The sequence below is a fragment of the Ylistrum balloti genome, unplaced genomic scaffold (genome assembly GCF_031769215.1).
Source record: "Ylistrum balloti isolate Yb309-2 unplaced genomic scaffold, AGI_CSIRO_Ybal_v1 Utg370192, whole genome shotgun sequence".
Classification (NCBI taxonomy): domain Eukaryota; kingdom Metazoa; phylum Mollusca; class Bivalvia; order Pectinida; family Pectinidae; genus Ylistrum; species Ylistrum balloti.
Genome location: NW_026782171.1, coordinates 1834 through 63748, shown reverse-complemented (window position 1 = coordinate 63748; position 61915 = coordinate 1834). Strand labels below are relative to the sequence as shown.

General features: G+C 33.0%; 5 protein-coding genes across 5 annotated transcripts; 2 read left to right on the top strand and 3 right to left on the bottom strand.

The window, feature by feature from the left end:
* Positions 1-10598: 10598 nt before the first annotated feature.
* Positions 10599-16913, bottom strand: LOC132551295 (succinate dehydrogenase [ubiquinone] iron-sulfur subunit, mitochondrial-like). Its single transcript, XM_060215422.1, has 9 exons — positions 16826-16913; positions 15564-15641; positions 15098-15156; positions 14289-14432; positions 13764-13842; positions 12930-13058; positions 12248-12357; positions 11856-11970; positions 10599-11227 (listed from the first exon to the last, which is right to left on the bottom strand). The coding sequence occupies exons 1-9, from the start codon at positions 16886-16888 to the stop codon at positions 11159-11161; spliced, it is 846 nt and encodes a 281-aa protein (XP_060071405.1). The 5' UTR covers positions 16889-16913; the 3' UTR covers positions 10599-11158.
* A 53-nt stretch (positions 16914-16966) lies between these two features.
* Positions 16967-21675, top strand: LOC132551305 (uncharacterized). The gene is made up of 4 exons (XM_060215431.1): positions 16967-17030; positions 17850-19046; positions 20098-20235; positions 21404-21675. Exons 2-4 carry the CDS (start codon positions 17889-17891, stop codon positions 21602-21604), a joined length of 1497 nt encoding a protein of 498 aa, XP_060071414.1. The 5' UTR covers positions 16967-17030; positions 17850-17888; the 3' UTR covers positions 21605-21675.
* An 8155-nt stretch (positions 21676-29830) lies between these two features.
* On the bottom strand, positions 29831-39220 carry LOC132551294 (uncharacterized). Its single transcript, XM_060215421.1, has 5 exons — positions 38449-39220; positions 37392-38036; positions 31224-31270; positions 30532-30678; positions 29831-29914 (listed from the first exon to the last, which is right to left on the bottom strand). Exons 1-5 carry the CDS (start codon positions 39218-39220, stop codon positions 29831-29833), a joined length of 1695 nt encoding a protein of 564 aa, XP_060071404.1.
* A 259-nt stretch (positions 39221-39479) lies between these two features.
* LOC132551304 (60S ribosome subunit biogenesis protein NIP7 homolog) lies at positions 39480-43114 on the top strand. The gene is made up of 5 exons (XM_060215430.1): positions 39480-39568; positions 40423-40509; positions 40859-40997; positions 42096-42236; positions 42775-43114. The coding sequence occupies exons 1-5, from the start codon at positions 39513-39515 to the stop codon at positions 42892-42894; spliced, it is 543 nt and encodes a 180-aa protein (XP_060071413.1). The 5' UTR covers positions 39480-39512; the 3' UTR covers positions 42895-43114.
* A 2555-nt stretch (positions 43115-45669) lies between these two features.
* LOC132551309 (cdc42 homolog) lies at positions 45670-54763 on the bottom strand. Its single transcript, XM_060215435.1, has 5 exons — positions 54690-54763; positions 53677-53812; positions 53048-53230; positions 50739-50936; positions 45670-49502 (listed from the first exon to the last, which is right to left on the bottom strand). Exons 1-5 carry the CDS (start codon positions 54761-54763, stop codon positions 49413-49415), a joined length of 681 nt encoding a protein of 226 aa, XP_060071418.1. The 3' UTR covers positions 45670-49412.
* Positions 54764-61915: the final 7152 nt, after the last annotated feature.

Genomic DNA, 61915 nt, shown 5'->3' with positions numbered 1-61915 from the left:
AGTTGAAAATGCCTCAGTGAAATGTTGGTAGTAAGAGTGATTTTTTAAAATGTGATTTTCAAAATGTTAGAAAACTAGTATACTAAATACCACACCTTAACTAACGTTTCTGATATATCTGGTTTGATAATAAATTAATCTTAAGTCCATAATTAACCTTAAGCAATAAGCCCATTCGTATATGCGTTGTTGAAAATTATACAAATCAGTGTTATTTCACTGTCCTTTGAAGAGCTCTCCCTTTGATTTTGGTTAAGAACCTGTATGTTGGTACCCTCCTCATAATGAAAATTGGAAGTTGACCTCAGAAGTCCTTCCTGTATATAGAGGAGTAAAGGATGACTGGTGGACACAGCACATCTCTGACAAGGGTAATTGAAATTGACCTCAGAAGTCCTTCCTGTATATAGAGTAAAGGATGACTGGTGGGCACAGCACATCTCTGACAAGGGTAATTGAAATTGACCTTGGAAGTCCTTCCTGTATGTAGAGTAAAGGATGACTGGTGGGCACAGCACCTCTCTGACAAGGGTAATTGAAATTGACCTCAGAAGTCCTTCCTGTATATAGAGTAAAGGATGACTGGTGGGCACAGCACATCTCTGACAAGGGTCAGGGTGGCTGCTTATTACAAGTCAGTGAAATAACATTTATTGCTTATTCTACAGTACAGCCAACATGTAGATGTGGGCTTATTACAAGATATTGGCTTATTGTTGTGTATACCAGAAGGAATTCTGTATACATTCATCGGTCACTGACACTTGACAATCACAAAAGAGATGAGAAATACAGTGAATAGATGAAAGCAACTTTGTTATAAATACTTTATTTATGTTTATATATCTTCATTATTATTGTTCTTTGTAAATTATGAAATGTACATAATGGGACGGAGACAAGATTTCTTCCCAAAAGGCTTGTTGTTATATTGTGTGTTTTCATGGCTGGTCCACTGTCAATACACTGACATCCTCCAGAGAAAGCTTAACATGCAGATTTTCCTAGGAAGGAAAGAATTTTCAGTTCAGTGAACGGTATGTCAATATTTCTGTAGCATTTTTGTTTCTGTGAGATTGAAGAAAAGTTACACATTAAACATAATTATGATTTTGAAATATAATATCATACTTTGAAAAAGCATGTCTTTTTATACTTACTCGTAAATTAGTGACAATTTTGCTCAAACAATTTCATTTAAGTGTTTATCTCCTAAAAGTCTGCTAAACCTGTTTGAGAAAAAATCATTAGGTCATCATGGATTCATTTACAACTTATTCCTGAAAGCCAAAATTATTCTTTATACTATATAATGGGGGAAAATTGTAGAGATGTTGAGTATTGAAGAAGTATTTTTGTAATATTAATAACAGTTACTAATGAACATTTAAAAATAGTCTTCATTGAATTATCTCTGACTTAAATGATATATTTGTATTTTTACTAAAACAGAGAATGCATGTACTATTTTTTTCATGATTTAAATATACGAACGAAATGACAATTTATACATATAATTAATACACTCTGTATTATAAACTGATGAAATGTTGATTTGGCTCAGTGTAAGTCCTGCTGTTTCACTCATATTTATTCTGCAATAAGGCCAGGGGGCCACCACAACACTTCTAAATTAACGTCAGGAGGTTGGTTTATAACAGGACAATGACTTAGCATTAGGTTTTTAACAGCAATAGATATGTTGGCATATTAATTACCAGGTTCAGACATAACAATATAATGTTATCTGGTGTATTTTTCTTGTTTCTTAGACACTGACATCAATATGATAAATTGTCACTACATGTATGTGCCATGTCATGGGTTACTCATGACATGTCAGTTACAAGTTAAACAGCAATACTGTACAGGTTTCATGTTTTGTTAAAATTTGAAATAAAAATCAATTAAACGAAATTAAAAATCAAATAAACTAAAAAAATAAGATAAAATTGATTCGACAGGTGCATGATTAAAATTTGATAATTTGTTTTTTGTTGGGGAGTGATTGAAATAGTGTTTTATTAGTGTGTAAATGTGCTCAGCTTATTTAAAAAAATTGAAAACTACTGTTACTGTAAAATCATTAATATATGTGGAGATTTTATTTTTGTTATTTTTTGGGGGTAACCTAAATCCATACACTCTTTGGATTATAAATTAATATCAGATTACAAATTTTCTTAGCTTGAATTTAAAAAGTATTTTTCAAATAAATTTTTTTAAATGGATCCACCTTGTAAATTATGAACACATGAAATCATGAAACCTACAAATTAGCACTTTCATGTAAAACCATGAAAATTTAGCCCCACAGAATTAGCTACTTTTACAGTAACTGAATTATGGTACATGTCTCAATCTGGAGTGTATTATTCTAAAAACTTACTGTTTTCTTTTTTGTCATTAATGAACATTCTCCCACGGACTTCATTTGATAATCTCTATGTTAGAGTACTTGTGTTGTAGACGATATTTGTGAAAAAATGCATTTGTATTTTGCCTTTGGTATTATGGTAATAGAAACATTTCTGTTGCTGGGTTGTGAAGGTACTTAAGCAACCTGCATGATCGTCATTCATAAGCTCATTATGAAATGCCTAGATTCATGTGTTTACAAAATTAGATATTTACAAATGTAGAACATACACAGATACACACCATACTGAGTACTATATACAAACCCTGTGTAAATGGGTTGCAATTTTTTTTTCTTTTTGTTTCTTTTTTTCTGTTTTTTTTTTTTTTTTTTGTTTTTTGTTTTTTTGTTGGACACACGGTGGAAATGAATACCTCAAAATTTTTATATAACGAGTATCTTATACAAGTATTTAATATGTACCTCGGTGATATTGCATTCACGACAAAATACACTTTATTTAATTAGCTGGATATAAATGAATCATCATATAAGGTTGATAAAAAGTAACATCTTTGAAATTCATAGTTTTACATGAGTATGTGTTAGATAGTACAAACTTTTGATTACAGTCAAACCTGCCTAAGCCCCCCTCGAACACCCCCCTAACTTCCTCATCTGTTACAAATACCTGTCTATAAAGTCACTTATTTCAGTTTCCAACATAAAGGCCACATGTCTATAAAGCCCTTGTGTCTTGGCTCCTTTGAGTGGCCTTGATGAACAGGTTTGACTGTATGTTTGAGAAGCATATTTCTACTGCCCTTATATTTAGGGAGTGGTGGGGTTGGGGAGGGTTTATAGTTATCACTTTTTCTGTGCTTGTGTATTTTTGTATTCCTAAAAACATTGTGTACAAAATATTTCACATAGCATCATACCATTAAGGTCTATACCAGATTAGGTTTTGATGGTCACTGGACAAGGTTAAATGTCAGAGGTCATTCTTGACCACTTTGACCTAGAAGTGAGAGACATGTTTATGTGAACCCTTGCCCATGTATTTTGAAATGCTTCTGATCTATGTAGTAATAACTGACAGGAGCTAGGTCGTGTTTTCAGTACAGAAACAAACCTGCCTTTGTTATTTACACAAACCTTCAGTTCAGATACAACATTTTAGGTATAAATCTGGAGGGGCCTGCAGATATTAATGCATGTCTTGAAAAGCTTAGTTGAGGCTTATATGAGAAAGCAAATGAGATCAGTAGGTCCGTCCTCATTTCAGAAACAACAATAGTCTAATTAATCAAAATGATAAATAAAAGTGATATGTAATTTTGATGTCACGTTGTTATAATTTAATTGCTATATTGTTTTGATAGAATAGTGATTTCACACTATAAATGGCTTCTGTTAAAAATGGTGATAAAGGAATAGAGAATATACAATGTTTTTCATATTCATTTGAATTTTTGTCTCGGTTTTCTCATACAAATTGTAGTTCAATATGGTTAAAGTTGTTATGTTTTCAAGTATTGTTACATTCTTTGATATTTTGACATAGATTAGTGTTTAAAAGTGTTTGCGTATTTGATATTATCTAAAACTTCATTACCTGTATCTTGGATACCTTCACTGATATTACTGACTGCATGAATTTTTTCTCTGAACCACCACAATATTTGGCAGAAAGGATCCTTAGTTTTGACAGTATTTCCTGACATTCAGGAAATTGTTTTCAGCTGCTGAAATAAAAGAAATAAAAAAAGTTTAATAAAGTTAAGTTATACTAATAGTTATCAACTTGTTAATGTATTGTTAATATCACAGCCACAAAATTACTACAAAAAAGATTAACATAACAGGATTATCTCCCTTTATAAAATTCAAAGTAAATAAAACAAACACTAATTTCTCTTGAACAAATGATTCATGGCAGAAAATAAGTTCATCGCTTGTTAAAGCACCATTAGTAGGTCATAAGAAAAAATATTATTCCCCTTGGTTAAAGATGAAAAAATGTTGATAATTTGAAAAGGAATTGTGTTGAATTTCTTCAAACAATTTTACGACTTTTTCTCTGAATATAAAGTTATATCATGTCACCCTTACTAGTGAAATGTAATTAATATGTAATTTGATCACTGTATTAGAAGCAAGGTTTTTTCATAGTGATTAGGTTTGATAGATATTGTTATAAACAAATACATAATTCTGAAATTTAGTCATCAGGAAACTATGTTCACACATTCTTGATTTTATCAACTCCACTCAAATTTTCAACATATTAATTATTAGTTGTGCTTACATGTATTAACATGATTATACTTTCTTAAATTGAATCGGACTTTACTCTTAAACACCAAAAATAATGTCATGTCAACTTTTCTAATATTCTGGAGCTCCTTTTTTGTCTGAATACTTTATGTATACCTAATGGCAATCAGTTTTGATTTCACTATGCCAGCTTTTCTGAAAAAAAAAGATTTTATGTTATTGAGCAAATACTGCTTCATTATTTAGTTTAAACACTATTTTTATTCAATATTCAACAATTTTACACATACATATGATACTAACGGATAGGTTACCAAGCATAGAGCTTATATTAATTCTTCAGTATTTGAGGAGCATGTAACTGAAGTAATTTTTATGGTTTATGTGTGTCCTGATTATTTATGAATTATAAATATATACACCATAATATCTTTATCCAGAAAAATGAGGGGAAGGCAGGTGTACATTTTGTATTTTTTTTATCTGAAGTTAGTGGCTAAGTTTGCCTGTAGATCATTGAAAGTTTTCACTCTCAATATTTTTACCTCTCTCTGCATATTAACTGTTTATCATATCAATATTCTGACTGGTAAAATATTTGAAATATTTCCTTCTATTTTTTGTACTATAAAGTGCCAAATTCACATGATCAAGTGTAGGTTTTTATCTTAAATATTAAGATAATTTTTCTTGTTTAAGTCTGTTAAGATATAAATCTTACTGGTTACAGTCATTGAAGCTTGTGCCTGTTGAATTAAGAACTGTCAGGAGGTGAATATTGTGTGCTGAAGAGTCTTCCTAAAATGTTTCATATTTTTTTCTGTTTCCATTTACATATCAGTCCAAACTTAAAATAATTGTTGTTTACAACATGACTAATTCAGCATAATAAGTCTTTTGATCTCAGTAAGCCGGGCAGTACAACATGATATATCTGACTGAAAGTAGACGTTAAAATCTTTTAGCCTGTGGCTGCAACATTTTATCTGAGTTATAAAAGTATCGCAGGGACTTTTCGTGAGTTGACAAATTTGAGCAATAAGCCAAACTGGCAACATAGTGTATCTAACTTAAGTAGGAAGTGGATTTATTTATGCAACATAGTCAACTGGCCAGCGTGTCACCTTTGTCTTGGAGAGAAGCCAGTCTGGCTATATAATGTATATCAGAATGAAAGTGGACTTAATATTCATTCAATAATTCTAGCAGGACAACACCATTAACCTAAAAACTCAGCCCGTGTCTTGAAACTGAACCACCTACTAATTGTGCTTCAAGATTCAATGTTATAATTAAAGAGCTGAAACAAGGGGAAATAACTGTTCATGTCTGATGATTAGTAGATGGCAATTATCTATATAACTTACACAAAATAATAATAATAATTACTTTGAATATTTGCTGCAATAAACTTCTAAAAAAATTTACTGACTAAATATCATTAAATTTTGTGGGGATTTATTTCAATAATTTCACTCTTAATATGTGCTTTGATATGTCAATGAAATAAGTATAGGTAGATATATTGGGCTACCTTTATCTACAAAATCAAATGTCCACAAAATAGTGATATTTTTTGAAAATCACAAAAATTGAGTCTCACATGAATTTCGCATATTACAGTACACAAGGGAATGAATTAGCAAATCAATTCCACTGACCCCTTCAAAATTGCTAATTAGCACCCAACTGTAGAAACTAGCAGAGAAAAATATTCAAGTGGAGACAATCCTAAGTATATGTCTTATGTATGTTGTAGTTCATCTACTAGGCTCTGCAAGGATTCCTAGTGGTAAACAGAGCCCTCTAATTAGAAATGAATACTCCTGAAGCCAGGTCTCTGTACAGTATATTCTACCTGTATGTCTGATAGCAGAGGAAGTGTTCATTCTGGTCTCCAGGAATTAGGACTAACTACCCTACCTCCCATGTATATTTTGGTACTTTTTATGGATGATCTTTTGTGTGTTAACACCTAATGACTAATTGCTGACAGCTTTTGACTTTACTCAATGTCATATTTTGTGCCTCTTAAAGTCTTCAGCTGAAATTCATACTTGTACATGACAGACTCAGTGTGAGAAATTTTGCTCATGTCATTTTCATGGAGATGTTTCTTGGCGATATATTGAAATAATAGCTTTAGTTGAGCTCATATCACTGTGATTTGTATCGTAATATAAAGAAGAGTAACAAATGTAGATATCACCCGTAAGTCTTATTATAGTTGTACACACAGTTACTGGGACTAATTGTTGTAAATTGTCACGCCCCCGTTATTTGATAGGGAGGTGAGCTGGGGTCAAATAATTTTACCCATGTTTGTCTGTCCCTTCCTTTTCTCAATCAGTGTCATAATTTCCGAGTCTCTTTACAAATTTGGTTCATGTTTACCCCGTTATTTTATAACACAAAGTTCTACATTTAATCAGATTAGGTTTTGTGTATTTATTGACATTTAAAGTACTAATTAGAACTGTGGAGACAGAAAATTGTTCTCCCACTCCCTCCCTTACAAAACAAAATGTGAAACACTTTGAATCAGTTTATCAGTGTAGAAAGTCAGTTTAGGAAGTTTGAGAAAACTTCTGTTAAGTATGTTTTGTAACATTATTTCAATTTTTGGTCTTCGGAAAGGGACAGTGACAAGGTCTGTATTTTTATAAAATTATTGTGTTGTTGTGTATACTTGTATTTATTTGTCCTGACAGTCGGGTGAATCACCTCAACACTTTCCTCAAGCTTACATAGTCATACATAAATCTATTATATATTAATAGCCTTTCGTTAAAGAGTTATGACGAGCACCTGTTTTTGTGTGGTGATATGACTACCTGCTGATAAGATTATGACATTACATGGCGACATGTGAAAGTATTGTACAGAATGATTACATAGATATATCTTTATGACATGTGAAATTATGATGCATGTATTGTGAAGGTGCTTTTTTTTTCTCTCTCATTTTTTTTTTTTTTTTCATGCATTTCCGGTATCTGTTTTTCTGCGATCTTCAATGAAATAAGTCAGAATTTTCCCTGCTTTTACCTGTTTTTACCAATGTCAAGTCAGCAATGTAGTAGTAATGTTGACGAAATTTTCTCACATCTGATAAAGTTTTCTGAAGAAAAAGTCAAGAAGATTTCCCACTTTGCTTTGTTTAATTATTCAACTGCAAGAAAGTGATACCAGAAATAATAGCCAGATTTACAGTTACATCTACGCACATTGAATTTTCATGAAATATTTAAAAAGATGACATTTGATTGAACTGAGAGAGGCCTCATGCTGTATGTATAGTTATGATATATTTAACATGTGAAGTCATGTTGAAAGGAACTACTCAATAATGTTAAAAGTAGAAATGTGATTCCTCCCATTACTATTGTTTCTATGTGAAATGTCTATTTTCTTCTCTCTTAAAGTTTATGTTTATCATATTTATAACAAAAAATATTATTCAATAAACTTGTTAAAGATGATGTTTTGTATGACTTCTTTTTCAGCCAACTATTATCGGTCTCAAATTTCATGTGTAGATTCCACTTGGTTCCTTGGGCTGATATGAAAAGTATTATGGGCGACAGGCAGCCATCTTTTTTGACAAAGAAAAGTTGGTATTGCTATTTCTTGAGAAGCACTGGATATATCTTTCTTAAATTTCATACATCGGTTCCCCATGATCCTTTGTTGTGTTGTTTGATTTTGGAACTGATCAGAATAAAAAATGACTAACAGGCAGCCATCATAGATTCAGCAGTTTAAGATCATTATCAATATTTATTTTTTCGAACTTCATATGATTCAGAACAACAGAGAGAAAAGAAAAGAATGGGGAAAAATCCAACTTTATAAAGAGCAAGAGGCTCAGAGGGCCTGTATCGCTCACCTGGATCTTTATGACCAACATTACTATATATGTGGATATGTTCCACGTATAACACATTTGACCCCTGTGACCTTGACAAGGGTCAAGGTCATTTCTTTTACTTTCTTGGACTTCATAAAAGGAAATACTGGCCAAATATAATGATTCTAGGCTTTTGATATTTCAGAAGAAATTGTTTAAACATTTTAACATATTTGACTGCGATGACCTTGAAAACTGGTCAAGGTCATTTCTTTTCACAAACTTTGTATGGCTTCATCAAAGGAAAACCTTCCAGCCAAATAAAATGATTCTAGGCCTTCCAGTGTTTTGGAAGATGTCGTACAAAGGTCTTAACACATTTGACCTCTGTGACCTTGAATATGGGTCAAGGTTATTTTTTTTCGCAAAATTTGTTGGGCTTCATCAAAGGAACCTTCCAACCAAATATAATGATTCTAGACCTTCCGGTATTTTGGAAGAAGTCATTTAAAGGTTTTAACACATTTGACCTCTGTGACCTTGAATATGGGTCAAGGTCATTTCTTTTTGCGAACTTTGTTTGGCTTCATCAAAGGAACCTTCCAGCAAAATATGATATCTCTATGCCTTTCGGTATTTCAGAAGAAGTTGTTTAAATGAAAAGTTGAAAGTAATAATTGTCTTTTATTGTATGTATAGACAAGACCATTGACTTGTCTATGAGAAAACAAAAGGTTTAGAAAAGTTTCCTATCAACTGACTGCCAGTTTCAGGGGAACATACAGTTATTGCTTTGTCCTTTTAGGCTGGGGCTACTATGCAACAGTTAAGCAATAATTTTGAAACTTTGTGTATACATTGGTCTTACTAAGACAAAACACACTGTACAAGATCAAGGCTTAAATCCCATGAATACCAGAGTTTATGACCTTTGCTAAAATTTCGAATCTGGAACATAAATTGCTTGCATTGATTCATTTGTTAATAATACAACAATTTACAGTGTATGAAATCAAAGCTGGCGACCCCTGAATTACAGAATATTGTCCTTTGTTGAAATTTTATTATCTATGAAATTGGTTTTGAGGAGCTTTCAACAATTTAACTGATCCTTATTTACAGTGATATTTTGACCATAAACATTTTGTGATAGAGGTAAAGTTTAAAGCTGAAAGAGACAGGAATCAGTCTGTCATCAAATCTTATCTTGATGACTCTCTGTAAACTCGACAACCAATTTTGATGTGGTAGTTTTCATGGTAACATGCTCACTTTACATTGGCTTTCATATAAAGGGCAATAACTCATCAGCCCTTTCAATGATTTTATTTTAACTTGGCAATTTGGTAACTTATCATAGCTTAACACTTTACATTGTCAGATTTCCAACAAGACACTGTAGGTTTTGATAGGTCGAAATTAAAATATTATCCGATCAAGCAGAAATTGGCATAGGGATTATACATTCAAGCTCAGAAAAAGTTTGTTGCCCTGGAAACACACATGGAATTGTATTGCCATAGTAACCAGCTAACAATATATATATATATATTGTGCAAATAACTCTTTGGCACTTTGAACTATTCAGTTTAAACTGAAAAGAAAAGAAACATCTCAAAGACTAGAAATTGACAACTTCGGTGTTTCTGATCGAGGTTACATCCATACGGAGTCTTGCATGTAAGTCAAATCCTATTTAATCCCTGCTGACAGGTCACATCCTTATTGAGTCCTGCCTATAGGTGACATCCTTATCGAGACCTGCCTATAGGTTACATCCTTATCGAGTCCTGCCTATAGGTCACATCCTTAACGAGTCCTGCCTATAGGTCACATCCTCATCGAGTCCTGCCTATAGGTCAAATCCTTATCAAGTCCTGCCTATAGGTCACATCCTTATCAAGTCCTGTCTATAGGTCACATTCTTATCGAGACCTGCCTATAGGTCACATCTTTATCGAGACCTGCCTATAGGTCACATCCTTAATGAGTCCTGTCTATAAGTCTCATCCTTATTGAGTCCTGTCTATAGGTCACATCCTTATTGAGTCCTGTCTATAGGTCACATCATTATGAAAGTTGATAACAATCGAAGAATAAACAAAGACATAGCCTCCATAAAACTTTTTATTTGCAATAATATTACATCATTTTCTTTTTTCAAAATAATAAAAAAACAGTGTATACATAAATAAGAGTTTCAGAGAAACAATAATTCTGAGCTGACGATGTTCATTTACAACTACTGTGATATTTCAAAATGTTCAAAATCTTACTAATTTTGTATGTATGATCAATTTCATCAAACCTTTAATCAATAAATTGGTCAATCTTGTCTCATTTTGAAAAAAATTTGTGAAAAATGTCTTTTTCTTCCCAAACCATTTTTCCTTTTTTCTCTTTGCCACAAACAATTACGAAATATTCTACTGCATCTTAGTTCTGTAGAATCTGTAGCAGCAAAACAGGTTTATCATATTCCTTATTTTCTAATCAGTCATATGCCTTCCCGAAAAGCCAGAGCACTTTTAACACAGTTTTAAGCATACCAGGGTATCTCGAAGTTCTTGATGGGTAAAAGGTCCAGCATATCACAATGACAAAGCACCCATTGTAATTTTGTTGGTCAGCATATCACAACGATACAGAATCCACTGTAATTTGTAGGTCTAAGCTTTGTTGTTATACTGTGCAAGCATCTTCTTGATTTCTCCTATAGCCAAGCCTGGGTTGAGACCCTGTCAAATCATAAAAGAGCAAATTGTTTCTCAGATATATCAAATAGCAATTAATTAACATATGAAATTATCCAACACTATGTGAAACGTGTTGAATGCCATCCTGAGCAATAAGGGTTAAGTGTCTTGCAAAAGGACAGAGCCATAACATCACAGATTGGCATGTTTCCCAGCTTCCTGAGCAACACAAACCACTACAGGTTGGGAGTGTTGAATCTCATACCTCTGATTTTTACCCGAGGTTATGTACACTTTAACCAACTGAGCTATTGTGGCCCCTGCAATATGTTAAGCTCTACTATTACAAAAGATAATAACTTGCATGCCAAATTTTCTGTGAAAGAAAGAAAGACTATTCAAATCTAGTGCACCAGCCCCCTATACTTGTATAGGGCAAGACTGGTAGAGAATAATTTGTATAGTCAGCAGCTATCCTGATCTTGTGTATGGATGAAGAAAACTTTGTGAGAAGTAGATGTTTTAATTTCAATATTGCTTTGAACTGAATGGCTTGCAAAAACAAGGGTCTACTAAGTTGATTTTTTCCCCAATAAATTCTGGAATTTCATTAGCTTGTAAACATCTTCAGAGCACATTAGATAAGAACCTTGTGTTAGTATGGATTTACCTTTGGACATGTCTTTGTACAATTCATTATAGTGTGACACCTATACACAGAGAAAGAGTCCTCCATCATCTGTAAACGCTCCTGTCGATACTCATCACGCGAGTCTATCATCCACCTAAAACACATCAATACATAAAACTGTCAAACAGATGAATTTAAAATCAAGCTTTTGGAAACCTTTTAAATCTTTTATAATAGTCATGTAATAATTCAGTAATTCTTCATACCTGACCCTTTGGTAAAATGTTCCATCCCAACAGAACCAAGAAATCAGGGACTTACATTTACATATACTCCTCAATTCCCCTACATTTTTAATTTTCTTCTGATATAAATCTATGGTCAAAAAACAAATACGGGTCGGTTGAGACATAAGAGGTAAAACCACTTACCTGTATGCCTGCATCAATACAGCTGGTCCGAGGTACTTATCAGAGTTCCACCAGTAGCTGGGGCAAGAGGTACTGCAGCAAGCACAGAGTATACACTCATACAGACCGTCCTAAGAAAGATCAAATCATAAAGATTTCAAATACTATACACATTTTACAAATATGACTCCAAATTTTCATATTCCTATTGATATCTCAACATTTTCATCAAAATGACAACATGGCCAAGATCATCTTGTCCTCTGATTAATCTTTAAAGTTGCCATTAATTATAAAAGGACCAAAGGGAAAGTTGTGAACACATATTTTAACAAGTATATAATAAAATGTCAAAATCAATGGTAAGAATGTTAAAGGAGAATCTTTAACAGTCAACCATCCCATGCTGGTCATACACGTTCTATAATGTCCAGAAATAACAATAATAATAATATAGCAATGAGCAGCCACTGTGACAGATCAATGATACAAATGATGATACAATCAATCATGTCTTTTAAAGCCACCTTTATACAAAAGCCACCTGTCTGTAAAGGCCACTTTCAGTTCCCTCTGTAATGCAATTCATGGTGACTAAATCTGTATATAAAGGGCCACTTCCTTGAGAGGTCTTCACAGACAGGTTTGACTGCAGTTTATAGATATTGATAACATTGAATGTTATGAAAGTCTGAATTCTCACCAACTTAGCTCTGTCTTTAACTGACTGTAGATTCTGTTCCTTTCCGATTTGACTCTCGTCTTTCTCTACACTTTTCTGTTTCAAATAGGGCTCTATGGCACGGTACTGGGCATAAAAGTTGCTCATGTCCTGAAATAACAGCAATCAGACTGTAAAATTATTTTGTTCGAAAATAAACAAAATGACTTGCCAAAAATATTTTCATGCTTAATAAGTATGTATAGTATGATGAAAATCACTAAAAATGAAGTCATAAGAACACTGACAAACTTTCATTTCAACAATACAACAACTGACAGATTGAGAGGAAAGATAACATAAGAAACATGTACAATATTAAATCCATGTGTACTTGCCCAGACTGAAACAATTGTGAATTATTAGCACCATGAAATCCAACAACATTACAGAATGCATTACTTGGTGTATAAATCAAGAATATTTTACATTTTTTCTCACCAACTCTGACCTATTACATGTATTTCTTTTTTAAGCACAAAGGGGAATTTAATATTGTATGTGAGGGGAAGAAATACCAGAGAGAATTTCATCAGCCTAAAAAAGTCAGCAATATATATTTTGACATCTAAAATGTACCAAAAATAATATATTGATCACAAATGTATGACCTACAAGGTAAACATGAACTTCAAATACAACAGGTTTTTTTAACACACTTTTTGCTTACGAAGAACATGAAACTAGATGTAGCACAATGTGTGATTTGAAACAATACTCACACAACTTGCACACTTTAAAAAAATTTAAGTTTCTACTTTGAAAATTTTTACAAGAGTACTTTCATCATGGAAATAACTTAAAGTGATAACTCACCGGTACTAAATCCTTCACAACATACATATGTGGCAGAGGATACACCTTCAGGGCCTTGCTGGTATTGGCATCAATTTTACTACAAAATGAAATCATGTACAATCATTTTCATTGATAAAAATTTTCAAATCTACATTATATTAAAGACTAACTTTCTCGTTCATTTAGGCTTGCTCTTCGTACACTTGACTCTGGAGCTTTTTCAAAGTTGTGGTAAAAAAAAATCAGGTTTACAGTTACACTTTAATTAGAAAGACAGTTTTAAATCCTGATAAGTCAATGTCTTCTTTTCTTGATCTATTTGTCAATTTATTTATTCATTCATTTAATTTGATTACTTTATTCAACAATTTTGTGGTAAATTCACTCTGGTCATGTGTGGGAAAAAACCTGAAAATGAAAACCTTTAGTAACTTCAGTAAAAATTCAACAATGTACCTTGTGAACTTAAACTTGTGAATATAAAATAACTGAGATAATCATAACAAAACCTCTATGTTGACAAATGGTTATTCTCTAACTCACCACAAGCAAGCTAGAGTGTTGATTCCTCCGATGTTCATAGAGCACGAACCACAGATTCCTTCTCTGCATGACCTTCTAAAGGTTAACGTCGGATCAATCTCATTCTTTATTTTAATCAGCGCATCAAGTACCATGGGACCACATCTGGAAAGTAAGTAAAAAGCAAGACCATTTCAATTTCAGAATTGTCTTCCTTCAGTAGTTACAACAATAACCAGTTGAAAAAATTGTCAAATCAAGATTCATATGAATATTTTAATATATTTTGTAAGGTGAGCAAAACATTTAAGAAATTGATTAAATTCATTAAAAGTATATTAAGAAAGTGTGCCACCATAGTTACTTAACATTTTCATGTGACAAAAAAAGTAGGATTTAGGACTTTTTTCAACTAGTGTTTGAATCATAGTTTTCCTCTCTCTTACTCGTCCAGCAACAACTCACTAAAACTGAAGCAAGTGACAAGGCAACTACACAAACTCGCTTAGGTACATAGACACAATCAATAGCAAATAAATTATCTAACCAATGCATAAGGTATTTACAAGTTAATATGATGCAAGACATCTGGCTTAGTAGGCAGACATAGCTTGGGCTAGACTCCATATTTACAATGATAAATCTGCATTGAGTCCTGAGTCTTTATACTCAAAGAATTTTCATCAGACTTTAAAGAATTTCCAGAAATATGTAATTTTTACATTGTAGAACCCATGCTTTTTAGCAATAAATCTGAAAAGGACCCTTGAAAATTAAATGTTGATTGATCACTGTTTCTATAAATGTTGGACATTATCATGATCACTTACTTGTTGAGATCAACATCATACTCTTGCAGTGTGGGCTTATCTCCAGCCTTGTCGGGGTCCTGTAACACAAATCGTACAAAAACCAATAAAGAACAGTGAACATTCATAGTAAATATGAATATTTAGTGTAACATATCAATATAAAACCAGGAAACAACATTTTATTCTGATGTCAACTTAACCTTTCATTACACTGTGTTAAGTGTTTGTACCCATCATATATTCATAAATCTTGAAGAAGACACACAAGTAAAAAGTACCATTCCACTGTTTTCATTATCAATGATTGTTTGAAATGAACTTGCATTTAAGTCTGTTTGAACCACAAAAAAAATAACATTTAATGTTTTATATAATAAAATTAATGATGAAATTTATCATTTTTATAATGTTTAGTAAAACTCATAATTCAATCTGATATCAAAAGCAACCTAGCTCTGGTTAATGTAATGACAACTGTACATACCCATCTGTATATTTTAAATTTCTTGTATCTAGGTTCTTCCTGTGTTGCTGCGGCTGCTGCTGTCTGTGCACATCTTGTCTATTAAAGTACATGTATAGAAAATGAGATCTGGTCATGAGGCAATAACACATTAACACACACTTTAATGCAATCTTACTTAGGTTTTCCTTATTATCAAAATAGCTGTATTTTAAGGGTCGCACTCAATATTCTTAAATACAGTCATTCCAAGATTGGGTTGTTTTATTAAGTTTCAAGAAGGAATTCATGAAAATAACACAATCTAAATGTATTGTCTCTGGCAGTTTCAATAAAGTGCTTACAAATATATACTATTGTAACCATTGTGTGTAAGAAAAGATGCAATCAAATATCAAAACAATATTATATCAAACCCCTGATATTTCAAGGTTGAAAAAAGTCTCAAGATATTTTGGAAGTGTTACTAGATTGTCTATCACATCTCAGGTTATTCCTGTCAAGAATCACTTATAACCATAAGACATGTTTTTAGTTTGAAAGAATTCTTTCAAAAATCTCTAGTTTATCTCTATACAGAATAATATTAGCTAAACTATATTTGAGATGTAAAACAATCTTGAATTAAGCAGTTTCCATGCACAAAACACATGTTAACCCAAGACCATACATAGTAACATCAAAACAAACCGACTTAGGAATAGAACTGGAAGGCAGATATTACCCTGGTGTATATGTGATCATTTATCTGTAACGAATGTTGCAGGATTTTTTTTTTTTTTTTTGCTGGCGATTGTCAGAGCAACATTGGAACGAAATATTTCGATATGTAATTTGGAAGTCTTGGGCACAAGATATAACCACGGACTAAGATAAAGATCTATATAGAAGTTCGTGATATTAACTTACGCAAGTGCCATATATGCGCTTATGCAAGCACTTGCGTAAACGTTTATGCAAGGCTTTTACGCAATTTTCAGTGTTCAGTATCAGTTCTATATAAAACATAAAACTCTTGCTCCAAAAATTACATTACTTCCAGTACGTATACACACGCTTTCAATATAGCTACAACCAAGAGATTGGAGAAAAAACCCTTCTATGTTACCGACAGATGATGACCCCCGTTCGATCGGTTCGAATTCGGTTTCCTTACTCCACAAGGTCAAAAAAACATTAGATTTGATCACATTTGCTACCTGTCATGTGCTTTTGACAAATTTGCTAATTCAAATTAATGCAATTTCTATCAACAGATTATTAAAATATTTTCTGAAATTTACCTGACATAGCTGAACCAGAGCTTTTCTTGCGGGAGCAAGTTTCGTTAGTGCTGCAGTGGCCATATTTCAGTATTTACGTAAGTTGGCACATGCGTGAAATGAATTTCCTGTCACAACAGCCAACTTCCTGTGTTTACTTCGCAGTGGCGGCGGTAGAAACATGACCTGAACAACGTAAACGCATTTATGCAGTAAACCTACGCAGGTATGCATTATGATATTGATCAACGACCGAGATATATAATTTTATGCTCAACAAGCATCCTTACTGGGAGGATCTGGTACTGCATTCGCGTAATTTACATTGTTGAGTCTCTAAATCCTTATTTCAAGTTTGAACTTGTAATCGTGTAATGAAATGTCATTTTTCTTACGTTTCTTTACAATAACATACAACGTTGTATTTATGACTAAAAGACAAGTTATTTTGTTCGCATTTACTTCAAATTATTGCTTAAGACATATGAGAGATCTGTGCATATATCTGTATTGTATTTTGAAGGCTTGAGCTTCTGATGCCTTCGGGGAAGTGTTTGGTTTTAAAGGATTATCTCCCTTAGAATTTTATTCACATTCATTCGGGCTTTTAAAGGAGAAATCCTGTTCATTTTTTTAGTAAATGTCAAAAATAAAAATGGCACTCCCTAAGTACATGAAAATATGGGAATATGTATAAAAAGAAAGGGTTAGTTACATCTTTTAGGGGTAGAGACCCCTTAGCCTCTCCAGGAGGATCTAGTTTCTATAGCAGCATCCAGTACCATGCATAGGACCACATTTGAAAAAATACAAAAACATACAGCTATGTTGTTTCCCTTGCAGTATTTAAATTCCAATTATACAAGTTGCATACAAGAATATCAAAATTTTTTACCACCTCCCTTTTTGGTAAAGTTAAAATTGTGAAACTTTTTTTGAGCATAATTGCATTATTTGTGATAATAATAAATTTATATATGTTATATGCATTAATCTTTGACATTCAATAATGTTTAACCGAATATTTTATTTTTCGTTTGCACAGAAATCGCTTTGAATTCATAAGAAGGCTTATCAAACTATCATGGCCACTCATTTTGCCTGTCAGCCTACAGAGCCCCTTGCCCACAAGTACCCTCTGGTGCAGAAAGTGGAAAAGTCACATGGGGCAGTTTCAAGCTATGAAGTCTTGAATTTAGGAGATAAAGCACACACCAGATTCCCTCCTCCTGGTTGGGATACATCACAAAGTTCTGAAGAATCAATCCCACTTTGTCAGGCACCCGCACCATGGAAAGGAAAGAAAAAATTGATTGGTCCTGATCCATCTCTCTGTATTTCACCTGATAAGGGTTCAACCTATCAAAAGCAGAGTCATAAACCAATGTATCCCATTCCAAAACAGCATGAACAAGAACATTTGATAGGTCCAGACCCAGACCTGTGTATAACTCCAGAAAAACAGTTAGGGGGTGCTCAGAAGAGTAACTTGAAACATGACAATGAAGATCTTTTAAAAGCCAAAAATCAGCATAGGGTCAGATTTGAGTTGGAAAACAGTCTAAGTGATTCTGATAAGGAAAATTTGAATGACAGTTTAGGAAAAACCAGTGGACCTGGCAAAACGTACAGACCATCAGCTTACAGTGAAAGTGGAAATATTGATGGTGGAATTTCAGAATCATCTAGCAAACCTAAACAATATACCATACGACAGGATGATCTACAAACTGTTTATGTGCCATTAGGAACAAACACAGATAAAGTGCCTCCAACAAATAAAAGTGCTGAAACTAAATATTCTGTCTTACCGACTGTTTTACCCAAAGAAGATAATTCTTCTGGGAAAGATATTGTAATCAAAACTAAGAAATCAGGTAAAAAGAGTTCTAAAAAAGTTTTAAGTGAAAATTCAAAACAAACAGCACCCAGCAGTGGTAAAAATTTTAAGCAGACTGTCAAACCAGAGGTAGAATATAGCACAGCAGTGCCAAAAAGAAAAGTGAGGGTGACAAGAGAGTCGAAGGATGATCTGTTATCTAATGACTATAAGTTTCCATTTTCCGAAGAAGGGGAGACAGCATTAGAGTATGAACATGTGTTTACAAGGCCGGAATATAATAGTACGCTAAGGATGCGGACCGAGTTGGAACATATCAAAGGCAGCGAGGTTGATGTTCAGAAGGCACTTGAACGCAAACTGCAAACATCGAACAAGAAACAGACAGAGATAAGAGAAAAGGTTAGGACATGGATTAATATAGAATTTGGGAAATACTATCCATTGTGGTAAAGGGAATTTATTGACTTCTAAATGGAATTTTTTTTACTTCTTTGAAATACGGAAATTTTTAACAGCCGTTTTGGTCAGAATCCAATGCAAAAGGGGATAACATAAAATGTGATATAAATGAAGATTACATGAACCAAATGTAACAAATTTTGAGGTTAGATTGATATGTCTTTATCAAGGTCTCACAATTTTACAATATATTAAGTGAAATTAAAGCTAATTAGCTCAGTTTTGGATGAAAGTTTTTCTATTTTTGGGAAATATCCTCTTGTTTTCAGTATATTTTTTTTGCTGGGGCATTTGTTTATAAACAGAAAGGGTTTCTGTTCACATATTAATTGAAAGTTCATACCTGTAAAAATTTATTTAGAGTACATGTATGCTTGTTGTAGTTATGACTAACATTACTTAAATTTCAAAGTTGTGAATGATGGAACATTAGAAATTACACAATGTCTTTTACAATACGTAAATTCCTTTCGTTTATAACCATCCAACTTTAAAACATCTGTATATATTGTTTGAAATTAATCGCATTATTGTTTCGCAGATGGGACTTTTAATTAGCTTGAACAAAGTTGACATAAAAAAACAAATGATATTCAGTACTGTTTACTTATATGCATGTAGGTATTATCTGCCAATTGATTTGAACTGGTCATAGCTGAACTTTCCTGAAAAAATTCTACAAAAATTACTGCATTCACGAAACTGTCACAATTTCATATTGTAAATATATATACTTGGCACAATCAGATTTAAGCACACTGTCACTTTTTGACAAATTAAAACAAAAATAAATTTGTACACTGACAATAATTTCTGCAACATACAGGAACACCAATTAACACAATTATATTTTAGCGCAATGATTTCAGTGAAAAGTGCTAAAATAGGATCACCACTAAAATGTTGATGTTGACAGTAATTTAAATGGGATTGATAAACCAATAATGAAATATGTTAATGTATTATTTAAATGAAAACTTTTGGTTTCTAGGCTGCATCACGAGTGAACCAAGTTGACGAGGAATTTGGAGGTCTCGTATCACTACACATACCTGTGGACAATTTATGCTCTCAGATAGAAAAGGAAAAGACAGAAAGAGTGAAACCAAGTCAAGTATACAAGCCACAGGTAAGTACTGAGCTACCATAATAGGTATAGATATCCAGGCATTTACAGAAAAGTTCCAAACATTCCAAGTTTGTCTACTTCTGTATTTTGTTTGTTTGATCAAGTTGCTGTAGATTGCAGTTACAGTACTAGTGAAAATTGAGTAAATGGTAAGTATTTTTGAGTGTGTCAGTTTAGACATTTTTCTCTTTCTTATTATTTTCAATCATCAGGGTTGTTTGTTTGTTTTCTTAGATATAGATTTAGATTTTTTTTTTAAAAAAAAAAGACAATATTGATAACCACCTAGAATTTTTTTTTTATAATTCTTAAGTTCAGGGTTTATACATGGCAGTTCAATGTCAACTTCACCATTTGTAGAAAATCTGCATGGTAATTTTACTGTCATCTTATTGAAAGATTTATATCATTTGTGATACATATTGTACATAAATTTTACTGGCCAGAGGTGCCTGACAAAGTGGGTTTGTAAGTTTGTTTTCTTAGATATAGATTTACATTTTGAAAAAAAGACAGGTATTTATTATTTCACTCGTCAGTCTTCTTTCTAGACCTTAAGTTCAGGGTTTATACATGGCAGTTCAGTGTCAACATTACCATTTGTAAATAAATCTACATAGTAATTTTATTGTCATCTTGGCAGAGGATTCATATCATTTGTGATACATTTCATACATAAATTTTACTGGCCAGAGGTAATTTCTGATACACTATATATTCAGGAAATAGTATATGGCATTAATTTGGTGAGTGTCATGCTCTTTTGCTTGACTTTTGTTCGCAGACAGACAAACTGTTGAAGAAATCAAAATGTGTAATTTTGTTATCACTGTAAAGATATTTCAAATCTACTGCATGTTCTATCATTCATCTTGAATCTTAGGTGAGATAACAACTGTATAGTCATGAGAGAAAATAATTTTATAACTTTTATAATATTGAAAGCAGTTGTCATACTGCTAAAGTATTGATTGTAAAAACTTAGTTTAACAGGTCAGGAATAGAAAACAGATGAAAATTTTGCCTTCAACCGACAGAAAAACTTCTATTATATTAAATATATTTTGATATAGATATGAATATAAAGTTGTTTTCTTTGCGATACATTTTTTTCATTAAAGAACTGAAGAACTCTCTCAGTTGATAAAAGTATCATGGTTTGTTTTAGGTATTCAAGGACAGGAAGGAACCAGATCTGATGGAACTATTTACCCCTGACCTTCAAAAACAGTACCCAGAGTTATCTGTCCCTGGATTGGCCGTGCCAACAGAATCTCTATCCACAGCCTCACAGCACAGTGCGTTTGACCTTTATAGACACAACAGGGTTTGGGAAGGAACAAGTAACTTTAGGGGAGGCAACAAATAGTTGTATTTAGATTTATTGCATTAACATTCCTTGAGATAGTCAAAATGTCAGCCTCTCATCTTATATAATAAAATAGATAGATATTTATTTAATAAATTGTATGTATAAAATAATTTGTAGAAATAATTATGGAATATTTATGTATCCATACTTGTGGATGTGTTGAAAGATATTAAAATTATATTGATACAAATGATTTGTTTGCAGTTTTTTTTTATCATTTCATTTGAAAAAGTAAACATACCCATAGCATAATATATCATCCTAGTCAACATACCCATAGCATAATATGTCATCCTAGTCAACATACCCATAGCATAATATATCATCCTAGTCAACATACCCATAGCATAATATATCATCCTAGTCAACATACCCATAGCATAATATATCATCCTAGTCAACAGCCGCTGTATAGTTACAATTTAGAATTAATAATGTTGTCTTGGGTAGACCATAACCAGTATATAACCAATTTTGAGAAAATGTTCTGAAATATGTCCTTCGATAGTTCCTAGATTTCTAACTCTTTTTCCAAGCGCGTATAAGGACAAGTAGCCAGCATTTAGAGGGTGCCAGCATTATTTGATTACATGTAATATTCATTTTTTTCATATTTAAATCCTGACAAATTGTCAATGAAAACACGCTTTGTGTGGATTTACCACTGTAATAGCTCTAGTGATATTAATTCCTCTCTAGGAGGATCCAAAACAACAATTAGTACCAAGAGTATCATTGTCAATTATAGACAATTTGGTTATGTGTAAATGGCCATCTTCTTCTCCTGTTTGCTTAGGTGAGATTAATTAGAGATTTATATATATATATATATATATATATAGATACACTGTTAGGAAATGGTATTTTATTGGAACTTTAAATTTAATATACACGTAACATTGTGATTTATTATGAGTAAAGTAACTGTGACTGAGTTATGGTTCTTGTATCATAGTTAGACACCATAATTCAACAATGAGGTACGTCTCCTCATTTTCAGTACTTTAGTGTAAAAATCTCTATGTAAAATTGTGTCCTGAAGAAACCCAAGAGAGCAAAACCAATGAGAACATTAAATCTAGGAACGCAGCCTCTTCGCCTGTTGTGATTAACTTCTACGCCTCTAATAGATCCATTGTGTGATTTAGTTCTCCATTGATGTTGTATATCGATGACAGAAAATGTCTGTGTATGATTGAATGTATCAATTGCACTTGAAGCTGCAATTCCAATAAAAGTCACAAATGGTTTCACAATTTCCATGAAGATGATGTCACCTGACAATTTACAACACATGCTTTCAAGAGATGCAGGGTGATGGAAACTATGTGGAATTTATGCGTTCACAATTTTTAACTCATTGGGATAAATTTTATTTCCTCTTATGATATGAAATCAGAGATGAAGTGGTCAATGCTCGTCTTTTATAGCAGATATTGTCATTGAAGCAGAGGACGCCTACCATAACTTCCTACAACAAAACCAACAGGGACAGCTGTTTACCAACCTGTATGATAGGTGTGATGATTCAATTTCCCTATTGTGAATTTTCCACCTCTGAATAGTAGTGTCCCTGCTTTCCCAACCCATGGTGTTGACATTTTATGGATAATTTGATATCCAAGGGTTTATTCCCAAGATTACTGCCTGATACGGGGAAGTTTTATTATCATAATAATGATCACCTTTTGGAATATTCTATTTCCTTGAGTTATATGAAGTTGGACATGTTTGATGTTTGTAAATATGCTTGGCAGGTTCTGTTGTTGTTAACCTTGTTCTCTTTTAGGAACATGACATTACTTACTTTGATTGACAAGATTTACATGGCAGGTGTCTTTGGTGAAGCAGAAGACTAGGTCAATTAAACTTGCATTTTTTAAAAAATATTCATGTAAATAATTAAATTGTTCCTATTTTGCCCTTGTTTGATTGAATTTGAGTTTGAATTAGATTTCTGTTGATGTGTCAGTATTTTCTTTGATGTTTGATGTCTGTTTCTCCTTGTTGTCATTGTTGTAAATCACTCTTGTTCATATTTGTTCTCATGTGTTCAATTTTAAGTTAAAATTTTCAGCTGTTTTGGTACAGTTTCAGTTTGAGTGGTAAACACTGATGAAGCAGAATTAAAGACAAAAAAAATTCATCTAGTTGACAAATGATTAGCCATTTTATTCTTAATTGTACAAGTATCACAGATCGCTGTAATGAAATTAAATAATGTTGAGGTGACAGTATGACTAGAAATGAAACATTTATAGGCAGAAAAAATATAGCACATATATTTACTCTTTGACATAAAAAACGTGACAATTTATGATTGATAAATCTGGTAGATAACTCACAACAATTTGACACAATTTATCTATCTATTTACTTGTTTTACGTCCAGTATTACGACCTTTTGCCTTTCAGGTAAGACGTAAGGTCACACAATCTTAACCACATGGTATATATATGTATCATATGATGCTTAAATACAGATGTATACAGACACTGAGTATGTATGTGCAAAGTCTCCAAAATACTTCCAAAGATGTTGTGTATTGGATAAATCTGTTCCTGAATATCCCACTGACTTTCATTATGCAATGAGAAGAAAGCAATATCGTGTATTTTATTTTCTATAGTTAAAATCTGCTTATAAAGGTAAAATTTATCACTTTAGATGAATTGTGGAATACACTCCATTTAGTGGAGTATATTGCTATCATACATCTGCTCACATTAGAAGCAAACTTGAGAGCGCATACTGATTTTCTTATTAAAAAAGGAGAGGAGGGGGGGGCAATGGGGGGGCAATGGGGGGATGGCATGAGGGGAGCACATAGTCATACACACAAAAAACACCTGGAATTAGTTCACTATTATTTATCTATCATTTGATGAAGAATTTACATCATACTTCTCAATTTAGAGAGTATGTTTCCTAATGTTGATGAATGAAAAAAATATTGAAATGTGACAATTGAAAAATACTTCCCATCATCGGCAATTTTTTTAAATACATAATTACTAGTTATGTACTTCTTTTCTAAATGGCTTTAAGCACTGTACACTTTGGTACAATCACAGTTGCTTGGATTTTATTTGTTATTTGCAGCAGAAACCCTTGAAGCAACAATGTACCAGCTGACTCTCTGGTACAGTAGAATTTTTTTATATATTTCCTAATTTCAAGTGTTATTTAACGATTTAGAACAAAAGATTCAAATCCCAGAACTTCAGTAAAAAGACAAGTTAAGCACTTACTTGTGACCTAATATACAAAAGTATTGACGTGTACTCGGGTTCTGTTTTGTCTACAATGGTAATTTTACTGCTTTATAAAAATGTACAGAATTTATGTATATTACTGTCACATCTTATCCTTAATTTGCACATTTTCTTTATCAGCAAGAAAAGGGGCCCATGGGAAGATCTTTTGAATCAATGTCACGTTATATTGAGTCACTGTTGGAACAGTAACATCAGCTTATGACCTAATGTAGTAAAGAGTTACTATAGTGTTTTGATGCTTACGTCCTTAGTAACCCTCGGTGGTGTGTGTTTCTCAGAAAGTTGAGAAAGGGACCTGTCACTGTTGATGTAGTTGTATCCTTGCAGCCAAGACACTTTACCATAATTGATTTGGATGATATGCAATGGGCCTCCTGTATGTTGTTCTGTGAGGTAATTACCACCTGTTACTACAAGGATACCCTACCTAAAATGACCCTGGCTGTTCAAGGGCTGATTAACCCAGATAACACACACTGTATGAAATCCTGCATGAATTCTAATGTAATGTGAAATCTATGAAACCAGTTCAATAGTTCAAAAGGTCAAGGGTGAGTTTAGGCAATATTAAATTTTTTAAGTTCCCTAATATAATGCAGTGTAACAGTCTTTCTAATTAGTATCACATATCTTCTACACATAAAATTGAAAACTAGCAAAATTCCTAGAAAGTGATTTTCATTTAAATCTTAGTTATGGTATATCAAAACGAAATGCATTTTCAATTTACAAGAACTAGTTAAAATGTTTCAAAATTGAAAACAATTCTTTGACGTATACTTAAACTAGAATGCATAGCTATTTATAACAAAACATAGTATAATATTGATAAATAATTGACTTCTGCCTTTTATAAACATGATAATAATTAATATTCAAATACCATAATATAAACTTTTATCACTTATAATAAAACGTTAAAAACATTTTTTTAAAAAGTCACAGGAATTGGTCTTAATTTATTTCTCTGTTGGTTGACTGCATTTACAGGTGGTAACAATATGTTTCTGAGGTGACTTAACAAAAGTGGCAAGAATTTTAAAAAAGCAAAAATAATTCTTATATATGTTCAAAAATTCATTTTCTTCTAAGATATTATATTCAAAGTTGAAAATTGACCGTGATAACATCGAAATTCAAAACTTCATTTTAACTGAATATCTGATGGCCTGGGTGCAGTCCCTTGTTAGGCAACTTTTTTTTTGCTAATGTCTATAGCAGCCAACCAGTAGGAAAATAAATTACAACAAGAAACTGCTATCAAATAAGTTTCATCGTATAAGTAAATATTTAAATTTCGTTTACCTTGATTTATTCAAAATAAATAAATTAATATTGAGATACCTTGTGTTTGATAAAATCACAAACATTCAAATAAAACAATCACTGGTTACTATAGGTAACAATATTATAACAATTAAAAAGTGTTGCCCTCCCTTCAAAAGGAAAATCCTTTCAAACACTGATGTAGCAATTTTCCTTCACATAAATACATATATAAACAAAATGATGTAAACAATTGTTTACGTTTTTGTCAAATCTATATTATATCACAGACTATTTTGTGATTGATTCAATATCAAGGAAAATCCTTTAAAGATAAAAAAAAACTAAAATCATTTATGTCTACCATATAGATCCTAGCTGCTTTCATATTTATCATGTTTTTGGAAAACATCAATTTGCCATACATTTTTCATAAAAAATTACATATATATGAATATTCATAACATTGTGTTAATACATAAGTAGCTGTTAATTTACTAGACTAGTACAGCCTCGGTCCATAAAAATATTTCAGTGACATATTTAGAGTATATTGTGATTCCCTTCACAGGTTTCAAACTTTATTTTTTACAACAACTGGTGATAGTTTTGGAAAATGAAAGTTTGTGGATTACATTGATTTTCAGCTTGTCCATGTTTTACACCCAAGGAAAAAATCTTAAATAAAGGTCTGTTAAATGTTTAATTGATAATATGCCTTCTCTAAATACATAAATAATTTCTAAACTTTTCTAAATTGCAGTTATATTTTCCCAGCAGACAACCTATCAATAGAAAAAAAGAAAAAAAAATCATGACTTCAACTGGATTCCATAAGTGATTAACCAGAAGTATATTTTGATATAAACATAAGTTACAAGTTGCCTAACTTTGAAAGTTAGAAATTACAGTAAAACCTGTCTTTAGAAACTACTAAAAGAAACAGAGAAAAGTGGTCTTGATGCCGTAAGTGGCCTTTATATAGAGATTCAATTACTATGAAATACACTTCACAGGGTACCAAGAAAGTGGTCTTTAAAGACAGGTAGTCTTTGTATAAAGGTGGTCTTTATAGACAGGTTGGCTTTGTATAAAGGTGGTCTTTAAGGGAGGTTTGACTATGATACTGTTTTATCATCAATTTCAGACTTAATGTTCTCACATGTGTTGAATGTCTGACTTAACAAAGTAACATGACTGATAACCACAAATCCAATCAGAAGTAAAACTGAGTTTTAACTGTGTCATTTAACATCCCATCAGCATCTATGGTAATCTAAAGTCATTCCAGTTAGAAGCATTATAAACACATACCACATGATCTGCATACTGATGAAACAATAGTTTCACAATAGATTTACCAAAATTTCGTGCCAGCACATAAAATTTTTCATAAAAGTAAAAAACTAAACTTCAGTTTTTTTCTCGTTTCTGATTTCAGTATACATTTTTTTTGTGTATTTGTTGTGTTCTCAAAACAGTGATAAATAGAATACTCAAAAATAACTTTTATAGTAATTTTAACTGAACTGAATTTCCTAAAGAAAATCTTATTGATATACAGACTATGAAACTTGATTATACATCACTGTCTGGAAAAAATTATACCTGTACATCGACCCCATTGATACTTCAGATTCAAATTGTAACCAAAACATATATATATATAAATATATCATTGAATTTAAAACACATAAAATAAAATCTTAGAAATTGTAAAAATACTAAAATATATATATAAAAGACTTTATATGATAAATAAAACACAGTTTCAAAAATACCATTCATGTAATCCAGTTAACACAGTAAACAAACAGCCACTGATCTGATTTAAAAAAATAACAGACATATTTCTGAATCAAGCCTCCTCTAATTTGGCAAACATAGATTACATAAAATAATTCCTATTCCTTAAAAAAAGTTAGTCTTTGATAATATGTTTTACCTGAAATTAGTTCATAATCTTAAGGTTAAAAAAAATCCTTCCAAAAGTGTTTAAGATTTGGTAAATTATTTTTGTAACACAAGCCTGCAGGTGTTGGTGACTCAAAGTCACTCAAATTTGAAGACTGAAAATTTTCTGCTGTCTTCAGTACCTTTTCGATGAGGTTTTGCTTTTCAATCACAGAGGATGCCAGCAAACCAATTAAGGTACCAGTATGTTAATTTTGGTATGCAGAAGTTTAAAGAAGTTAAAAATGATTTGGCCGATTTAGAAAATGTTTCAGACTTGAAAACATGATGTCCATAATAAACAAAATATAATTATGAGCATCTTAGGTAGCTTATATCTATGTAGCCACAATTTAAGAATTTATTTAGTCTAATATTAGATACACATACTATGCATTTTTGAGCTGCCATTTTGAATTAATGAGTGAAAAAAAGAAGAAAATTCCGAAGCAAGATATATTACTTTTATAAATGGTTAAGCATTTGAGTTACAGATTATAGGACTGAGTTCCTATTCGTCTATTTTTTTATTTTTTTTTTTTTTTTTAATATTGATTTTATCATTACAATGTACTTCAATTTCAATTAGTTCCACAGTGCAATTATAAAGAAAATGCCTTACATGTTAATAATCAATGTAACAATTATTGATATTTCTGTTTAATTCAGTTTCACTTGACGTAAATTAGCCAGACCTGTCTACAGAGGCCACTAAATGGAGCAGAGAAAAATGGCCATTATAGGCAGGTCACCTATATAGATGGGGAGGTTCTATTACTATGAATTATATTACATAGGGAACCAAAAAAGTGGTCCTTATAGACAGGTAGCTTGTATAAAGATGGTCCTTAAGACAGGTTGAAGTGTATCTAATATGAAAAAAGGTTTCCGAGCTAGTTCAGATGTTCATAAATGATATTCACATGGGTAAACCATATTTTTACTTGTCATTACCAAGTAATACATCTTATGAAACTGGATATTACTATTATTTGTTGAAATGTTTGCTGTTTATGATATCAAATTGTTTGGGTTTTTTTCTTGTTTTCATTTTTTGATAATGTTATGTCATAGAGAGAAAATTTGTTAAATAACATTGTCATACCCTGAATTACAAAACGGATGATTTGGCAATTATTTCATCTACCAGTATTTATCATGGCAATAAATGAAAGATTAGAAAAATTATTCAAATCATTAATACAAATGAAATTAGATATTTTTTGTAATTAACATACACATACACAATCATTAACAACAGACGTAAGCTAATTTTCATTGTCTTTATCATTAATGACACTGTCATGTTTAGTGGTAAAAACAGAAATCGATACACATAATACCAAGGATGTTTTTAACCAGTCATTACTGAGATTCAACATAGAAAGCTTTATGTTTTTGTACAGAAGTGTCTCCTCCTAATTCAATGGTGATTTGCTTCTAATTCACCTCAACAATGTCATAACTATTTCATAACTGAATTTGTATTTCTGAAAATATCTTAATGTTTCTGAATATCACAATAAAATTGATAATTATCTGAAACCATTTTGAAAGTTTTAAGTTTAAAAGTTCCCTGGATTCATTAAAATATTCATTATTTCCTGACACTCTGTTAATACTTTACACACATGATCAGCATTCCTTTATCACATATTCCATCTATATCACCAGGTCAAAGGTCAGCCCACATTCGTTGAGTATTCTTTTTTTCTAGCATAAAAGTTATATTACAATACCCTTCTTTGAGCAAAACTCCTGAAACCTGTGTTGTTCTAACTCAGTCATGGCTTTATTAAGAGCATAAATCTGAAAAGAGGAATAGAATAACAAAATTGTTTAAACAAAACAATATACGTGTCTATATACATAATGTAAATTTCATATCAGCTGACATCCAGTTTCACAAACATTTTAACTAAAGAAATTTTTCTCAACATAGAATTCTAGTCAGGAAAACGGAATTGAAAATATAATAAAATTTTGAGAATGAACTTATGTAAGAATAACTCAAAGTCATTTATCAAATAAATTAGTAAATCAAATGTTTTATTTACTAAAATTTGATAAATTAGATATGTCTTACTAGACAAATAAGATATCTTATATAATTATGTTATGAAAGTACAATATATTTGCTCCATGATTGAATGACAACCTGACTTACCACATGTAATGCTAATTTATTTATACATGTATTTACAGTGTTGTATATAATGTATGGTACAATTCAGGTTTACAGATTTATACAAAGCACTCTGAAATTCTTTTGGGAAAAGGTGATTTTGATAGGTGTTGGGTGTATTGAGATTAAGATTAAGTAATTAGAATTAATAGACACTTTTGATACTAAATAATGAAATTTCCATCATTACCAAACACAATGTATTTAATCTATTGAATTAAACTATTAATCTTTTATGTACCTCATTCCTCTGTTTCATTTTTAATTCCTTCTCTCTATCCTTCATCTGAAGTTTTTCCTGTCTTGCCTTTTCTTCTTTCTGTTTCTCAATTCTTTTGCTTGCTTCTTTTTCTAGCACCTGTAATTTTAACTTGACAGCCCTTTGTGCCTGTGTATGATATAAATCATAATCAAATATTCCAATTTGTCTTTATCAATTATATACATCAGCTGATTATGGTCTTGCCGATTTCATGTGTAAATATCATCTATGATATTTATAACTTAAGACTTTTGTGATATCAATAATGTCACTTGTGGAGCCTCCAATAACACAAGGATATTGCATTTGTGGTAATTATAATTGACTTAATGGATTAAATGGAATGTGATGCTGGTTATTTGTGATAATGACACAGAAAACATAAGTAATTATCATTATTATGTATCTTGTTAATATTTTACTAATAAATCAACAATCTCTTGTCTAAGGTTTGACAACTGAAATAGTTAATATTCAAGAAAATTTACAGAATCATCCTCTTACATCCAGAGAGCAAAATATTAAACGTTTAGAATGTGACTCTCTGGTTGGTTTTTTTCTTTACGAAAATCCTGAAAATTTTTATCCAAATAAAGAACCAGCTATATATATAGTATTTTCAGCTCCTGATGCTAAATTATCCAGAATTTCAGATCAGTCTTCAAACTTACCCTGATATCATTCATACTTGGCACATATTCCACTTTTTTCAGCTGATCTGAAAGATAAAAGGGTCATTTTGAACTTAACAAAAAGATAAGTTTAAATTCACCAATGATATCAATGATATGCAAAATGAATATTACATGAATTTTTATACGCCCTGACATTTGTTGAATGAAATAATAGCATATTTTTCAAACTGGGAAAAAAATATATACATTTATAGATATCAAATATCATTTTAAAAAAAGGTTTGCTTTTGTTTCACTACAAACACATAGAAGTCATTTACCTTTGGTAAACATGTAACGGATAATTTGAAAAGATTAAAAACAGATTATAAATATCCAAAACCTCAGAAAGTCATTGTATATCAATGAAATATTTGAAAATTTAACTTTATAAAGAGATTATCTTTTCTTCCATTAAAAATGACTAATTAACACATTGTGTTTGACAATATTTGCTCCCAAGATTTATTCTTAATTAAGTAACCCCTTTTTTCTGTTCAGAAGAGCAATGTTGTGAAGCAAAAAAAAAAAAAAATGGTACTTAATTGACAACTGAATTCTAGAACAAGAAAACAGGTAATATGTATACAGGGATAATTTCACCCCAGGTTATTTTTGCCCTAGTACCAGGTACTATCATAAATGAATTTGCCTCTGGCTCATTTCACCTTTGAGGATTATATAATGGGATATACCGGTACATTTGTGACAAATTTTTGCCCTAATCTTAAATTTGCCCTCACTGTTTGTGAATGGAAAGGGCAAAAATTAAATGGGGCACAGATTTCATGGCATACAATATCTTATGCCCAGGAGTGATCTACAAACTTTGCTGTGTTGTTTTAAACACTTGCCCATTTCATTGAACAATTCCTTTTGTGGCAAGTTGCACGAAAAATCATACTCTCTTATCAAATAATCAATGTGTGTTGAGATCTGTCAAAGTTAGCCCCCAGTTTACATAGGGTTATAATTGAAAATCTTGGTGAAAGGTTGTTTTGTTTCTAAACTAGAGTGGAGAGGAATTGTATTGGTGATAAAAGCAGAATCATTTTCAGTGGAGAATTTAAGGGACTAAATACAGAATTGTACCCAACTCTGATCAACTTTAATCAATATTTCTCTCACAAAACTAATTCAAAGTCAATCCATCAGTATTACTGCTCTAGAAAATTACAAGCAAATGTTATTTCAAAGTCTTATACGAACACACCCTGATTTGGAGTAAAACAAATCTGAATTTAAGGACCATTTTATTTCATGTTAAACAGAATAAGCTACATTGTATTTCCAATAGAAATACGGCAATATTATGTGTTTTTGATGAGTTTTTTTTTTTTGGAAAAAGAGATTTCTTAAATCACAATATACATGTACATTTCAATCCTCTTTATTTCCTTTTAGCTTCAACAAATCAGGCACTTACTGGCATCACTGATGTCTAGGTCAATGTTTGTCTCGTAGCTGTATCTGATTCTAAATTTGTCTGGTGTACGATCTTCAGAAAGTTTTCTAATTTAAGATTTTAAAATATTTAGCAAAATTAATATTAATGAATTCTTTTATTGCAAATAAATATGTAGAAATTACACCACAGATTTTAAGATTAGAATTAAAAGATGTGAGACGAAATTTGTTTTAAATTTTATAATTGTATTTATTTTGAAGTTTTGAGTGAAATCTAACTTTCCTTATTATCTTCATGAACCCAAAACACATTTTTTTCCCAATGCGACCATGATATACTTTCAGTGTATCATAAATTTCACTAAAGTTTAGATACATACATATATATATATTTATCTTACCTGGTGATACAATAGTGTTTGCCTTAGAGGCAACATTTACCAAAGTTACACGGGATTGTTCCGATACTTTCGGTAAATGTACATTTGTGACTCCTGGTGAAGCACTTCCATTAAATTTGATACCTCCGTTTCCCATGGTATAATACATTTTTAATTGAGTTAAAAAACTTTCGTCATATGTGTGAATTTTTTTTATGTTTAAGTCAATTATTTCATATTTATGAGAAGAATTAATGTTTCCCTCACAGACGGTTCCTTAAATTTCTTCTGTTTTTTAATTTTATGAAGTAAATTGATGTTGAGCGATAAGCCTGAATACCCAAACTTTTATTGATAATTATGAATGTTTTACTCCCAATAAACTTAAATAATGCCACTTTAACAAGTATTATTTAAAACATTTTCTTTTCAATATGATTAGTTCACATTAACATGAAATCTGAATTATGAGATCTCAAAAATCCAATTTCTTTGATATTTGTGTAATTTTCTCTCAGAATGTTTTCCTATTCACTTGAAACACATGCACTTCGAAACATGTACTGAGCCATAATAATCCAGTTATTTTGAGAAAACAATAATCTCCATCCTAGATATTTCCTTCAAAATCGTCTCAGAAATTCAGATTTCATTCTACCCAGCCACTGAACCATGAAGTGGCTGGATCCTCATGGCAACAGTTTGTGCAGTAGTTGATTCACATTATGATCTATCAACTTCACTTAAATCCATTTTATGTGAATCCAGCAATACAACTCAAGTAAATTCCGATGTTTTCTCTCCTAAAATTTGTGTGGAAAAAAAATATTTAAAAAATATGCACTGAATGCCAAGTCACAAGACCAATCTCAGGTTTCCTTATTGTATGCCTATCTCCTGCTACGTCAATTTTGATGGCATTATATAACACAGGCAAGTCCACAGTGTGTTATATGGTGTTGGATTAAATGCACTAGTCCAATACTTAAAAAACAAAATCTATTGACTGTTATTCATGGAAATCTGCCAAAATCTGTTAGTTTTTCACTACCACAAGAATGAATTGTTATTCTGAAGGAGAAAAGGGAGATGATTTTTTTAAAAAGTGAGAGAACAGATTTTTTAACTAGCTGAGAAAATTTGTTTGATATCCTTAATATCAAAAAGTTACATGTTATTGCCTAATTGCATGAACATTTTTATTTTATTTCTAACTTTTTAAAGTTTTAATTAAGTTTCCCCTCCAGGGTCCTTGTAACTGAACAGTGATCCTTAGTTGAAATCCAGTGTGTATAAAAATACACCCAAAGGTTTGGATCAGAAACAAAAGCTTTCTAGTTAATCATTTATAGAAGTTGGTGGCCAACACATACACACCATATCAAGCTTCTATAGTGACTTAACTACTTAAGGATGCCACTTCATAATACCTACTGAATTGGTATCTTATATCCACTTCCAGTATATATACCTGTACTGGAAATCTTGTATGTGGGATTACATATCTTATAAACCACAAGTGTATATCCCTGAAATATTTTGATTAAACAAAAACACAACAGGCTCACAAATATATACCCAAAGCCCATATTTTCCCAAAGCCCATATTTTGACCTTTAACCTTGACCAATGTCCACAAAAATCTGATCAGGTGTAGACCTTGGTGTTAAAATGTAATTAATTTGTTTAATGATTTTACATCCACTACTGCAGTCTTTCAGCAGACAACTTGTCATGCAATGCTACAAATATCAACTACCGTTAAACCTGTTGAAGGGTTTATGGGAATTGTACTCAACGGTTTCATTTTCAAAGTGGTAAAGGGTGACCTTTGACCTTGACATTGAATAATTACCACTTGATTCTATGCAGGTTAAGACACCGGTTTGTGATGCTGTGCTGTGAATCTGAATTATATGTTTAGGTTTTCAAGATAGATATCTGGTATGAGCTTTTATTTCAAAAGTGGTCAAGGGTGACCTTTGACCTTTAGCCTTTAACCCTAATCAATGACCACCAAAATCTTAACAGGTGTAGACATTGGCAGTAAGATGCTATAGTGTGAATATGAATTAGATTGTTTCAGAGGTTTATGAGATATCTAACGTAGACAGAGTTATCATGGACGCACACAGACACAAATTGCCCCCTTACTTCACTGGGGGTGTAAAAATTAACAGTTCCTGATGCTTAGATAATAACTGGTTAAATATGTGCATCGTTATAATGGAGATGAGCAGCTGTGTAATTATTTGAAGATCTGAAGTTCCAAACTGTACAGTAACAACCAGTCATCTTTCAGAACAATGACATGTTGGAAAGGGTCATCATGCATTATGTGTCCAATCCTAATGTCACCTATCTTTCCTGTAAAAGGACAACATACAAATTCTCACTCAAAATTTAAGGGTTAGACCTGATAACAATACAAATTCTCACTTAGAATAAGGGATCAAACCTGATGACAATATACATTTTCACACAAAGTCTGGGGTCAGAAAAACAGTAAAACAGCTATGAATAAGAACTCCACTCAACAGTGACAGATATTGGTGGGCTTTATCACTAAGTAATGGGTAATAGCCATACGCATGAACAGACAGCAGAGAATTTTACAGAATAAAATCTGTGTATCTTAAAATATTGATACTAATCAAGGAATAGAGCTGACGCCGTTACTGTGATACAGGTTCAGGGTGATTGGTGCTTGGATACCTTACATGTATACTGGGTGATTCATCAGGACCCAAACCCCACAACATTCTGGGCAAAACCGGTCAACAATATGAATATAATAAGAATCGACTTACTTTGAGCTTGTTGTGATTGATATCCCACATAGCTAAAATATTGATGAACCAATCTGCTTTCTATAATGTCAAGTAATAATTCCCAAACAACTTTGCTCCTTGCTTCAACTGTAAACTTATTCTTTTCTTATAAATCATTGCCAGGTTGAAAAAAAAAAAAAAAAACAAGAAGATTTTTACCCAATGAGATGATAAAGTATTCATTTAGGTTATGTCATGTATGGTCATATCAATAACTGTAAACAATATACAGTATATCTAAGTGGTATTCTTGTTGATAGTACAGCACTGAAATGTAACTGCTTTCATTGCAGATTCTGTATATTGTTTTCTATAACAGTAATAATTGATGTGTGGATCTGTCATCGCAGTAACTTGTAAAGAGAGCTGAAATTTGATTGAGGTGGAACATGCCATGACACCAATTTAGATAGCATAAGATTTTCTGTCTCTTATGTCTAGCAATAGTATACATGTTTAGCTATTTAGTCAATTCAATTTGTGTGTGTTTTTTTTTTTTTTTTTTTTGAGACCCTGGGGAAAATACGTTGTGTATGTGTGACCTTTTGTCTCCTCTACCATAGCAATAATATTAGAGTGAGGAACTATAAAGCATCAGACATGAACACTTTAACATCTAGAGACCCAAATACTAATTCCACAGAGTGGGTGTGGTTTGATAGAAGAGTTCATAGCAAGAGTTAATTCTTTACTTCATGCCAGGCAATTTCACACAACAAAATAAAGTGATATATATCAGTGTTACATCAACAGAAACTCAAGTGAACCCTTAATTATCTAGACACCTCAATTCCTTGCTTACTTGTAAATCATCTACTTATAATTCGCCCGGACTGGAGAGTTTGGACATATAACTGGTGATACAGAGTCACACCTATCATAACACAGGCAGATCTGGTTGTTGTATCATCAGTCAAATTGATACCAATATACGGTACATTTCATTAGCTAAAAGTTTTTCTAGATCAGAATTCAAATTTCCAGACTGAGAAGTATAAGCAATGTTGTGGAAATCTGTTCCCTTACATCTCCATCTTGGCTGTGAGTTTCCTGGTACCATCAGTGTTTGATCATCCCAGGTTCAGTGTGGTATTACTGTGTTCAACTCTCTGTGCTGCATAAAATACTTTGCTATAACCTTACAGACCCAGTGTAGCAGATGGTATTGTAGTAAAGTGAAGCAGCTATATATTTTTTTTCAGTTGATGTTTTTTGCTTAATTTTTTATCAGTTTACATAATTATGTGACTCAATACCATATAAAAAAATAATTAAATCAAGGGTCAGAATATTGATGGTGGGGAGAGTGGCCTCACTACACTATCACCATAGTAACGTGAAGCATTTCACTATTTTCTTACTGATAAACTTTTTTTATCATAAAAAAAAATACTCTGATTCATTCATTTAAACATGTATATAACAAAAACTATATCTGGGGTGGTAAAATTGAAGTTGGGGTAGAGTGTTATCTGTTATATCATGGTCAAGCGAATCATTTCACTATTTTCTATTTAATTAACTAATCATAGTTGTATCATACTGACCTGGTGTTGGTGTTGCAGGAGGTGCACAAGGGTATTCCATTCCACAGTCCTTCATTGTACCAGAATGTTTCTCAGACAAATACACCTTGGTAATTTTGGCAATTTCATTTACAGATGTCTGATAATAAGTTACACGATTTTCATTGTGTAGACATGACTTTGGAGTACTAAGTAAATCACTAGTAGCAGACATGTGTACGCTTGGTTCTTGATTGGAGCTTTGTTGCACTAAATTATTTATTGTCATTTGAGGCAATCTATTTTGAGAAGTTTGGGAATCAGTTCCCCCTCTTCTTGATCCTCCTGATGATTTGCTGAAAGACTTTAACGCTTCAATCTGAGCAATTTTCGGTCTCAATATTTCTGACATAGCACCAGACCTGTGAGTTTGTTTTGATGATGAATTTACAACATGGTCATGTTTGACTAAGGTGATAGGTTTACTTTGAGCTTGTAGAACATTTGATAAATTTGATAATACTCCATCATTCATGGAAGATTTGTTACTTGTTTCCTTTTCTGATTTTACTTTTGTTGCTTGTGGTATCTTCATTTTACCCTGTTGATAAAGTCTATTGCTAGCCTGTAATTTGATTTTCATCTTTGTACTCATTGAAGACTTGGATCTCTTTTTGTTCTTTTTACCTGAAATGAAGATATTTATTTGTATACTAAGAAATTGCTTGTTTCTACATGTAAGACATTGAAAAACTAAATAATAAATAATGTAAACATCATGTTTTCCAATCCAGGATCCTTATAGCAGTCACTTACAGAGAACAGGCAATTTCTCTAACACTACATTACTGTTTAAAAAAATAAATTTAATAAGTTTATTTTCATTGATTTTTGTGAACAGTTAAAATTATGAAAAGTGAATTTCATGTGCTTTATTTAGCCACAGTATCAATTGTTCACAAAAGTGCTGAAACTTGTGCTCCAGGAAAATTAATCTTTTCGTAATAATTTGTAGAGTATGAAAACTTGCAAGCCAGGCATGTCACATCTAGTTGATCAATAGAAATGTCATGATATGTAACAATGAAATTATACACACCTTTTTTGGTTGATGATTTACTGGGCACATTCACAATTATATCTGGTTCCTGCATATAGGGATTTCCTTTTAAAGGAAAGGTGTCTTCAACATCGTCTTTATCTTCATTTTGATCATCATTGTCTTCATCTTTATCGTCTTCATCTGAATTGCCTGAAGGGCAAGTACGATTAACTGTTTCATCAGTTAAACCGATGTTACTTCTAGTTGATGCAGAGGTTTTACATCTTGCCAAATCTGTGAATTCATGATCAAGACCTGGCTGTTTGATATCTTTGGGTGTGTTTATCCGTTGTCTTGACAATGGTCTCCGGTTAGCATCCGAGGTTAACAGTGAATGAATATCAGCAACATCTAATGCTCGACTGTCCTGGATCTGTGATAGTGATTGTTTTGCAGCGATAATACCGTTTCTAGACGATGATCTTTCTGAATAAATAAATGGTTGTGAGTGACTCTGTGTTGCTTTAGAGCCGGAATGGAGACCAGCAATGATCCCATTCTGATGAGATTCTTGGACAACGATTGTATCGTTGATGTCAAATAAATGATTTCTTGCAGAAATTGTAGAATAAGCTGATGTTGGTTTGCTATTAGAACCAGTATGTGTTAGTCTTATAACAGCAGGGGCAGCACCGTCCATGTACATGGGGACACGCCCCCCTAGAGAACTCCCAACAACATCTGAATCATTTCCTGGGGATGCTGGAACAGTCTTTCGAAAAGGAAAATCATGGAACTTCCCCTTCGTTAGGACTGATTGTGCAGTCATTCTTAATTCTATGGTGGAGTCCTACAAACATATCATGCTTCTAATCTCCCAGGTAGTCTCCTGAGTAAGAAAATGCCCCACAGTTGTCTGCAAGGGGCTTGTCGAATTTATTTACACCGCCATTTCGCTTCACATTTACCATAGCAACCGAACAGATCAACATTCGGACTACCTCGGATGTTTTCATTGATTTTTTATTACGCTTAACGCACATGCCCACTGAACAGGATATCGCACGCCGAACTTCCGGTCAAAATCCACATGGTGTATCGTGAAAGAAAACAACCTAGAGATGAGACCGCTAACAGACGAAGAGACGAAAATCTTTTTCGAAAAACTTTCAAAATAGTAAGTAAAGCGATATAACAACTTATGAATTCAGATGTTGTCGGCGTGTGAAAACCGAATTGTATCAAATATACATATCACTGAATGCAGAGACGTATATAACACAAGTAACGGAGCAGAAAAATCATAACTACAATAATTCTAGTAACTGTTTAACTAAGTCTAGAAAAAGATAGTTGAGGACTGTAATTACTTTAGAATCGATATGTATAATCATAAATAGAATAAACTAATATACCAGACCAAGTGTCGTGTGCTTAAAGTACAAACTCCTTAAAAAAACAGGCTGGACAAATTCTGAAAAAATCCAGAGATGCTGTACAAGAATAATGGAAGTCTCACTAATATTTATCACGCGTAGAAAGTCAGGAGTCCGACGAAGAGGACCTTTACGGATGTGTTCTGAAAATTAACCTTAAGTTATAGGCATATTTTACAAACTGAGACTTCTTGACTTTAACGGTTGAAGTGACATAACTCTTACAACGAAAAAAACACACCTGACACGTACAGCAGTTTCATGAAATGCACAAGTACTTGTGAACTCGAATTCAGTAATACTTATGAATAAACCACACTTAGTTTTTATATGGCTAGTGTGTGGTTTATTTCCAAGTGCTGTTAAAATCGAGTACCTGTGAGGGAAGGAGGTAATGGCTCAGGAAACTTGGAAAACTTTTTCATCTTGTGCACAATTTCTTTCTTGTCATACTTCATTTCCAACAAACATCATTAATAGAAGTCTCTTAAAGGCTCGAAACAAACATCATTTTATAACAGATCTGTTACTTTTGAATCAATATTAATAGCAAATTATACCACTTCTTTCAATATATTTTTTCTGTCTGTTTCAGCATTGGTGAAAATATTAAGCTGTTACTAGATCGTCCCGATGGGTCTTATTGTTTTAGGTTACACAGAGACAGGGTTTTCTATGTCAGGTAATGTTGAAACAAAGTACAGCAAAATAAAAGTACAAAACATTTTTGAAAATTTTTAATTTGACCTGAAGTATAAAGATAATTGGTGGAGACAGTGTTTACACATGATATATTATTTTCAATGCATTTCCACCCTTATATCATCACTGATAGCAAGCTATAGGATGATTCTCTTTTAGGTGTAAAAGTAGAAAATTTATAGCGTAGCATGTTTCTGTCATTTGAATGGTCTGTCGTTTGAACAAATGAATGTACATTTAAAAAATCATTGTATTATAGATCTACATGTATACAAAACATGATGGAAATGATCAATGAAAAATTAATATTATCCTGTTATTGTCTACAGAGAAGACATGATGAAACATGCTGGGAATGTTTCAAGGAAAAACCTCATAAGTTTTGGATCATGCTTCGGACGATTCTCCAAAGGTGGAAAATTCAGATTGCATATTACTGCTCTGGATTTTCTTGCTCCCTATGCTAAGGTAGGAATTTAATCAGTTGTTCTTATTTCTCTTATTTAAGCTTGTGAAAGATTGAAAAATATTTAAAGGCTGTTAAATGAGTTTTCATTCAAATGAGATTTGATAAAATGAGCTTTAGAGGTTGATATATGTATAAGCGTTGGCAAATAAGAATTGATACTTCAAGATGTATGCCATAAATCTAATATGAAATGAATGCAAATTTAAGTTCTTTATATTCTCAGAAAAAGTACATTTTTGACATGTTATAAATTGAAAATGTGGGGACCTAAAGCAAATGAAGGCAGCCATTTTGTTTCATCATTTTCAGTTCATGATGTAACATCATTGTCCATATTTTGACATCAAGGTCCATTTCTTTCTGAAACAGCCTTTGTAAAATTCCGAATATCTCTTTTCATTTGATGTTTTGGCTTGTAAGTACGAAATCAAACTTTAATGTGTCAAGGCATTAGTTTACCTCATAACACAGTCAATAGCAGTGCACAGTTGCAATCCCTTTGTCCTGTAGCAACCTTTGTTGAAATGTGTGAAATTCTGACACGAGATAGATACTTGTACAGTACATGCAAGTAGTTAGATTTACAAAGCTGTGATTCATAAAGTTAGTAATACATGATATAGATATATGTAGAATTGAAATTTGGGACAGCACAAAAAATTTTATACATGAAAAATTTTAATCATTGAGGTTTGATTCATGGTAGCTTGAATGTAGTTGCAACAGAGTATTGCTAGACCTGTAAACATTATTTGTTTTAGTTCTTAAAAACAATTTCACACAATCTATTACATTCTTGAAATTCAAAACAAACTTTTAGCAAGTTTTTGGAGTGAAAATAAGATAGATTTATCAAAGTTACCATATACAAATGTTCTTTATGATATTTTACAAAAGTTTAGAAGGACTTACTCATAATATTGATATTTATTAACTTCACTATGTGGGCTGAAGCCTCCCTGAGTTACTAAGATAAACATGTAGATTTTAAATCCTTTTAATTTACTCATATTCTTAGGTAATCTTTTATTTATTTTTTTGTCCAAGACTACAATAATGATACATGGTATGTAACAAGATTTTTGTTTCTCTGACAGTACAAGGTTTGGGTTAAGCCGAGTGCAGAGCAGCAGTTTGTCTATGGCCATCATGTAATGAAGTCAGGCCTCGGCAGAATCACAGAAAACACACCACAGTACCAAGGTGTTGTTGTATACAACATGAATGATCTTCCATTGGTAAGATATTAAGATCTTTGATTCTTGTCGTTGGGTATGACTTTCTTGATTTGAACTATCATCATGTCTTTTCTATCAGTAATTTGCTTGTATCCAAAATTTCTGACTTTATTTTACATAGGTTTACTTGTTGTCACTTACTAGTGAAGTCGGTGATGATTTCTGAGATTTAATTTTGCTGTTTTGTGTCATTAAAGATTATATGAAACCAAATAAAAACCAGAATATGTATATGGTATGTCAGTATGTATGCAGGCTTTTTTCTCTGGTTTAGGATGGGACCTCTTTTTTTTTCGAAAATGAAATAATTTCATTTGCGAACAGGTCCCATATTCAATCCTTAAGAGTCCTTATAAAAGGTCCCAACATGGAAAGCAATATAAAGATATACTCTCCTTATATTGTTAAACGGGAAATAGCAATGAAAATTTCATTATGGTAAACAAGTTATACCAGGAATAATCGCATAGCATTAACCATACAAACATAAAAACCTATGGACTTATAGTCTAACAGTGTAATTTGGTTTTGTTTGTAGGGCTTTGGAGTGGCAGCCAAGTCAACCCAGGAATGTCGACACACAGATCCCATGACATTAGTTGCATTTCATCAAGCAGATGTTGGAGAATTCATTAGAAATGAAGATGCTTTAGTATAACGTTACTTAAGGGAAGGGGGTTGGGTTATATTTACATTTCACAGACATTATGCATATATAGATGTACACCAGACTGATAATAATGTTTCACTTGTAAACAGATTAAAAATGTTTCTTAGTCGTTGCATTAAATACATAACATTTGTTGATATTCAAATTCATTTCACTGAATGATTTGATGAAGTTGCCATTAAAAGTTTTTCTGAAATTTTAATTGTTGTTGGACTTTAATAGTTTTAAATCCTTCTTCTTTTGTTCAAACAAATGTATTTTGTTTCATTGATCTGATCTAAATATTCAACATGTAGGACTAAAGCAACAGAAAACATATGAAATTTTAGAAAGACTTCTGAAATGTTTCATGATAAATATTGATAACAAACTTCCACTTTGAAAGTCCAAAATGGCAGCATGTCAGTCATATTGTTTCTCCCAATTGTTTTGATATTGTTTATGCATATCTTGTGTGCAAAGGGAACCTACATGGTACTTATGGAGTTTTGAAGAGGTCTGTAAAGAAGTTTCTATGTATAATTGATAGCTTAACTTGTGTTGTTCGGAAAAAAATGTTTGAGTGATTTTGAGAGAAATCCAACATGATTACCTATTGGCAGTTTGTTCTCCAACTGATCTAAAAAATTTGCAGTTGCATTTAGGGCCCATTGAAAACCTACATGTACATTTGAGAAAGATACAAAAAAACTCTGAAAAAAAAGAAACAGCAAACTTCATCCGAAGATAGCTGGATGATGGCTTTTGTTTATATGATGAATATCAAATTGAAAAAGTACATCTATGATGGAAGCTAGGAAATGTGAAGCTTGAAAAAGTTCAAACTCTTCTTTTCAAACAAGGGATAATTTGTTAATGAAGTTAAGTAAAATAGAGATCATACAGAAGCAGCTCACCATCTGATAATGCAGGGTTATAATTAAATAGTCCCAAGTATGTAGACTGCAGAACTTTATAGATGTCCTCATTTCTGTAAATCAAGTAACAAACCCAATTGATGTTTCGATTTTCAAGACTTGATGTGACTTTCTGCAATAGCTGGTTGCAATCTAGATCTGCCAGCGAGGTGAACCTTTTTATCCCCTAGTGCTGAATGTTGGGAGGGGATATAGGAGGTTTTAGTACGTACCACTTGTCATTGTTGGTGCTGTACCAGCTTCTTTGTGATGGATGTCAATCAAATTTCACACAGTAAGGGCTATCATATCTTCTACAGCATCAAATTTCAGGGTTTAAAGGCCAAGGCCACCACTGCTATTTTCATAAAACATTTTCATTGCTCTAGCAGCTTCATTTCATCATGGATTTTGATCAACTTCATATTCATATTCCAAAGTTGTAGGGTCAAGGTCACTCTATTTCAAAAGTAGAACTATCAGGAAATCCGTTCTTTTTTTTTTAACTCATCTGACCCAAACAGTAAAGTTGACCTATAACTATTGTGCATCATCTTTGATCATCTGCTGTACACTGTCCATAAACTTTTCCTTTAAAACTCCCTCTTAAGACCTCAGCAGATTTCAACCAAATTTGGTCTGAGACATCAGTTTTGACCCCTAAGGAACTGGAGGCGTGGCCCCAAATGGGAAAATTAGTCAATAGTTTTGCTAGAAAAATTACTCTTCGTTAAGCCCTGAATGGATTTAAACAAAATGTGGTACAAAACATTATTGCCAATGGAGAATCATTTCTTAAATTCAGAAAGCTTATTTGACCCCAAGGGACTTTGGGGCAGGCCTTAAAAGGGGAAGTTAAACAATATTTGCTCTGAATCACTACTTCTGGTTAGCTTTCAACAAAATTTGGCCTGAAACATTATCAGGGAGTGGCAATGATATGGCATGAAGTGATCCTTCACATGATTGTGCGACTGTTTTCATGAACAGATCCTACCATTTATGAATTTCTGATACTTTCAAGGAATGATCAAAATTTCAATTCATCCGACTTGTCAGACGATCATCAGCAAATTCTGTGGTTTGTCCATCCATTCAGCGATTGTCCAATGACAATGACGGGTCATGGCATTCTTGTATTTTTTCTTTGCAATTTCAAATCCAAAAAAAGAATCGGTCTTCACTGTACAAGGTCAAGGATCCTGCAGTACTAATATTAAACTAAGAAAAACATATATCACCTCATGGACTTTCTGGATATCTGTTCATGATAGACTATGCAGTACAAGCTCCTTTATGTTTTCATTGCTGATAAGAAAACTTCAATATACTTTTGAGCTCCTTTTGACCTTCCTTATTGATAGAATATGACCCTTGGTCTAATATGGTTAAATGTTGCTGTTTTTAACTGTCGGCACATTTGAATCCTCCTGTGGCCCACAATTGATATGTATTGGTTTGTATGTTGGGTGTATTGCCTGAAAATCTAGGTCATTCTGAGGTGGGCTCTGTGTGGTAGCTGGTGGCTATATTACTGAACAACATACAGGAGGCCCATTGTATGCCAGAGCAATATTAGTATACAGATTCTTGCCATAGGGGCAACCATAACAGCAAAGACCAGTCTGTTTCTTTGCTTTCTGTGATAAACAAACCAGCAAGGGTCGGGAGTGTTTAATCAATACCTCAGATCTTCGCCCGAAATAACTCACCATCTGAGCTACCACAGCCCCATGTGCAATGTTACCAATATAACCTTGGGATATCGTAGTTCACTAAATATGACTTTAAAGTAATTTTGTACCACCATTATTATCCATTTCTATGTATTCATACTAGTTCAGGCAAAAAATACAAGAGAAGACAGTAATAGTGTCAATTTTAATTGTCAGATTACCACAGACTTACGGTACTTCTCTATACATGTACAAATTCTTAATGAGTAAAATGTTTACAATGCTTTGAGTTCTTGATTGATTCTTATCTCTTTCAATTAAAAATGGAAAGGAAAAAAGCCAGTTTTGAATGAAAATTTTCATGGCTGCCATGCAAAAATAATTGATTACAGACAAAAAGATACTTATCTATATGAAAGTCACTTTCATAAAAAAAACCTTACAAAACAGAAGAGTAAACAATTTCGTTCCTATTAGTGTATTATTTAATATAAAATCTGATACCAATATATTGAAGATCATTAAGCAGAAAAGGTGTCGCTTAAATCAAGAGTAAAGCCATATGTGCTTCCAACAGAAATGCAACGACTCATTCTAACAGCAATTGCGAAATGAGAGAGGCAAAAATCAGAGACAGGTTTGGCACAATCAACTTTCCATTTAACATTTGTAAGCAAGATGTCCAAAAACAAGCGGATATTTAGTCTGCGATATACATACATGTACTGTTTTTTTTTTGGAAGTCTGTAAGTCAAACTCTTCTCAACTCCTGTGTCATTTGTTGTATACAAGAATAAGCGGTATTGCAATAACATTAAATAAAAGTTACAAATCGGCAACTGGCAGAAAAAAAAAGTATATACAATATGTTGCTTTCTACATACACATAATATTATCTAACAATTGAAATATATACAATAGACTCCACATCAAGTGAACAATAGGACTTTACTTGTTGTACTACTTAAGAAGGAAAATGCAAATTATGAAGAATATTGTGACCACCTCTTTGACACCAATTTTATTAAGTTAAATAACTCCAAAACTCAAACTTTCTGCCAGAAAAAAAATAACAATATAACAGGTGCTTTATGCAGTGTGAGTACACATATCTGTCACCACTGTTTTGTTGAAAGTACCATTTTAAAATAAAGATTGTAATTTTGTACATAATTTTGTCAATTAAACCAGATCCATACTGCAAACAGAAAATTATTTCATGGATAATCTTGAAAATTACAAGCTACAGGGGTAAAGTCTATTATTTACCTGTAAGTAAACACTGATAGTCTATATCAACATTATAAGCCAATCAAATGCCAATTCTATGTTATACACTGATCAATTTTAAAACATTGAACAATTTAAGATCATTTTACAATTAGGAAAAATAGATATCTCAATAGATACCAAATTGAAGATATGTTGAAAGCATGGGTGAAAAAGAAATGGTTACAATGGCAGGTAAACCTTGACAATCTTATTTTAAAGTCTATTCAGCTTTCTAAGTTTATACAAATGTGTGTACATTTACAATGACATATTTACAAGAATATAATTACACTGTTGTAATCCTGCATATTGACAACTTCTGTTTAGTCTTCATATAAGGGTTTTCCTGTTTATTTAATTCCAACTTAACTCCAGTAAAACACAAGGATTTAATGAGTATTAACAACGTTTTTGCAAATTTTTTTTCAGATCTATTACAACAAACTGACAATCCACTGCTGTATAAAATGAAATTTTTTTATTTCTAAATAAAAATTCATTTTAGTCTAAAATGTCAATACATCTTAACATTTTCAGAATTAATTCACTAACATTTTGGTTAATAATATTTTTTGTTAAAGTAAATTTGTTAACAGCAATTGTCTCGTCAGGAAACGCTTCACGGATAATGTATATTTGTTGAATTGTTAATATCTTTCTCTTCTAACAATACAAACATTTATGATCCCTCTATATCTGTGGTCAAAATATATTCATAAAAGTACATAAACTATTGGCCTCTCATATGACGAAGTGATTGCTTTTTTTATAAGTGGTAAAATAATTAATATGATCAAAACTTTCGACACTATATTCAAGCTAGCATAAAAGACAGGATAACGAAAGTTCTCTCCCTTGTTTGAATGTTTTACCCTTGCTTCTAAAGTAACTATTTAACTCAGAATTCAATTTTTTTTGTGAAAAAAAAAAAACAAAGATCTTAAAATAATGGCAAAATATTTTTTCCATATTTCTGAAAACATCAGAAATGAAATAAAATTAACTATTCATTATATATTTGGATATAAAATAACTTTGTTTATTTAATTTCATATTAAGCCGCTTAAATTTTCAAGACATCCTTATCTTTTAATACTTATAATAATGATACAAATTCTTCTTGCACACTCCTTTTGCACATACAATCATAACACAACACGTACGGAAGCTTTGGTCTACACATATGTAGCATATGACAGTTTTAACACTACCTATCTCCACGTGGCCAACGTCCAAAGCCAGACTTTCTCCCAAAATTTTTGGCAGCTTACTGATTTTGATGAAGCAACTCTACTAAGTTATAAATTAAATTTCAAGAATTCTTGGATCCATCATTTTTCACGTACAAAACAAAAATAAATTTTCTTTAGAATGGGTCTTACTAGTCTTACAGTCTTCAAAATTGAAAGACATTTGCAATACACACATAACAGAGATATAGCGAAAACATTTATGTAAATTTTTCTTTCTTACTCCAAAGGCAATAGAAACATTTGAAATATTCCTGTCACAGAATACAAATGATGTATAATTTTTTGTTGAGTTTGAAGATGTACAGAACAAACATGTATTGCATTTCTAATTGGTGCATTTAGAATATAAATATTGGGAAATTTTCTTTGTATTTGAGACCAGAATCAGATTTGTAGGCCAATTTTACTTAGTCAATATGAAGACATATACATACAGACTAATGTATCTGTGTGTAATAGCACTTGTCTTCACTACAGGCAAATCCTTATCGTAAGTATGTAAAATTACTGTGGAAAATTGTCTACATGTACTACCACAGGTAACACAGTGCTTGCATTTTGTAAAAGAAGAGTTGAAAAGAACGATGTCAAAAAATACTTTGTAGAACAATTTCACCATATAGTTTTAACACATTCATGTATTACTACGAATCTAGTAATATATATAATACCTGTATTTAACATGCATATATATGAATATAATGTGATTTCCAGACAAAAAATCAATACCAAATAAAATTTAATTAATAATGAAATGTCACTAACTCTTGATTTAATAGGAAAAAAGATCTTGTGACAATGAAACAGAAGAAAACACACGTCTACTTCCACAAAAACATGTAGTCTAATAATATGTTACTGTAAATGCAAACGGGGATTTTCTTAATTCTGAGAATACAATTTTATATAGGACAATCTGTTGATACACATGTAAATTGTTTAATACAAACACAGCAGTGACATATTTCAGGTAAATGTTCACACATAGAGAGTTTATCTTTTGATTGAAATGTTTCATTTTGAGAAAAAATTTGATTATTTAATACGGAGTGCCAAAAACAGGCTTTGTATTAAATACTTAACAGAAAAGACTCTTTTCTTCATGTAGAAAATTGCTGCAAAAGATTAAGTTATATTAGTCTTTAATTCCAAATACGAAGAAGTCTAAAATGGCCTTAATTGCTTCAATTTCGACTCTTGCAGTGCTTACGAAAGATAAACTTTCCTACATGTTCCGAAACAGGACAAGCCTGTTACATCTACTGAACGAACCTTCTCAAAACAACACCGTTTTTAGAAACTGTATGCTACGACATGTTGCTTGTGGTCTTTTTTCAGTCACCTCTCAGCTCCTGCAGTTGTTGTTTTTTTAGTTCAAAGTTCTGAGTGCAATTATTTCTTTGTTATGTCTATAACAGCACACACTTCTTCTTCTTTGGTGGCTCTGGGGGTTCGAGAGCTGCTAAAATAGCCTCATCAAACACATTCTTTAGTCCTTTCTGAAATAGCAAAAGCAACCACATATTACAAAGACATACCAATAGGCCATAATGAGAGTACTCATTTGGAGAGGAGACTACATCAAGTTTAGCAAAAGATTGATAATATTCCACGGGAGTCTGGGCACCAGCTACCAATAAGCTTTGAAGATATGTTATTCTGTTATGCAGTTTATAAATGTGTTGACGAGCTTTGAGTATATGTTTTTAAATGTGACATTTACCCACGAAAAAGGCAAAATAACAAATGTTCTGTGGTGTAAAACACTACTTTTCCTTAACTTCACAATTTCTAGGTAGCATTTAGAATGCTGGACACTCAAAGGGTGTTTCTCTCTCTCACCACCCCCCTCCCCGAAGTTCCATCTCCTAATTCAACAGTCTCATTCTTGTGTGCCATTTTCATCAACAGATGGTTTTGAAAAGACGATCCTTGTCATCTGGACACTTTACTAGTAGAAGTGCATTAATGCAAGTGCTTCAGGGACGTAGTTGTAATATGATAATATCCATCTACAAACAGGCATAAAAGGAAACTCTGGGTGGGGGGGCGGGGAAGGGAATCGAAATTAAAAAAAAAAAAAAACAGATCAGCATAGGTAATACAAGAAAACTGTCAAGGTAAATAATGATAAGAAGGTAAAAATCTACATTCTGATATAAAGTTTCACTAACACAAGCAATGTGCACAACTAAAACACTTTGGAACTGAATACAAATCATTCTAAATTAAGTGTCTAACATTACTGGATGAGGCGTAAATAACTCAATACTTTTAACAGGATAAAACTGAGATGGAGTATTGTTTGTTTTCTAGGTTTACGTCTCTGCATTGTACATTCCATCACTAGATATTAGCATCAACAAATCTGATACTACAGATTTGTAATAAATTTGAAAACATGGTTGTCACAGGTCAATTTTACTTCTTTGGTTATCATAACAGCAAAACAGACTGAACCATGGCTTATATAGTTATAAAGATAACAAGATGTATATAAAGAACACCTCATCTACTGAAAGAGTAGACATTAAATCTGTTTTATAAACTAATAATAAATAAATAGAAAATTGTGATTTCTTTTTAAAATATCACTTGGAAGTTTAAGGTTCATAACAATCTTAATTAACAGAAGTCCAAAAGTCACTTTCCTGATATGAACCTGTGGACTTTTTACTTTATATTTTCCTCCTGTAAACACACATATATATATATTCATGCTTCATTTCCCTCACCTGTGTTAAGGCAGAACATTCCACATATTTCACAGCTTTAAGTTCTCGGGAAAGTTTCTCTCCTTGTTCAATTGTAATAGGCTTCTGTTTATTCTTGGCTAATTTTTCTATAGTTGTAGCATCATCTCTTAAATCTAATTGTGTTCCCACCAGTAAGAAAGGAGTTTTCTGGCAATGATGTGTAATTTCTGGAACCCACTGTAAAGTAAAATATCAATAAGCTATATATGTAGGTAACCGACACTGACATTTCAAAAATGCATACATGTCCAAGTACACTATATCATTAATATTACATATTTATAGTATGATATATAATAATATAATCCCATAATTACAAATGTTTGATTATTTTGCCTCATTTTGGTTAGCATCAGAATTAGGATGGGAATTTTCAGAGGTTACATACGAAAATTTGGGAATAACTGCAGTTGGAAACTGGCACCACTGCCAATTGTCAGCCACCAAAAAACCTGTATTATAGTGCGATTTGATATACCCTGTATCAATGTTGTGAAATTATATACATTTCCCTTTCAATGTAGGTCATAAGTGACTATTTAAGTAATATCGAACTATAGAAGTGTAGTGCATGCACAAGAGCTAGTTTCAATTTCTTTTTTTTCCCTGTAATTCATTTATTTTTTGACAAGTTTTTACATATTACACAACACACAATATACAAGAGAATCCATACAAAAACATACACACACACATTCTCACACTTGTGTGCTCTTACTTGAATATGTCTTACACATATACATATATCATCATCATCATCTTTATCATCATGTACATGTATCTACTTCTTCCTGCACACAAACTCACTTATCAACATTCACACCCACTTACACTCACATAGCAAACTTACATGTACTTAACAAAATACTCCCACACACAAATACAATATCATATCACTTACACTTATAAAAGATATTTCCTCACACACACATACTCACTTATGAATAAGTTTATATATATATACAAAAACATATAAAAAACAAAACAAGAGAGAGAGAATTGGGAGGGTTATAATCATTATCAAATAAAATAGCGAAAATGGAAATTAAATAAATTTAAAGTCAGTTTGGTAAAGTCAAGGCCACTGCCATTGGGAACAGACTTCTTAGCATACATACTTTAGTTCTAAAATGGGCATCCATTTTTTCCAATTATTCTCAAAATTTGTTTTCATAATTGTGTTTTTGCTAGAAATGTTGTACTTTTGAACATGGAAATGATCCTTAATCTTATTTATAAGAGCATTTAAATCAGGAGATTTTTGTAGACATCTTGACATATAAACATAGTGTTTAATGAGAATTAAAAATTTGTTATCTACAGTGTTAGCATTAGGATGGATAATTCCAAATAAATATGTTTCTTTGTTTATCCAGAAACGAATCAGAAGAATATCATGAAGAGATTCAAATTTCTCCAATAGAGTCTGTACCTCTATACACTCCCATAGACAGTGAATGATTGTTTCTCTTTCCATATTACGCAGTGTACATAAAGGGCTAGGAATTAGATTAATGTTGAAAAGAAAGGAGTTCGTAACCAGAATGTGATGTATAATCCTTACTTGAAACCACTGTAGCTTAGAACTTTTTGTAATAGTGAACGGAATTATTAATATATTATTCCACTTCTGATCATCAAAGTCAAACTCATCACTCCATTTTCAAATACCAGTAAGGGTTGGTACTGGTTTAATAACAGAATTGTAGTAGTCTTTCGCACCTTTTTTACTTTTATGAAAAATTTCACATAGAAGTGGTATAAAAGGCTGAAATAGTCCTAACGGATGGAAGTCATGTTTTCTCAAGAAACACTTGACTGCTGTAATCAAGCCATGATACTGTAAATAGTAGGTATTGATTAAAAATTTATGAAGAAACTCATCAAAGGCGAAAAATGTCAAATGATCAGAATGGTTCCAATATCTTAATATTTGTCTGAAAAAGACAATGTTTTTCAAGGGGCACTCACAAACAAACAATAAGAGTTAATGTCTGAAAAATCCCTGATTCAATGAAATACTTAACATCTTAATTGAAATTGATTGAGACATGAACACTAATGAACACCTATTTGCTAAAAAAGATTGCTGTTTACCAAAGTTCTTCAAACAGTCATGATAAATTTGAATATGTGCAAAAAAAAAAAAAAACTGACAAGCACAGGAAATCTAGCTTTTGTTCCAAATAATATGATTTCTTTTCTTCACTCAAATACCGATCTTCATTACAAGATTACTCTCAAGTTATATGTCAAACATTAAAGTGTTTTAACAAACAGTTGCTTACCTTTTCTTTCACATTTTCAAATGATGATGGAGAGACTACTGAAAAGCACACTAGAAAGACATCTGTTTGTGGATAACTCAGAGGTCGTAGTCTGTCGTAGTCTTCCTGTCCAGCGGTATCAAACAGACCCAGGGTGTAGGGTTCTCCACCAATCATTACAGTCACTGCATAGTTATCAAACACCTGGAAAATGTGTATTGAAGGAATTTCATTAAGAATATTTTGTAACGTACAAAACTAATCTTGTATTATGCCAATTTAATCAACTTTGATCTGATTATATTTTGTCAAAAATCGAGAAAAGAAAAAAAAGTATTAAAGTTGGGGGGGGGGGGTTGCATTTGTGAAGTACTTTCAGCTTCAAAATTGGTTATTCTACAAAAACAAAGTGGGGGGAGGTATTCATGGACAGGGACTTTCTTGTGGATAAATATGGTACACAGATTGAAAACTAAGTGAGCACAGATCAACTTATGATGCAACTTTTATCGTAATACTGTATTATGCTGTTAAATGATAGTTGTTTGTAAAACATATTGTGTGCAAACCACATCCATAGGAATAGTAAAAGATCAATGATGTGATGTGAGCAGAAGTTTCATGGTCTATTTGAGTAAATATGTACTTACGGTGGGAACATATTCAGAAGGAAATTTATTTGTTGTGTAGGAGATCAGTAGGCAAGTTTTACCTACAGCTCCATCACCAACAACCACACACTTGATTGTTTGCATTATGACTTGACCAGATCCTTCAACAGCAAGTCTGAAAGACAAATATCTTAAACTGAATTACATAGATATAATGATGTCTTCAACAGCATAGGAAGTATAATATTAGTATCAATAGTTACAATTAGTTCCTGTTTGAAAAAGAACTGACTTTGACAATGGAGACACCTTTTGCTCATTATATCAAATGATATTATTGAGAGCATATTACTTTTCCGGAGACACAAAAATTCTGAAATGTGTTAGTTAAATTATACTAATTGTTTATAAATTCTTCTAGAAACAATATTTTTACAAATCGGTACTATTTTTTCCCTGCAATTTCCAACTTTATGAGTAATGGCAGTCATTGTGAATCAGAGAATGTCTGTAGCCGGGTAGACATAATATTCTCCGAATATTTGCAATGCAGCGATTCTTATCACTTGCATGCGGAAATATCAATATGCTTTTTACTTGAAAAGTGTTGAAATATATTAAACAAATGACTGGAACCTAACACATGTATGTCATTATTCTCAAAAAAGGGTGAGGCTACAGGCATCAAATTCGTATGTATAGTATTTTAAACTGTTGCTGATCTTTCTACATTCCATGAAAATAAATGCCGCCTTTGTGTTGATTTGGGAATATCAGAAATCATACAAGTAATATATCAAATATGCAATCACATCAGAATATACAAATAACAGAAATCTTCAGGTAATGTAACAAGACGGATGATATTGTCATGTCCGCCATTTTCTCGATGTCAGTTGATAAGGGGGTTCGGCTCAATGTTTGCTGGCAAGTAATGCCATATTTACAATACTTACAGACCATTCACTATTGCAAACGCTTTCAGTAGTTTCAAATAAAATAATTTATAATGAAATTCGGTCGAAATATGACATAATTTCGCATATATGTACCTTTCTGGTTCTCGATTTCCGGGGTGTTTTATCAAATGGGCTTGAACCTCCAACGGAAACTGCTGTATGCGCATGCGCGAATTGATGTAATAAGTTATTTTTAGTAGTAGTATATAAATCGCTCCGGAAGAAACACCGATCTCATTCCTTCATTCAAATGTCGGGGAAATGCCACAGACCAGGCGTTTTATAGTAACTCAATACTTCTATTTTTAGATCAACTTTGTCCGTTTATTTTTGGATAATATTACGTCCTATAAACGGAAATTACTTATTTCTTCTATAAATAACATATAGTAGACGCTAATGTAATATTGTAATATTTTAGAATTATCATAGTGCTTATGAGATATAATATTAGGCACCAGTAAGAGTTGTATCCCATGGACCATAACTGAGTCGATAATAGGTTAAAGTTGTTGTTGATGGAAATTTACAACAAAGGTACCTTGTAACTATATCGACTCTAATTATAGTAAGAAAATACGTTTGTAAGTTATACCTTATTGTGTGTTTTATTATGTAACTGAAAACCACCATATATAATACCAGTACAAATTTATACATATATTGAGCAAACCATTTCATCTTGTAACCTTGGATAAGCCGAATGTCATACAATTTATTGTGTTACTAAAGTGATTCACGTTTCACGGGTTTAAGTGTAGAAACAGATATAAGGAGCGAACATTTTTTTCTGTCACACCTGTCTTAAGACCAGAGACAAACTTTATGCCGTTTCGTCGTTTGGTCTCAAGTGATTGTAATGCACTGCCTCTGACCTGTTTAAGTTATGACGTCACAATTGAAATAACAGTTACATTCAGTCAATCACAATCCCGCAGAGGAGTATTTTCTCGTGTTGTCATGACACGATTTAGATTTATGAAATGTAAACCATTTATCACACAGCTTACGTGTTATAAGTGCAACTGCACCAATTATAACAACCCTTTTGTCAGTGTTAAAATACCCACTATATGTAATTACACTATTATCATTATAATAACCCACGTAATATATCTATCTAACAAATTAACTTACCACGTAAGGTCCCGGTAAACAGTAGAACCTTGATGCACGGCGCTCAGTATTACCACGAATATCAAGCATAACTTAATATCCATCGTCGTTATCCTATATTTAACGACAAAACTAATGTTTAGGAGAGAGACTAATCATCTCCAACTTAGCCGATTGCTAAGCAGCATACTTACAAATAGGTGACGTCACAGATGGATTGATGTTTTACCCATTATGACGTTGCGCTATTGTCACTGTCTTGGAAAAATCATGTGACTTTCGGAATTCGTTTGTTTTGTGTGATTGTGCATGTTTGGGGCTGCCGTATTTAAGGATGTTTCGTATTTTGAATGACGGATCTTTGTGTGCGATAGGCGAATCGAAGGTCCTGTTACGGTACCCGGTGGTGGTTAACTTGGAAATGTTTTTGAAATTTTTCAGAGTACCGCGACGTATGTACGTATCATGAACGAATAGAAAATTAACTTACCACGTAAGGTCCCGGTAAACAGTAGAACCTTGATGCACGGCGCTCAGTATTACCACGAATATCAAACATAACTTAATATCCTTCGTCGTTATCCTATATTTAACGACAAAACTAATGTTTAGGGGAGAGACTAATCATCTCCAACTTAGCCGATTGCTAAGCAGCATACTTACAAATAGGTGACGTCACAGATGGATTGATGTTTTACCCATTATGACGTTGCGCTATTGTCACTGTCTTGGAAAAAGCATGTGACTTTCGGATTTCGTTTGTTTTGTGTGATTGTGCATGTTTGGGGTTGACGTATTTAAGGATGTTTCGTATTTTGAATGACGGATTTTTGTGTGCGATAGGCGAATCGAAGGTCCTGTTACGGTACCCGGTTCTGAGGATAGAATATAGGCGAATCAAAGGTCCTGTTACGGTACCCGGTTCTGAGGATAGAATATAGGCGAATCAACATTCATGTTACGGTACCCGTAGGTGATGATACATTATAGGCGAATCAACGGTCTTCTTATAGTACCCGGTGGTGGTGATACATTTTAGGCGAATAAACAGTCATGTTATTGTACCCGGTGGTGGTGATACACTTTAGGCGAATCAACAGTCATGTTACGGTACCCGGTATTGGTGATACAGTATAGGCGAATTAACAGTAATGTTACGGTACCCGGTAGTGATGATACATTATAGCCGAATCAACAGTCATGTTACGGTACCCGATGGTGGTTAACTTGGAAATGTTTTTGACATTTTTCAGAGTACCGCGACGTATGTACGTATCATGAACGAATAAAAAATTAACTTACCACGTAAGGTCCCGGTAAACAGTAGAACCTTGATGCACGGCGCTCAGTATTACCACGAATATCAAACATAACTTAATATCCATCGTCGTTATCCTATATTTAACGACAAAACTAATGTTTAGGGGAGAGACTAATCATCTCCAACTTAGCCGATTGCTAAGCAGCATACTTACAAATAGGTGACGTCACAGATGGATTGATGTTTTACCCATTATGACGTTGCGCTATTGTCACTGTCTTGGAAAAAAAATGTGACTTTCGGAATTCGTTTGTTTTGTGTGATTGTGCATATTTTAGGGCTGCCGCATTTGAGGATGTTTCGTATTTTGAATGACGGATCTTTGTGTGCGATAGGCGAATCGAAGGTCCTATTACGGTACCCGGTGGTGGTTAACTTGGAAATGTTTTTGACATTTTTCAGAGTACCGCGACGTACGTACGTATCATGAACGAATAAAAAATTAACTTACCACGTAAGGTCCCGGTAAACAGTAGAACCTTGATGCACGGCGCTCAGTATTACCACGAATATCAAACATAATTTAATATCCATCGTCGTTATCCTATATTTAACGACAAAACTAATGTTTAGGGGAGAGACTAATCATCTCCAACTTAGCCGATTGCTAAGCAGAATACTTACAAATAGGTGACGTCACAGATGGATTGATGTTTTACCCATTATGACGTTACGCTATTGTCACTGTCTTGGAAAAATCATGTGACTTTCGGAATTCGTTTGTTTTGTGTGATTGTGCATGTTTGGGGCTGCCGTATTTAAGGATGTTTCGTATTTTGAATGACGGATCTTTGTGTGCGATAGGCGAATCGAAGGTCCTATTACGGTACCCGGTGGTGGTTAACTTGGAAATATTTTTGACATTTTTCAGAGTACCGCGACGTACGTACGTATCATGAACGAATAAAAAATTAACTTACCACGTAAGGTCCCGGTAAACAGTAGAACCTTGATGCACGGCGCTCAGTATTACCACGAATATCAAACATGACTTAATATCCATCGTCGTTATCCTATATTTAACGACAAAACTAATGTTTAAGGGAGAGACTAATCATCTCCAACTTAGCCGATTGCTAAGCAGCATACTTACAAATAGGTGACGTCACAGATGGATTGATGTTTTACCCATTATGACGTTGCAGCTATTGTCACTGTCTTGTACCGGAATTCGTTTGTTTTGTGTGATTGTGCATGATTTTAGGGCTGCCGCATTTGAGGATGTTTCGTATTTTGAATGACGGATCTTTGTGTGCGATAGGCGAATCGAAGGTCCTATTACGGTACCCGGTGGTGGTTAACTTGGAAATGTTTTTGACATTTTTCAGAGTACCGCGACGTATGTACGTATCATGAACGAATAAAAAATTAACTTACCACGTAAGGTCCCGGTAAACAGTAGAACCTTGATGCACGGCGCTCAGTATTACCACGAATATCAAACATAACTTAATATCCATCGTCGTTATCCTATATTTAACGACAAAACTAATGTTTAGGGGAGAGACTAATCATCTCCAACTTAGCCGATTGCTAAGCAGCATACTTACAAATAGGTGACGTCACAGATGGATTGATGTTTTACCCATTATGACGTTACGCTATTGTCACTGTCTTGGAAAAATCATATGACTTTCGGAATTCGTTTGTTTTGTGTGATTGTGCATGTTTGGGGCTGCCGTATTTAAGGATGTTTCGTATTTTGAATGACGGATCTTTGTGTGCGATAGGCGAATCGAAGGTCCTATTACGGTACCCGGTGGTGGTTAACTTGGAAATGTTTTTGACATTTTTCAGAGTACCGCAACGTACGTACGTATCATGAACGAATGAAAAATTAACTTACCACGTAAGGTCCCGGTAAACAGTAGAACCTTGATGCACGGCGCTCAGTATTACCACGAATATCAAACATAACTTAATATCCATCGTCGTTATCCTATATTTAACGACAAAACTAATGTTTAGGGGAGAGACTAATCATCTCCAACTTAGCCGATTGCTAAGCAGCATACTTACAAATAGGTGACGTCACAGATGGATTGATGTTTTACCCATTATGACGTTGCGCTATTGTCACTGTCTTGGAAAAATCATGTGACTTTCGGAATTCGTTTGTTTTGTGTGATTGTGCATGTTTGGGGTTGACGTATTTAAGGATGTTTCGTATTTTGAATGACGGATTTTTGTGTGCGATAGGCGAATCGAAGGTCCTGTTACGGTACCCGGTGGTGGTGATAGAATATAGGCTAATCAAAAGTCCTATTACGGTACCCGGTTGTGAGGATAGAATATAGGCGAATCAACATTCATGTTACGGTACCCGTAGGTGATGATACATTATAGGCGAATCAACGGTCTTCTTACGGTACCCGGTAGTGATGATACATTATAGCCGAATCAACAGTCATGTTACGGTACCCGGTGGTGGTTAACTTGGAAATGTTTTTGACATTTTTCAGAGTACCGCGACGTATGTACGTATCATGAACGAATAAAAAATTAACTTACCACGTAAGGTCCCGGTAAACAGTAGAACCTTGATGCACGGCGCTCAGTATTACCACGAATATCAAACATAACTTAATATCCATCGTCGTTATCCTATATTTAACGACAAAACTAATGTTTAGGGGAGAGACTAATCATCTCCAACTTAGCCGATTGCTAAGCAGCATACTTACAAATAGGTGACGTCACAGATGGATTGATGTTTTACCCATTATGACGTTGCGCTATTGTCACTGTCTTGGAAAAATCATGTGACTTTCGGAATTCGTTTGTTTTGTGTGATTGTGCATATTTTAGGACTGCCGCATTTAAGGATGTTTCGTATTTTGAATGACGGATCTTTGTGTGCGATAGGCGAATCGAAGGTCCTATTACGGTACCCGGTGGTGGTTAACTTGGAAATGTTTTTGACATTTTTCAGAGTACCGCGACGTACGTACGTATCATGAACGAATAAAAAATTAACTTACCACGTAAGGTCCCGGTAAACAGTAGAACCTTGATGCACGGCGCTCAGTATTACCACGAATATCAAACATAACTTAATATCCATCGTCGTTATCCTATATTTAACGACAAAACTAATGTTTAGGGGAGAGACTAATCATCTCCAACTTAGCCGATTGCTAAGCAGCATACTTACAAATAGGTGACGTCACAGATGGATTGATGTTTTACCCATTATGACGTTGCGCTATTGTCACTGTCTTGGAAAAAGCATGTGACTTTCGGATTTCGTTTGTTTTGTGTGATTGTGCATGTTTGGGGTTGACGTATTTAAGGATGTTTCGTATTTTGAATGACGGATTTTTGTGTGCGATAGGCGAATCGAAGGTCCTGTTACGGTACCCGGTGGTGGTGATAGAATATAGGCTAATCAAAAGTCCTATTACGGTACCCGGTTGTGAGGATAGAATATAGGCGAATCAACATTCATGTTACGGTACCCGTAGGTGATGATACATTATAGGCGAATCAACGGTCTTCTTACAGTACCCGGTGGTGGTGATACATTTTAGGCGAATAAACAGTCATGTTATTGTACCCGGTGGTGATGATACACTTTAGGCGAATCAACAGTCATGTTACGGTACCCGGTATTGGTGATACAGTATAGGCGAATTAACAGTAATGTTACGGTACCCTGTAGTGATGATACATTATAGGCGAATCAACAGTCATGTTACGGTACCCAGTTTGATGACAAAACACCCTTTAAATGACAAAACTAATGTGGGAGAGACTAATCATCTCCAACTTAGCCGAATCAACAGTACGGTACCGGTAGTGATGATACATTATAGGCGAATCAATAGTCATGTTACGGTACCCGGTGGTGGTTAACTTGGAAATGTTTTTGACATTTTTCAGAGTACCGCGACGTATGTACGTATCATGAACGAATAAAAAATTAACTTACCACGTAAGGTCCCGGTAAACAGTAGAACCTTGATGCACGGCGCTCAGTATTACCACGAATATCAAACATAACTTAATATCCATCGTCGTTATCCTATATTTAACGACAAAACTAATGTTTAGGGGAGAGACTAATCATCTCCAACTTAGCCGATTGCTAAGCAGCATACTTACAAATAGGTGACGTCACAGATGGATTGATGTTTTACCCATTATGACGTTGCGCTATTGTCACTGTCTTGGAAAAATCATGTGACTTTCGGAATTCGTTTGTTTTGTGTGATTGTGCATGTTTGGGGTTGACGTATTTAAGGATGTTTCGTATTTTGAATGACGGATCTTTGTGTGCGATAGGCGAATCGAAGGTCCTATTACGGTACCCGGTGGTGGTTAACTTGGAAATGTTTTTGACATTTTTCAGAGTACCGCGACGTACGTACGTTTTTGACATTTTTCATGAACGTAAACGAATAAAAAATTAACTTACCACGTAAGGTCCCGGTAAACAGTAGAACCTTGATGCACGGCGCTCAGTATTACCACGAATATCAAACATAACTTAATATCCATCGTCGTTATCCTATATTTAACGACAAAACTAATGTTTAGGGGAGAGACTAATCATCTCCAACTTAGCCGATTGCTAAGCAGCATACTTACAAATAGGTGACGTCACAGATGGATTGATGTTTTACCCATTATGACGTTGCGCTATTGTCACTGTCTTGGAAAAAGCATGTGACTTTCGGATTTCGTTTGTTTTGTGTGATTGTGCATGTTTGGGGTTGACGTATTTAAGGATGTTTCGTATTTTGAATGACGGATTTTTGTGTGCGATAGGCGAATCGAAGGTCCTGTTACGGTACCCGGTGGTGGTGATAGAATATAGGCTAATCAAAAGTCCTATTACGGTACCCGGTTGTGAGGATAGAATATAGGCGAATCAACATTC

Excerpts from the sequence above, each read along its gene's own strand:
- LOC132551309 (XM_060215435.1), bottom strand. The coding sequence starts at position 54,763 with ATGCGCATACAGCAGTTTCCGTTGGAGGTTCAAGCCCATTTGATAAAA. Across the intron at positions 53,231-53,676 it reads CTTCTGAATATGTTCCCACC|GTGTTTGATAACTATGCAGT; the intron begins GTAAGTACATAT and ends CACATTTTCCAG. Across the intron at positions 50,937-53,047 it reads TTGAAAATGTGAAAGAAAAG|TGGGTTCCAGAAATTACACA; the intron begins GTAAGCAACTGT and ends TTTACTTTACAG.
- LOC132551295 (XM_060215422.1), bottom strand. The coding sequence starts at position 16,888 with ATGGCCACTGCAGCACTAACGAAACTTGCTCCCGCAAGAAAAGCTCTG. Across the intron at positions 14,433-15,097 it reads TATGATGTTGATCTCAACAA|ATGTGGTCCCATGGTACTTG; the intron begins GTAAGTGATCAT and ends CTTACTTTCCAG. Across the intron at positions 13,059-13,763 it reads TTGTGAAGGATTTAGTACCG|GACATGAGCAACTTTTATGC; the intron begins GTGAGTTATCAC and ends CTGTTATTTCAG.
- LOC132551305 (XM_060215431.1), top strand. The coding sequence starts at position 17,889 with ATGGCCACTCATTTTGCCTGTCAGCCTACAGAGCCCCTTGCCCACAAG. Across the intron at positions 19,047-20,097 it reads AGACAGAGATAAGAGAAAAG|GCTGCATCACGAGTGAACCA; the intron begins GTTAGGACATGG and ends TTTGGTTTCTAG. Across the intron at positions 20,236-21,403 it reads GTCAAGTATACAAGCCACAG|GTATTCAAGGACAGGAAGGA; the intron begins GTAAGTACTGAG and ends GGTTTGTTTTAG.
- LOC132551304 (XM_060215430.1), top strand. The coding sequence starts at position 39,513 with ATGAGACCGCTAACAGACGAAGAGACGAAAATCTTTTTCGAAAAACTT. Across the intron at positions 40,510-40,858 it reads GACAGGGTTTTCTATGTCAG|AGAAGACATGATGAAACATG; the intron begins GTAATGTTGAAA and ends TATTGTCTACAG. Across the intron at positions 40,998-42,095 it reads TTCTTGCTCCCTATGCTAAG|TACAAGGTTTGGGTTAAGCC; the intron begins GTAGGAATTTAA and ends TTTCTCTGACAG.
- LOC132551294 (XM_060215421.1), bottom strand. The coding sequence starts at position 39,220 with ATGACTGCACAATCAGTCCTAACGAAGGGGAAGTTCCATGATTTTCCT. Across the intron at positions 31,271-37,391 it reads TCCTGCAACACCAACACCAG|ATCAGCTGAAAAAAGTGGAA; the intron begins GTCAGTATGATA and ends TTTATCTTTCAG. Across the intron at positions 29,915-30,531 it reads AAATGAAACAGAGGAATGAG|ATTTATGCTCTTAATAAAGC; the intron begins GTACATAAAAGA and ends TCCTCTTTTCAG.